Source organism: Pistacia vera, unplaced genomic scaffold (genome assembly GCF_008641045.1).
Source record: "Pistacia vera cultivar Batoury unplaced genomic scaffold, PisVer_v2 Contig36, whole genome shotgun sequence".
Lineage (NCBI taxonomy): Eukaryota > Viridiplantae > Streptophyta > Magnoliopsida > Sapindales > Anacardiaceae > Pistacia > Pistacia vera.
The window spans coordinates 636,105-708,193 of record NW_022196179.1 but is presented as its reverse complement, the minus strand read 5'-3'; the positions used below and the strand labels follow the sequence as shown (position 1 = coordinate 708,193).

Below are 72,089 nucleotides of genomic sequence, written 5' to 3'. Positions count from 1 at the left end.
GTGGATTATCAATTCTTTTTTGGGTGATAATTTAACTTTACTAAACCAAACACCATAGTTACCCTAGCCTCTGGCTTTTATCCGTTTTGTGTAAAGATTTAGCACTTTTAAGTTTGAACCAAGCAAGACCAAGCAAATTAAAAATCATGTTATTAAATATCTTAGGTTTTTCACAAAATCATGTTAAACATTTTAATTTTTTTTACTTCAAATTATGTTCACTGTTTACATATTTTAGTTCATCTTTCACATATTATTTCTCGGAAAGATAAATAACTTAAGATGAAAATTTTAACATTTTCAATATATTAATTAAATTAGCTACCTAATCCTAATCAGCTTCAACTTTTAATTACCAATTTCCTCCAGTGAATTATTACTTCTATTCTAAATTACTCTATCCATGCAACTTCTTTAGAAATAGATTTTTGTCTCTTTGTATATGATTGAACAATCATCTTCTTTTTCTGCCATAGAATTGTTTCGATTCTGCTGTAATATTGTAACAGCCAGCTATGTGAAAATGGAAAGATATGTCGATGCAAATGGGCATGAATGATTGACGAATTATTAACTTTTTACAATTCTCCAAGCCCTTCTTTGTCTCATTAAAATTATTAAAAAATAAGTGTCTAAATATTGCATGTGCCCCCCATTCTGTGTCTAAATTTTCCTGCCATCCAATCAGACAGAATTCTTGAGACTTTGTTGCTCCAACTGGATTTTGATTAGCACAACAATTGATTAATAATTTTCCTTTCAAAGGAAGAAAGATAATAATCAATCTTAATTAATACGAGTGGTTGTGTGGGTGCACCAGGATGAAGATTAATCATTCATATAAGGCTGCTGGGTCAGGACCATGATGGCAACCATAAGCTTCTAAATTCCCAGTATTATATTTTAATAATTGGTGTATTAAACAAAAAGCTTGATATATATATATATATGAACAGCAACCTAACTGGATAAAGCATTTAAGATTAGGCTAGAAAATTTGAATAACGAGCTCTATTACTACTACAAAGTCAAATTAAGTAAAAGAGAGTTGTTGAGTGGACTATTATAATGTTTAATTTGTGTGAGATAATAACAGATTAACTCTTTTTCATCACTATATAAAGAGGAAAGGTTGCCATATCTTACACAAATCCAACCATTCCATCACTACAAGCTATAGCTCGTATTGGCAAGCTAGAAACTTCAAAAATGAAAGGGCTTGTAGTGATGACGTTTTGTTTCTTTCTTTTGCTTGTTGCTTCTCCTTCAGCTTTAGCTTCCAGGAAAAGTTCCAAATACCCAAAACCATGCAAACAAATTGTGCTTTATTATCATGACATCCTTTTTGGTAGAACTCGCAACATTCTCTCTAATTCAACATCTTACAGAATTACAAATGCGACCAACCTAGGCAACTACCAGTTTGGCTCCCTCATTATTTTTGATGATCCCATTACCAAAGATGAAAACCTCCGCTCTCCTCCGGTCGCCGCAGCTCAAGGGCTGTATGTTTACGATATGAGAACTGACTACAGTACATTCTTTGCATTTTCTTTGATTTTCAACTCGACTGAACATAAAGGTACTATCAATATCATGGGGTCCGACCCTTTAGGGGCGCCTACTCGGGATCTCTCAGTGGTTGGAGGAACTGGAGACTTTTTCATGGCTAGAGGTATTGTAACTTTCACAACTGAAGCTATCGAAAGCATTGAGTATTTCCGCCTCAAGATGGATATTAAATTGTATGAATGTTATTAGTTAGAGTTTATGTACTCGGCTCTCTTTAATTTTGCGATCGGATAATCTTTGCTTTAGTAATTGTTGAGCAAGGGAGCTCGTGTAGTGTGCACAAATAAGCAACCTTGATTAAGGTTTGCAAATGTGTCTTTGTTTTAGTACCATTTGTAATAGAATTAATCCAGTTTTATATGTTTGAGTGTTCTGGGAATTTTCCATAATTGATCTTGCAAATATCTATAGACCCTTTAGCTGGTTTGTAATCTGAAAGTAAGATACGCATTCATAATGTATTATCGTTTTGGAAGTTAATGGTGGAAATTTAGTGATGTTAATTGGACACCGTGATATAAATTTCATTTTCCTGACAAGAAATTGTTTATCTTCCAAGAATCTGGACTATAATTTAATGGACTTTGTCACTCAATAAAATCCAATCAGCTCCCTCAATTTCGATTGTGACACAAACAATATTTCCAGGTCAACTCGGGACTCTTTCAAAGCTGGAGAGTCCATTTCTGACAGCGCACTATCACACTCTCTCTCTCGGAAGCATCATAATTCATAACTTTAACACAACATTATACCTAACAGCACCATTCTTGCTACTAGCAAATTTGAGTATCCATGATTAAAATGGAAATCGTGAAATTAAACTAATCATCTTGTCCTTGACTTGTTTTCTTAGTGGGTTAGTACTCAGTTTCCTTCACCTTTCCGAAATCAATGTTCATGTCATTTTCTTGCCTCTGGGATTAGTTAATTAACTATTTTTCTCGTTTAGTATAGTTCACTTGCCCTATCCTTTCACTGTCTCTATCAATCCATTCAGTTCTGAAATCTATATCAAGTCAGTCTTTAGAAAAGTATGCATATCAATAATTACTTTACAAAAAAAATTAAAGAAACAAACTTAGATTTTTTTTTTTTTTTGTGACTAGGGTGTCAGGTCATTTTGTGCATAACTCAAGTAATTCATGAGGCTTTGAAGTTAACAGCCAGGTAAACCTTCAATGATCATCCTTATTAACAACTGAGGTGAATCGAACTTAAGACTTTTTAGGTAATATTCCAAGAGTCTCTATTCAATCACTCGATCACCTAGAGGTAGTTAATAAACTTATTGTTGAAATCCTAAGTCGAAAAGACTTAGAATTTTATGAAATTAATTATATGTCACTCTTTGAAGAAACAAGCCGATTGGATCTTCCTGTATAACTTAGTGATCATTTAATAAAAATATTCTATTTTTTTCTTTTCCAAACTTTTAATTGCATCATTGAAACTTTGGAGCTTTCACATGTGAGGATATAATTGAATTACTGGCAATGATGCCGTCTTGCTTTTCACTTAATTATAGATAAGATCTTGTTAAGAGATTGGTGGTTTAAGATGGCAAGATGATTTAACAAGAAAGCAAAATTCTATTAGCATTAATATTACAGGTACTGGTCGGCTTCTAACTGAGAATGAACTCACCTACCATAAGCGCAACCTTTCACTTTACTCACTTTCATTTAAAGACCTCACCAACCACTATAAAGCAAAATCAACACCAAACCCCACCAATCTTCCACCAAATGAATCAATAAACGGTGAAGATGAGACAAGTATGGGGCCACATTCCATGTTCCCAGTACATAATCCAAAGCTCTACAAATTTATTTAAGTTCAAGCTAAGAATATGCCCATTAGTTTATTAACTTCAACAGCTTTTTTATGATTGCTTGTTTAGAGGGACTACTTGATGAGGGTATTGTCAGCACTATGATCCTAGAAGATAAAATATGAGTTGGGTTATGTGAATTATAAGTGGGTTTAATTAATTTTCTGAGCTTCATCGTGAAGAGCAAGTTAATTCAGATCAAGTCCAACAACTCCTGATTATTATAAGCTTTGAATGTTCATATTTTTATAAGATTATTCAATGGCCTAATCGAACTTGTTTATTCATTATTGACTTTTAACTAATTCATCATTCTTTATCCAATTAAAAAAAGCAATGGCCTTTTCACAAACCTAATAAAGTGCTCAGACTGATATACATAATATTCGAGCATATGATTTGTCGGCATAATGAGCCAGCTGCTCAACAAATTTATCCAATCCCTTTACTTAATTAGTATTATGTAAAGTAATGAATAGACTTATTTGAGAAAGAAACACCGCGGAGAACTAAATATTCCAAGCGAAAAAACAAATGAGATAACATTTTTCTTTTCCAGTTTGTTCTTCTTCAAAGTTTATGTAAGTTTAAACTGTTAAGTAGTAGCCGGTGATATGCTTGCCAGTTGGCTCATGAAGAAAAATCCGATTATGGAATCCCTGGAAGGCTAGAACAATTGCTTACAAATTAAGATGCCCTGCTTCTGATTATGCCCTTAGGCCTCCGTTTTGTTTTTATCCATAGAGTGAGTTGTTTCAAAGGCACAGATTGACCAAGAACGAATTAAACTCACCCAACAAAGCAGTTTTGAAGAACACAACAATGGTGTCAAGAAGATGCAGAATTGTTACGTTATTCTTAATTATGTTCCTTGCAGCATCCAATGCAAGGAAAATTAAACAGTATAAACCAATTAAGAGTTAGTCCTATACTTCCATGATGTTATTTACAATGGCAAAAATAAGGACAACGCAACATCTGCAATAATCTAACCATTTTGGCAGGCGATTTTCATTTCGGAAACATTGCAGTTTTTGATGACCCCATTACTCTTGACAACCATTTTTACTCCAGGCCTGTTGGTAAAGCACAAGGCATGTACATATACGACACCAAAAACACCTATACTGCCTTCTTCGGCTTTTCATCTCTTCTTTAACAGAACAGACCACCAAGGCTCCAAAAATTTCATTGGAACCGATCCCACTCTGCTCAAAACCAGAGACATTTCAGTGGTGGGTGGCACTGGAGACTTTTTCATGCACCGTGGCATCACCACTTTAATGACTGGTGCATACGAAGGTGATGTCTACTTTCGTTTGCGTGTTGATATCTAATTTTATGACTGTTTGTAATTAATGATTTGATTGTGAGAGTGAGATGGAAAAAACATGTGGTGAAATGTTAAGTGTAATTGTATTAATGAAGAGATTGAAAAAGAGTGTTATGAATTTGTCTATTTTTGTTTGTATCATTACATGTTTCTTTATTATTTACTTTGACCAATAATTTGCACGAGTTGGTGTGCAACCAATATATCTGCTTCTTGACAATGGAGAATAAATTAAGAATTTTGATTATTGAAGATGTTGGGTGAGGTGTAATGGATCTGTTCGGTGATATAGGCAGCTCTACTTTTTTTTTATTTTTTATTTTTTATTTTTTTTTAAGTGTGGCTGGCTGCTTGATATAATGTAAGATTCTTTTGGCAATAAGTCATCAGGTCATTTGTATGTAGAAAACACAGCTTAGAAAATGAGCCAAAAAAACAAAAAGAGGGCCCGATGGGTGTCTGCTTGAATCATCCTAGCAAGATAGATTTATCTGTAAAGCTATGTTCAATTTTGACGGCACTGAACTTTTATACTGTACAAGTCAATCATCCTGGACGGTGGGTGATTTTTAATATTACTATTGGTGTACGTTTGCTTTAGGTTCATAAAAGATAACAATGGAATATATCTTTTAATTCCGTAATTATCACGTTTGTGTTGTCAATAAATGAAAGATTTTGGTAATTTATCAATATCATAGTGAAAGTAATATAAGGGATAATTCAATTACCGTATGAAAAAGTGTTATTTTTTTATTATTGGGTTAATCCATTGTTTATACCAATTTCATCCTTTAATTAATAAATATTTTGAAAACAAATGTCCTTATATGTCTACTAAATAACAGTTAGTCTAAACATACGAAATGACTTCTATAACCTCATAAATTAATTTTTTAGACAGAAATACCATCACTATTTATATGAATAATACTCAAAATACCTCCAGTCACTCAAGACGACTGTCGGCCGTTGACTACCACAGTCGACCGCCCCTAACAATCACCAGAACGGTGCACAATCGATAGGATTTGGCCGATCATGCACCGATCTGGTTGTTTTTAACCAGATCAATGGTCGTTAATGGTCACAGATCTGACCGTTTTCGACCAGATCAACGACCATCTATAAGGATTACAATACAAAATTGGGATCCTGATTTTATATATTAGTTGAGACAAGAACTGTAATCTCATAAGTGTTAAGAGTTGTCGACCACTTTAGTATTGATGGGTTACACAGACGCATTCAGAGGTTTTGTTGACTTCATTGTAAAACGAGAGAGTTGAGTCAATATTGAAATAATATTGACTCTACTGAACGTAATTTACATTGGATAAACTAGGATAAATTACTTTTATTACTTTCTCTCTTTACTGTTTGTGCTTGTTTGTTTATTGTTTATTTTGTTCTCGTATTACTCTATGTTTCCTTCAATAAAAATATAGATCAAACAATCCTCATCTTTATCTATTTAATTTCTTTCAAAGGGCGGCTGGAATTTGTGGACATCCACCCAACACCCCTTGAGCAACCTCTTAAAGCGCGAGTGGTCAACAGTTGAAATGGGCAATTTCAGCCCATAAACCATGTTCTTCAGGCAATTGAACCCCAAGCTCATAGGTCTAACCAAATATTATCACAAGAAAAAGGAAACTTTTGCTGTGAAATAAATAAAATGTTTCAAGTATAAAACAAATAAATTAAGAGAAAAGTAAGAGAGTTTGCATTGTTGCCTCTCAAACTTTCGGGTGTAACCTACAATAAATTGCAATTATTTACCATAATGCAAGGAAATCGTGGCTTCAGATTTCCTTTTTGGATGTAGGGAAGAAATATGAAATTTGAAAAGGAAAAATATGTCATGTTTGACAATTTGGACAAGCTTAATATATACACTAAGAGGATCTCTTCCACCTAACTTACGATTTTCTTTGAAATTCTCTTTACTACTTCGGTTGATTAAATATTAATTCTATTATAGTGAACTTTCGTCCCTAGTTTGAACAGAAAAGTTTTCATAAAAAAAGAAGAAACTCCTTGTCATTTTCAATGAAGAAGAAGTTGCAGTAAACGCTCTTCATTTGCCTCATGAGTTAATTAACTAAACTACACCAAACAGAAAATAACATTATAATTTGTGTATTAATTAGGAATAAGTTTTGGCTGTTATACTGGATTTAGTAGGTGACATTCTTGGAAGTTAGCTCATTAAGAAAAGTCCGATTACGGAATCCCTTGATGGCTGGAAAAATTTCATACAAAGATGCCCTGCTTCTGATTATGCCCTTAGCCCTCATTTTTGTCTTTAAACTACTCACCCTAGTGTATAAAGAGCACGATTGACGAAGAACGAATTAAACCCAACCCACAAACTAGTTTTAAAGAACACAACAATGGTGTCAAGAAGATGCAGAATTGCTGTGTTCTTTTTAATTATGTTTCTTGCAGCATCCAATGCAAGGAAAATTAAACAGTATAAGCCATGCAAGGAGTTAGTCTTATACTTTCATGATGTTATATACAACGGCAACAACAAGGACAACGCAACATCTGCAATTGTGGCAGCGCCACACGAGGCTAATTTAACCATTTTAGCAGGCCATTTTCATTTCGGAAACATAGCAGTTTTCGATGATCCCATTACTCTTGACAACAATTTTTACTCCAAGCCTGTTGGTAGAGCACAAGGCATGTACATGTACGATAGCAAAAAAACCTTCACGGCTTGGCTAGGATTTTCATTCCTCCTTAATAGCACACATCACCAGGGCTCCATAAATTTCATTGGAGCCGATCCTATTATGGTCAAAACCAGAGACATTTCTGTGGTGAGTGGCACTGGAGATTTTTTCATGCACCGTGGCATCGCTACTATAATGACTGATGCATATGAAGGTGAAGTCTACTTTCGTTTGCGTGTTGACATCAAATTTTATGAATGTTGGTAGTTAATTAGGCATAAACATGATTTGACTTTCAGTCTAATTACGTGTAATTTGTGGAAAAAATATGTGGGTGAAATGTTGTATATTTATGAGATTGAATAAAAGTTATGGTTTGGTCTTCCTCCAGAGTCTATATTTTATTTGTATTATATGTTTCTTTATTTACTTCTGTTACCAATTAAAAACCTGTATTATGATGTACAACTAAAGATATCTGCTTCTTGACAATGTAGACTAAATTAAGAATTTTGTGTGTAATGGATTTGTTTGGTGATACAGGCAGCTCTACTTCTTAATTTTTCTTTTATATCTGAGATTCTTCTGGAAAATAATTTTAATTAAGGGCATCCGGTCATCTCTATGTATAAAACACAGCTAAGCATATTGAGTGAAAAAACAAAATGAGGGCCCGATGGACTCTTCCTGAATATCCTATCAAAAGATAGACTTGTCTGTAAAGCTATGTTCAATTTTGACTGGACTAAAATTTTATATGTTTTTTTTTAAGCAGATATTAGTATTATATATATAATTAATAATCATGTTCTGAAAATTTTAACGTGTAGAAGTTGTGAGCTTCATAAAATATAAAATCCATTCCAACACTGATTACTTATTTGTTTTTAGTCTACATGTTAAAAACTTTAATACGTCTGAATTTGAGAATTTATATATATATAGTATATACAAGTAAGGAGAAGAAAATGAATATAATGTAAAAGGAGATACAATGTCTAATTTTATTGTCGTTAATTATGTTTACAGAACAAGAAGCTGCAAACAACTAAACGCAAGCTTTGTTTATAGTGGGTATACTAGGTTTTCTTCAAAGTAACGAGACAAAAATTGTAAACCTCCTATTATTATTATTATTATTATTATTATTTTAATAAAGATAGAGACAAATACTTCTTATAACCTTCTTTTACTAAAGTTAATGTGGCAATTCGCATTTGATCAAACATGACCCATTGTTAAATAGGTGAGACCTATTTCGAACTGACCAATTACGAGTTGACATGTCGTGTTTATTAGAGAAAATTAATAAGAAGGGTTTGTGAATGTAGTATTACTGGTTTTTTTTTTTTATTTTTAAAAGAACGGCTAGAAATAGTGGATATTCACCCAAACAACATCCTTTGCAACTCAATTACGCAACAATAGAAATGGGCTTTTCAGCCCATAATCACTTCTCCANTTTTTTGTTTTGTTTATATATAGGGGAAAAAGTCACATAATTACCGTTTGACTGTTTTTGAATTTACTATCATATCCTTCTTCAGTTAAACTTAACAAATAGATATTAACATAAAGTGGGTAATTGTTGTTTTGAAACTTTTCGGCTAGAAAATTATATTTAGGGCAAACTTTGGGTGGGAAGATGTCATTCGCCCCACACTTTAGTCCTTAACCGTAAGGGTGTGCAAATCTGGATATCCGATCCGAATATGGCATTTTCTGATCCGATCCGAATTTTCGGATCATACTATACCCTGATCCGAATTATGTGGATATCCGGATTTACGGATATCTGATTATTCGTATCAGATAACCGGATATCCGAATGTGATCCGAATTTAACAATTTTCTTTTTAAAATCAAATAATTCTAGAAATAAAATTGAAATTATAATTCCCTTACAATTACATGATAAAAGTATCTAAAAAAATTAACATGAAGCATAAAACATTTAACTTATATTGTCCAAACACTGTCACAGCCTAAATGACTATGCTATCTTCAAATCTTCATTGCCAAATCCTACTCGCCTCACACATGGTTTCTTGTTACCAGATTGACCATTGTATCTAGACTGTGATTTTGAGCCACTAACACCAGCAGATTTGGACCAACATGCCATCAAATCGCGCAGCAGGAAGAACATGAAAATATGAAATTGTTGGGCGTAAGGCTCCACCTGATGTGTAAAATTATTAAAACAAATAGCTGAATTGAACAACTGCCTAAATTGCTAAGCTTATCTTCATATCAGATGGCTTTGTCTCCCTTAACTACTCGTCATCATCCTCCTGTACAAAACAAAACAAAACAAATAAACCATTTCAATAAACAACTTTTAAGATTAACAACAAAATCAATATACTGAAAATGAAAATATGCTCAATAACATGTGACAGTTTTGATTCGAGGATTGCAAATTAAATGTGAATATGGTGCTTATTAGTTCACTAATACATGCATTATTCTTGTTAGAAAGCTAAAATGTAGATGAGAAAGTATCTCTAAAAGAGATGTTATTATCACACCTTACTTAATTTACTTGCATAAAGTTAAACACTAAAGAGATGTTGTTAACTGTTCCTATCTCAACAGTCAGCACTTCACCTTTCGGTGAAGCAGCAAACAATGCATCCAAACAACCAAATTAAAACATTTTCAGTTTCTCATAATATTCTTTTCTACTTTCTATCACCAACCTGCTTCCTTCCCAATAAACAAAGCCAGGAAAATTCTCCAGTGGATTAGATTTAGGGGTCAAACTACAATACCCAGATACTTTTTTCGGTGATAAAGATTAAATTATAAAAACAAAGTTTTATTGTAGTCAAATTTGTAGATTCATATTTATTGTAGCCTCAGGGATATATGACATGAACAAAATTCAGTAACTCTAAATTCTAAAGAAATTAACTTAGCTCGATTTGGGGCTTCAATCTTCAAAGAGACTGAGATCTGACAGAGTTGAGCGAGAGACACTGGCCGCTGTGCGTGTTCGAGCGAAAGAGACCGAGAGAGTTGAGCGAGAGAGCGTGACCGATTGAGAGACGAGCTGAGATCTGGTCTTAGAGTTTGAGTGACTGTGGTGAGACTGTGAGTCTGTGCGACTGTGCATGACTGCATGTTCCAGCGAGGCAGCGAGAGCCGAGAGAGACTGAGACTCTGAGAGTGAGAGAGACAGAGAGTGTGAGGTCTGTGCTGTGCGTGACTGCGTGTTGCCGTGTTCCAGCGAGAGAGACTGAGAGTGAGAGAGAGTGAGAGACAGGCTTCCAACTTTCGAGTTCCAGCGAGAGCCGAGAGAGACTGAGATGAATGAGAGAGACGAGTTGAGTAATTGAGTTATTGTGACATTGTGTTAGACTTGGGTTATTGTTAGTTGTTACACTCAAAAGTCAAAACGACGTAGTTTTGTAAAATCCGGATCGGATTCGGATATCCGAATTTTTAACATTCCCATCCGATATCCGATCTGAATATTCGGATTTTTTAAAAAAACGATCCGTATCCGATCCGAATTTTCGGATATCCGATTTTTACGGATCGGAGCGGATCTATCCAGATCGGATATAAATATCGGATTTTTTGCACAGCCCTACTTAACCGGCCTAGACAAGTTTTGCAATGAGCGCGTTGGTCACAGCCTTATAGGCTATAGTGGATTATCAATTCTTTTTGGGTGATAATTAACTTTACTAAACCAAACACCATAGTTACCCTAGCCTCTGGCTTTTATCCGTTTTGTGTAAAGATTTAGCACTTTTAAGTTTGAACCAAGCAAGACCAAGCAAATTAAAAATCATGTTATTAAATATCTTAGGTTTTTCACAAATCATGTTAACATTTTAATTTTTTTACTTCAAATATGTTCACTGTTTACATATTTTATTCATCTTTCACATATTATTTCTCGGAAAGATAAATAACTTAAGATGAAAATTTTAACATTTTCAATATATTAATTAAATTAGCTACCTAATCCTATCAGCTTCAACTTTTAATTACCAATTTCCTCCAGTGAATTATACTTCTATTCTAAATTACTCATACATGCAACTTCTTTAGAAATAGATTTTGTCTCTTTGTATATGATGAACAATCTCTTCTTTTTCTGCCATAGAATTGTTTCGATTCTGCTGTAATATTGTAACAGCCGCTATGTGAAAATGGAAAGATATGTCGATGCAAATGGGCATGAATGATTGACGAATTATTAACTTTTACAATTCTCCAAGCCCTTCTTGTCTCATTAAATTATTAAAAATAAGTGTCTAATATTGCATGTGCCCCCCATTCTGTGTCTAAATTTTCCTGCCTCCAACAGACAGAATTCTGAGACTTTGTTGCTCCAACTGGATTTTGATTAGCACAACAATTGATTAATAATTTTCCTTTCAAAGGAGAAAGATAATAATCAATCTTAATTAATACGAGTGGTTGTGGTGGGTGCACCAGGATGAAGATTAATCATTCATATAAGGCTGCTGGGTCAGGACCATGATGAAACCATAAGCTTCTAAATTCCCAGTATTATATTTTAATATTGGTGTATTAAACAAAAAGCTTGATATATATATATATATAACAGCAACCTAACTGGATAAAGCATTTAAGATTAGGCTAGAAAATTTGAATAACGAGCTCTATTACTACTCAAAGTCAAATTAAGTAAAAGAGAGTTGTTGAGTGGACTATTATAATGTTTATTGTGTGAGATAATAACAGATTAACTCTTTTTCATCACTATTAAAGAGGAAAGGTTGCCATATCTTACACAAATCCAACCATTCCATCACTACAAGCTATAGCTCGTATTGGCAAGCTAGAAACTCAAAAATGAAAGGGCTTGAGTGATGACGTTTTGTTTCTTTCTTTTGCTTGTTGCTTCTCCTTCAGCTTTAGCTTCCAGGAAAGTTCCAAATACCCAAACCATGCAAACAAATTGTGCTTTATTCATGACATCCTTTTTGGTAGAACTCGCAACATTCTCTCTAATTCAACATCTTACAGAATTACAAATGCGACCAACCTAGGCAACTACCAGTTTGGCTCCCTCATTATTTTTGATGATCCCATTACCAAGATGAAAACCTCCGCTCTCCTCCGGTCGCCGCAGCTCAAGGGCTGTATGTTTACGATATGAGAACTGACTACAGTACATTCTTTGCATTTTCTTTGATTTTCAACTCGACTGAACATAAAGGTACTATCAATATCATGGGCTCCGACCCTTTAGGGGCGCCTACTCGGGATCTCTCAGTGGTTGGAGGAACTGGAGACTTTTTCATGGCTAGAGGTATTGTAACTTTCACAACTGAAGCATCGAAAGCATTGAGTATTTCCGCCTCAAGTGGATATTAAATTGTATGATGTTATTAGTTAGAGTTTATGTACTCGGCTCTCTTTAATTTTGCGATCGGATAATCTTGCTTCAGTAATTGTTGACAAGGAAGCTCGTGTAGTGTGCACAAATAAGCAACCTTGATTAAGGTTTGCAAATGTGTTTTTGTTTTAGTACCATTTGTAATAGAATAATCCAGTTTTATATGTTTGAGTGTTCTGGGAATTTTCCATGATTGACTTGCAAATATCTATAGACCCTTTAGCTGGTTTGTAATCTGAAAGTAAGATACGCATTCATAATGTATTATCGTTTTGGAAGTTAATGGTGGATTTAGTGATGTTAATTGGACACCTTTAATAATTTCATTTTCTGACAAGATTTGTTTCCATCTAAGAATCTGATTATAATTTAATGGACTTGTCACTCAATAAAATCCAATCAGCTCCCTCAATTTCGATTGTGACACAAACAATATTTCCAGGTCAACTCGGGACTCTTTCCAAGCTGGAGAGTCCATTTCTGACAGCGCACTATCACACTCTCTCTCTCGGAAGCATCATATTCATAACTTTAACACAACATTATACCTAACAGCACCATTCTTGCTACTAGCAAATTTGAGTATCCATGATTAAAATGGAAATCGTGAAATTAAACTGATCATCTTGTCCTTGACTTGTTTTCTTAGTGGGTTAGTACTCAGTTTCCTCTCACCTTTCCGAAATCAATGTTCATGTCATTTTCTTGCCTCTGGGTTAGTTAATTAACTATTTTTCTCGTTTATATAGTTCACTTGCCCATCCTTTCACTGTCTCTATCAACCATTGTTCTGAAATCTGTATCAAGTCGGTCTTTAGAAAAGTATGCTATCAATAATTACTTTACAAAAAAAATTAAAGAAACAAACTTAGATTTTTTTTTTTTTGGTGACTAGGGTGTCAGGTCATTTGTGCATAACTCAAGTAATTCATAGGCTTTGAAGTTAACAGCCAGGTAAACCTTCATGATCATCCTTATTAACAACTGAGGTGAATCGAACTAAGACTTTTAGGTAATATTCCAAGAGTCTCTATTCAATCACTGGGCCACCCAAAGATAGTTAACAACTCGTTGTTGAAATCCTGAGTCGAAGAGACTTAGAATTTTATGAAATTAATTATATGTCACTCTTTGAAGAACAAGCCGATTGGATCTTCCTGTATACTAGTGATCATTTAATAAAAATATTCTATTTTTTTCTTTTCCAAACTTTTAATTGCACATTGAAACTTTGGAGCTTTCACATGTGAGGATATATTGATTACTGGCAATGATGCCGTCTTGCTTTTCACTTAATTATAGATAAGATCTTGTTAAGAGATTGTGTTTAAGATGGCAAGATGATTTAACAAGAAAGCAAAATTCTATTAGCATTAATATACAGGTACTGGTCGGCTTCAAACTGAGAATGAACTCACCTACCATAACGCAACCTTTCACTTTACTCACTTTCATTTAAAGACCTCACCAACCACTATAAAGCAAAATCCACCCAAACCCCACCAATCTTCCACCAAATGAATCATAAACGGTGAAGATGAGACAGTTATGGGCCACATTCGATGTTCCCAGTGCATAATCCAAAACTCTACAAATTTATTTAAGTTCAAGCTAAGAATGCCCATTAGTTTATTAACTTCAACAGCTTTTTTATGATTGCTTGTTTAGAGGGACTACTGATGAGGGTATTGTCATCACTATGATCCTAGAAGATAAAATATGAGTGGGTATGTGATTATAAGTGGGTTTATCAATTTTCTGGGCTTCATCGTGAAGAGCAGTTAATTCAGATCAAGTCCAACAACTCCTGATTATTATAAGCTTTGAATGTTCATATTATAAGATTATTCAATGGCCTAATCGACTTGTTTTTCATTATTGACTTTTAACTAATTCATCATTCTTTATCCATTAAAAAAGCAATGGCCTTTTCACAAACCTAATAAAGTGCTCAGACTGATATACTAATATTCGAGCATATGTTTGTCGGCATAATGAGCCAGCTGCTCAACAAATTTATCCAATCCCTTTACTTAATTAGTATTATGTAAGTAATGAAGACTTATTTGAGAAAGAAACACCGCGGAGAACTAATATTCCAAGCGGAAAAACAAATGAGATAACATTTTTCTTTTCCAGTTTGTTCTTCTTCAAAGTTTGAGTTTAAACTGTTAAGTAGTAGCCGGTGATTGCTTGCCAGTTGGCCCATGAAGAAAAATCCGATTATGGAATCCCTGGAAGCTAGAACAATTGCTTACAAATTAAATGCCCTGCTTCTGATTATGCCCTTAGGCCTCCGTTTTTGTTTTATCCATAGAGTGAGTTTTTCAAAGCACAGATTGACCAAGAACGAATTAAACTCACCCCACAAAGCAGTTTTGAAACACAACAATGGGTCAAGAAGATGCAGAATTGTTACGTTTTTCTTGATTATGTTCCTTAGCATCCAATGCAAGGAAAATTAACAGTATAAACCAATTAAGAGTTAGTCCTATACTTCCATGATGTTATTTACAATGGCAAAAATAAGGACAACGCAACATCTGCAATAATCTAACCATTTTGGCAGGCGATTTTCATTTCGGAAACATTGCAGTTTTTGATGACCCCATTACTCTTGACAACCTTTTCACTCTAGGCCTGTTGGTAAAGCACAAGGCATGTACATATACGACACCAAAACACCTATACTACCTTCTTCGGCTTTTCATCTCTTCTTAACAGAACAGACCACCAAGGCTCCACAAATTTCATTGGAACCGATCCCACTCTGCTCAAAACCAGAGACATTTCAGTGTGGGTGGCACTGGAGACTTTTCATGCACCGTGGCATCACCACTTTAATGACTGGTGCATACGAAGGTGATGTCTACTTTCGTTTGCGTGTTGATATCTAATTTTATGACTGTTTGTAATTAATGATTTGATGTGAGAGTGAGATGGAAAAAACATGTGTGAAATGTTGTGTATTGTATTAATGAAGAGATTGAAAAAGAGTGTTTGAATTTGTCTATTTTTGTTTGTATCATTACATGTTTCTTTATTATTTACTTTGACCAATAATTTGCACGAGTTGTGTGCAACCAATATACTGCTTCTTGACAATGGAGAATAAATTAAGAATTTTGATTATTGAAGATGTTGGGTGAGAAGGTGTAATGGATCTGTTCGGTGATATAGGCAGCTCCACTTTTAATTTTTTTTTTTTTTTTTTTTTTTTTTTTTTTTTTTTTTTTTTTTTTTTTTTGTCTGGCTGCTTGATATAATGTAAGATTCTTTGGCAATAAGTCATCAGATCATTTGTATGTAGAAAACACAGCTTAGAAAATGAGCCAAAAAACAAAAAGGGGCCCGTGGGTGTCTGCTTGAATCATCCTAGCAAGATAGATTTCTGTAAAGCTATGTTCAATTTTGACGGCACTGAACTTTTATACTGTACAGTCAATCATCCTGGACGGTGGGTATTTTTAATATTACTATGGTGTACGTTTGCTTTAGGTTCATAAAGATAACAATGGAATATATCTTTTAATTCCGTATTATCACGTTTGTGTTGTCAATAAATGAAGATTTTGGTAATTTATCAATATCATAGTGAAAGTAATATAAGGGATAATTCAATTACCGTAGAAAAAGTGTATTTTTTTATTATTGGGTTAATCCATTGTTTATACCAATTTCATCCTTATTAATAATATTTGAAAACAAATGTCCTATTGTCTACAATACAGTTAGTCTAAACATACGAAATGACTTCTATAACCATAAATTATTTTTTAACAGATACCATCACTATTTAATGAATACTCTCAAATACCTCCAGTCACTCAAGACGACTGTCGGCCGTTGACTACCACAGTCGACCCGCCCTAACACTCCAGAACGGTGCCACATCGATAGATTGGCCGATCATGCACCGATTGGTTGTTTTTAACCAGATCAATGGTCGTTAATGGTCACAGATCTGACCGTTTTCGACCAGATCAACGACCATCTATAAGGATTACATACAAAATTGGGATCCTGATTTTATATATTAGTTGAGACAAGAACTGTAATCTCATAAGTGTTAAGAGTTGTCGACACTTTAGTATTGATGTTACACAGACGCATTCAGAGGTTTTGTTGACTTCATTGTAAAACGAGAGAGTTGAGTCAATATTGAATAATATTGACTCTACTGAACGTAATTTACATTGGATAACTAGGATAATTACTTTTATTACTTCTTCTCTTTACTGTTTGTGCTTGTTTGTTTATTGTTTTTTTTGTCTCGTATTACTCTATGTTTCCTTCAATAAAAATATAGATCAAACAATCCTCATCTTTATCTATTTAATTTCTTTCAAGGGCGGCGGAATTTGTGGACATCCACCCAACACCCCTTGAGCAACCTCTTAAAGCGCGAGTGGTCAACAGTTGAAATGGGCAATTTCAGCCCATACCATGTTCTTCAGGCAATTGAACCCCAAGCTCATAGGTCAACCAATATGATCACAAGAAAAGGAAACTTTTGCTGGAAATAAATAAAATGTTCAAGATAAAACAAATTTAAGAGAAAAGTAAGAGAGTTTGCATTGTTGCCTCTCAAACTTTCGGGTGTAACATACAATAATTGCAATTATTTACCATAAGCGAGGAATCGTGGCTTCAGATTTCCTTTTGGATGTAGGGAAGAAATGAAATTTGAAAAGGAAAAATATGTCATGTTTGACAATTTGGACAAGCTTATATACACACTAAGGGATCTCTTCCACCTAACTTACGATTTTCTTTGAAATTCTCTTTACTACTTCGGTTGATTAATTTAATTCTATTATAGTGAACTTTCGTCCCTAGTTTGAACAGAAAGTTTTCATAACAAAAGAAAGAACCCTTGCATTTCAATGAAGAAGAAGTTGCGTAAACGCTCTTCATTTGCCTAGTTAATTAACTAAACTACACCAAACAGAAAATAACATTATAATTTGTGTATTAATTAGAATAAGTTTTGGCTGTTATACTGGATTTAGTGGTGACATTCTTGGAAGTTAGCTAACTAAGAAAAGTCCGATTACGGAATCCCTTGATGGCTGGAACAATTTCATACAAAGATGCCCTGCTTCTATTATGCCCTTAGCCCTCATTTTTGTCTTTAAACTACTCACCCTAGTGTATAAAGAGCACGATTGACGAAGAACGATTAAACCCAACCCCAACTAGTTTTAAAGAACACAACAATGGTGTCAAGAAGAGCAGAATTCTGTTTTTTTTTAATTATGTTTCTTGCAGCATCCAATGCAAGGAATTAAACAGTATAAGCCATGCAAGGAGTTAGTCTTATACTTTCATGTGTTATATACATGGCAACAACAAGGACAACGCAACATCTGCAATTGTGGCAGCGCCACACGAGGCTAATTTAACCATTTTAGCAGGCCATTTCATTTCGGAAACATAGCAGTTTTCGATGATCCCATTACTCTTGACAACAATTTTCACTCCAAGCCTGTTGGTAGAGCACAAGGCATGTACATGTACGATAGCAAAAAAACCTTCACGGCTTGGCTAGGATTTTCATTCCTCCTTAACAGCACACATCACCAGGGCTCCATAAATTTCTTGGAGCCGATCCCATATGGTCAAAACCAGAGACATTTCTGTGGTGAGTGGCACTGGAGATTTTTTCATCACCGTGGCATCGCTACTAAATGACTGATGCATATGAAGGTGAAGTCTACTTTCGTTGCGTGTTGACATCAAATTTTATGAATTTGGTAGTTATTAGGCAAACATGATTTGACTTTCAGTCTATTACGTGTAATTTGTGGAAAAAATATGTGGTGAAATGTTGTATATTTATGAGATTGAATAAAAGTTATGGTTTGGTCTTCCTCCAGAGTCTTATTTTATTTGTATTATATGTTTCTTTTTACTTCTGTTACCAATTAAAAACCTGTATTATGATGTACAACTAAAGATATCTGCTTCTTGACATGTGACTAAATTAAGAATTTGATGTGTAATGGATTTGTTTGGTGTACAGGCAGCTCTACTTCTTAATTTTTCTTTTATATCTGGTTCTTCTGGAAAATAATTTTAATTAAGGGCATCCGGTCATCTCTATGTATAAAACACAGCTAAGCATATTGAGTGAAAAAACAAAATGAGGGCCCGATGGACTCTTCCTGAATATCCTATCAAAAGATGGACTTGTCTGTAAAGCTATGCTCAATTTTGACTGGATTGTCATTATTAATAATTAATAATCATGTCTGAAAATTTTAACGTGTAGAAGTTGTGAGCTTCATAAAATATAAAATCCATTCCAACACTGATTACTTATTTGTTTTTAGTCTACATGTTAAAAACTTTAATACGTCTGAATTTGAGATTTATATATTATAGTATATACAAGTAGAGAAAAAATGAATATAATGTAAAAGGAGATACAATGTCTAATTTTATTGTCGTTAATATGTTTACAGAACAAGAACTGCAAACAACTAAACGCAAGCTTTGTTTATAGTGGGTATACTAGGTTTTCTTCAGTAACGAAAAATTGTAAACCTCCTATTATTATTTTATTATTATTATTATTTTAAAAAGATAGAGACAATACTTCTTATCCCTTCTTTACTAACTTTTATGTGCAATTCGCATTTGATCAAACATGACCCTTTTTAAAGTGAGACACTATTTCGAACTGACCAATTACGAGTTGACATTCGTGTTTTATAGAAAATTAATAAGAAGGTTTGTGAATGTAGTATTACTGGTTTTTTTTTTTTATTTTTAAAAGAACGGCTAGAAATAGTGGATATCCACCACACAACATCCTTTGCAACTCAATTACGCAACAATAGAAATGGGCTTTTCAGCCCATAATCACTTCTCCATGTAAATTGAAGCCCAAGTTTGATGGGAAATTTGAATCATAATCTCATAGGTCCAACCAAATATTTTTTTAAGAAAAAAAAAAATTTAATATATTGTTTATATTGAGTTGAGCTAATTAATTTTGTTTCTATTAATGTATATTGCCGAGATTGGTATACCATGATTATTTCACTGTGGCCAGATAACTCATGGATATCAATCTTGGAATTATAATTATATTAAATTTTTTTATGATTGATTCAAACATATTTATATAAACAAGCAAGTAATGTGGTAGAAGAAAAGTTAAGCTGAAATTATTTGCGGATGATTAATGTAATTAATTTGTAAATTCGATATCATAATTTCCTAGTAATTTGGTATAGTGGCAATTAAAATTTGAAAAAGGGAAAATATTTAAAGTTTGACAATCTGGGCAGGATTAATGTATATACTAAATGGAACTAGGGAATCTTCCACCTAACTCACGATTTTATTTGAAATTGTGTTGAGTGGTTAGGTTGAGTAAACGGTTCATTTCTTAGACAAAAGACGTTAAGCTTTCATCTTCAATACGGCCCTCACTTTCTTAAAGTCTTGCATCGCCACTGATTTCTTTTCAGAAATATTACAACGACTTAAGAGTTGGTAGAAAGAAAAAAGGAAAGTTAATTTCAGTTATTGAGCATGCTGCATGGCAATCATGGCTTCCGTAATATTTTAGGTGGATATGGGGAAAAATCATGATATCCAGCTCGAGAATTTTTAGAATCTGATTGGACCTTTGTAAAAATAAGGTATGGATTGCCCATTAATACTGCTGAAAACAAAATATATTATTAGTTATATGTTGATGTTGTCATTTGCGCCAACGAGAAGTGCGTAAGATCCTTGATGGAATTCTACATAGGATTTTGTATAAAATTCATAACTTCGATGCTGGATTGATGAACAAATAGTAGATCAAACAACAACACGGGAAAATGATTTTTAAAATGTTTCGGATGCTCAATGTAAATCTTACTTCTACTGTTCTTGTATTGTTTTCTATGTTTTTGCTATGCAAGTACAGTTTACTAAGTATGAATAAGATCAGATTTCTTATTTGAGTAAAAAGCATGTTTCTATACTATTATAATGACAAACTTATAAATAAAGTTAACCTAAAAATAATGACACACGGTGTAAAGCCATGTTTCAGGGATTTACCGCACAGCAAGTTAATGCTCAAGTTAGTTAATCATGATTCACCTTTCTAATGTTGTTTCATTGTTAATTATAAAAAGTAGGACATAATATTATGCGGAAAAAATGGATCGGCAATAATGGGGTGTAGCTAGACTAGAAATAGAAAGAAAATTTAATGAGAAAAACGTGTACTCAAAGTAAATTCCCCTAAAAGATTTCCATTATGATTATATCCTTACATCAAAATTTTATTTAATAAATGATATTATATCAGGAAAATTCCTCTGATAGCAACACTGTGCAAGCATTATTATCCATATCCAAAAGGGTTTTGAATCTGCAAATGATCATTGACAAAATGAAACTAAAAGCTTCAGGTTTGGATGATACTTTCTAATTATTTAATCCATGAAACCTACCAAAAAACAAAGAGTTAATTAAGGACTCTTAACTAACTCTGAGAACATTTAGTTGTGTTACGTAATCTTCATTACAGGAAATCCTTAGCCTAGTCGTAGAGTAGAGATGAAGCAAACAGCTGAAAAAAAGTTGGTTCAATACATAATATATAGTTCTTAATTCAATGTAGGGCTACCCCTTCGCCAATAATATGCCTTAAAAGCCAAGCTTTATAAAGTTATTGATCTTATGTTAAAGTTTTAGCAACCACAATTCGAGGAATCCTATATAAGTGTATTAATTTTGTGATAAAATTCCCCATTGCCTCACACCAATTGTTACACTATTTCATTCTTTTTCTCTTTCTAGCAATGGAAGCTAAAAGGCTCATAACATCTCTCTTTCTCATCATCATACTCTCATTATCCTCCGTTGAACCCACCAAAAAAATTAGGGCTCGTAACCCTTGTAAAAGGCTAGTGTTTTATTTCCATGACATACTTTACAATGGTAAGAACGCAGAGAATGCAACTTCAGCCATTGTAGGTGCACCAGCTTGGGGCAACACGACTATCTTAGCGGGACAAAGCCATTTCGGCAACGTGGTCGTGTTCGATGACCCAATTACCTTAGACAACAATCTGCATTCGACCCCAGTTGGACGTGCACAAGGGTTTTATTTATATGACAAGAAGGATATTTTTACATCTTGGCTTGGTTTCTCATTTGTGTTCAATTCTACTGGGCATAAGGGTAGCATAAACTTTGCCGGGGCTGATCCATTGATGAATAAGACTAGGGATATTTCGGTGATTGGAGGAACTGGTGACTTCTTCATGGCTAGAGGAATTGCCACTCTGATGACTGATGCATTCGAGGGAGAAGTATATTTTAGGCTTTGCGTTGATATTAAACTGTATGAATGCTGGTGATCTGTTTGCCTGCCCCCTTTTTAATTCTAAGTTTTTCTTGTTTCATGTTGAGAAGTTACATCAATGAAACTTCATATAATTGAGCTCGTCCATTTTGCTTATACTAATTCTTCACTTTGGCTTCAATTCGGAAATTAATCAAATTCGATTTATAAATATATAATTGCATTACAATCTACAAGTTGTTCTTTATTCTGTGAATTGTGTCTCTTATCAGTTTCGGTAGAAGTACTAGTTCCAAGTGGGGATAAAGAAGAGAAAACCAAACTTTAAATATTGGGCTACCTAGCTCCTTAACTTTGCTCAATCAATATAATTATTTAGCTTACACCCACACTCGATCCCTATCAGGGCTGAATCTACAGAAATGGCTTTGAATAAAATTTTTAGACATTAATACTCGTAGTCAATAAAGATCCTAAGCATTTTCTTAATTTATATGAAGATTTTATATATAGTGAGATATAATTAATGAAATTTAATGGACCAATTGGAACTGATAGCAGATCAGTAGAATTCTACATGTACCACATCTGGTTTACACTAAGAAAGTTGTTGACTTGTTTCCAATGGTGTAACTTTTATCGTTGATAATAATTATAAAGAGATATTCTATAATAATAATAATAATTAAGATAGAATTTTTATGAAGACTAAAAAAGTTATAGTAAAACATGCCATAATAATATTATTACAATTTTATCATTTATGTAATTTACTTGTAAAAGAATCATGTTGTAACAAACCAATAAACACAATTCAACCAACAGATCACAAAATCACAAGAAATCAAACCAACACACAACATATGTTTTATCGTAGTTTACTTATCCAGATTGGATAAGCTACGTCTACGTTGAGCTCCGGAAATGGGAGAGCTCATGACACTACTATTAGAACAAGATTCAAACAGTAACCAGTACAAATCAAGATCACACCCTCACTGATCTACACGAAAATCACTCAGTAACTAACCCTAAGGAAACTCACAAGGAATCCTCAAATCACAAGAGCAAAAGACTCTCTTGATTGACTAAACACTTAACCAATCTACCCAAGTTCCAATGATTTCCCAGAATTTGTGTAAACCCTAACAGAGAACAATATGAACCTTTCGAAGAGAAAAACCCAAATTGCGCAACCCTGATTTCAACTATTCATCCACTTATATACCGTTGACTCCTTTGAAAATTCTCAGCCGTTGGATCTGAACTTGTTCAATGCCCAGGATTCAACTTATGTTGTCTCAAAACGCAACGTTTCATTTAAGCCTTAAAGTGATGTCGTTTTAGTCTTCACTTCAACAATCTCCACCTTGAAGACTTGAAACACCCAGTAGTGCAGTGTGCTCTAAGCCATATCCCTCATAGCTCCAAATTATGTTGGTTTACTCCATTGACAACAACTTTAAGCAGTGCTTGAATTTTGTTGGTGTGATGATCTTTGTTTCCGTATCGGCTGGATTTTCTTCAGTGGGTACTTTTTTCAACTCAACTACTCCTTGGGCAACCAAGTCTCTCACAAAATGAAATCTCACGTCTACATGCTTGGTCCTTTCATGATAGACTGGGTTTTTACTCAGATGTATTGCACTCTGGCTGTCTAAGTAGATTGTAACCTTCCCACCAATTAGGTTTGCTTCTGACATCATTCCTTGTAGCCACACAGCCTCCTTAAACACATCAGCAATGGCTATGTATTCGGCCTCTCTTGATGAAAGTGCTACTATGGGCTGCAATTGTGATTTCCAGCATATGCAGCTTCCACCAAGTGTGAAACAATAAGCAGTTGTGGATTTTCTGGTGTCTTTATCACCTGCAAAATCTGAATCTACAAACCCAACAAGATCAAGCATAGTAGTGTTCTTGCAGTACTTTAAACAAACATTTAATGAGCTGTTAATGTATCTAAAAACCCATTTCAGGGCAATCCAATGCTCATTACCAGGGTTGGCCATAAATATGCTAAGTAGAGATATAGCAAAAGACAGATCAGGTATAGTGCTTATCATCGCATACATTATAGAGCCAATTACATTTGAGTAAGGGATATCATTCATCTTTATTATCTCAGCTTCAGTTTTGGGAAATTGGTCTTTACTAAGCATAAAATGATTTGCTAAGGGCATGGAGATTGGTTTTGAGTCAGTCATACCAAACTTATTTACCAATTTCTGCAAGTAAGCATTCTGTTCAAGTTTTAGACAATTATTTCTCCTATCTCTAGATATCACCATTCCTAGAATTTTCTTAGCATTTCCTAGGTCTTTCATGTCAAATTCTAAGCTCAGTTTCTTCTTCAGATCTTGTATTCTAGACTTGGATCTACTAATTAATAACACATCATCAACATACAACAGGAGGTAAATTGGCAATTTTTATCCAAGTCAAAGTAGAAGCAGCTGTCATATCTGCTTCTCCTAAACCCCAGGCCCACTATAAAGGTATCAAATCTTTTGTACCATTGCCTAGGGGCTTGTTTGAGGCCATATAGAGACTTATGTAACAAGCATACATGCTTTGGCACCATATAGTCAATGAATCCTATAGGCTGACACATATAAATTTGCTCATCTAAATTTCCATGAAGAAATACAGTGGTTAGATCTAGCTGTTCTAATTCTAAGTTTTGGTGAGCAGCAATGGAAAGCATAAGTCTGATGGTTTTGTATTTCACCACTGGGAAAAGACTTCATTGAAGTCTATTCCCTCTCTTTGGGTATAATCTTTGGCAACCAGCCTGGCTTTATATCTAGGGGGGATCATAAATAGAAATGCCATCTTTTAGTTTATAAAGCCACTTACATTGAATCAGTTTCTAGTCTTTGGGTTTGGGTACCAAAGACCAGGTTTTGTTTACCTCTAGTGAGTGCATCTCCTCCCTCATTGCTGCTTCCCACTTGTCTTTGTCTTTAGACTTCATAGCCTCATCATATGTTTCAGGTTCTGTTATTTGGACTTCTGTACCTGCAAGCAAGGCAGTAAAAATTATTTCAGCATAAGAATAACGTGTAGGTGGCCTTACCTCTCTCTTGGTTCTGTCCCTTGCAAGTTGGTACTGTTGTAGATCAACTAGTTGATGTTCTAGGATTTCTGGTTGTCCAGGTTCAAGGTGTTCTATTTTAGCTTCAGTTTGAGGGTTTGAATCAGATTGAGTAGGGTTAACCTACTGTGTCTGAGGCTCCACCTTAATTTGTGTACTACCTATAGGGCTGGGAGATGTTTCAGTGTGTTTGATGATTCCTTGATCAGTGGTAAATCTTTTACAAGGGAATTCACTCTCATTGAACACTACATGATGGGAATGCAAAATGTCATATTTACCCCCCTTAATATTTAGTCTTTTATACGTATTTGTTGCCTAAATGTACTCATTATTATTCTATTTTGATTTAGGATGCAAATGGAGGCGTTAATTGCAAAACGGAACTAATTAAGTGAATTCAGACAGTTTCGACGTTGTTTCGTAATCTGGGCATAACTCTCTCATCCGAGCTCCAATTGAGATGACTCAAAATCTGTGGAACGCTAAGAAATATATCTACAACTTTCATGTTTTGAGTTTGGAGAGATACTCACTGCATCAAGGTTGTAATTGAGCTTGAAGTTGACACATCTGCATTGGACGTCCTGGAGCATTCTGCCTTGTCATGAAAATCAATTCGGCAGTTTATTATTGGAAGATTTGAGGACATGTGGCACGCAAGTTACAGCTCAGAATCACCACTTTCCTATTTTATTTTAGGATTTTATCTTATTTTAAATTAATTAGAATCAAATTAGGATTAATGTTATTTTAGGATATTAGAATATTTCTTTTAGGAGATTTAGTGGGATTCAAATACTGGAACTGGATTTTTGTAAAAAGGGATGAGATTAGGGTTTTGAGGGGAACCACGCCTCTCTATTCTCTTCTCTGGAATTTTTCTTTCTTTTTGAGTTTTGATTATGGCCATGAGCAGCTAAAAGTTTTGTAACTTGGTCATCGGAAACGGAGACCTTGGAATCAACCAACTGTGAGATCTAATCTATTTTATTTTAGTGTTCAATTTTCGTGTTTGAGTATTTAATGTTATACTGTGCATATCTTCATGATTGATGCATTTAATTACTAGGAGGCCTACTAGTGTATTATTTGTTGCAATCTGCTGCTAAGTTTGATATCAAATCCGTAATTGTTTGATCCCTCTAACTTGTGAAGCAATTAGGGTTAATAATTTGCTGCGTCAGGAATTAGTAATCTTAAGAAGAACATTCAACTAAATTAAATACAACCGCTTGTGTTTGTGTTGTTTAGCTTCATTGATTTCTCTAATTCTTAAGACTGCCATTAGATTAAATCTTTAGCGCTTGTCTAGGGTTGTTTAATGGTAAGATTAATTAAGAACGCTTGTTTCCTAATTAATTACAATTAAGGAGAGATAGGAAAATAATTCCAACGTGACTATTCAGGGTATGAATTGATTTAATTTTGCATCAATGATCAGTTGTAAGATTCCGATGGTGGATGTTGACGGAGACCAAGATTCGTTATATTAATTGATTTTGAATTGAATTGTTTTTGTTTTTGTTTTTGGCTAAGATTGTTTTCTGTTTTACTTAAAACCCCCCCAACCTTATTCACATCATAGAAAATTTGGCTAGACACTCTTCGTGGGATCGACTCTTGCTTACCCTATTTACAGTTCAGTAGTTAGGTTAGGAAAGTTTTTAATCTTGGTTGCCTACGACAGCATACCAGATTTTGGCGTCGTTTCCGGGGAGTGATTCTAGTAGATTTTTTCGTGTTTTTGTGATTTTTTTTATTGCGTTTTTGTTATTTTTTTATTTTGCAGAAAAAAAAGAGAAATTGTGAACAGTAGTACTGTTTCAGATGAACAGTAGTACTATTCATAAGGAAAATTTTGGTTGAGTTAGGAGTGCTGCGAGTACCCGTTTCGAAGAAAACGACATTCTGAGCAAAACTAGAATTTCTAGCCCCACCCTCTTGAGGCCAAATTCGAATGTTTTGATAGGGTTTTTGGTGTTTTCGTGTTTCTAGCCATTTTATTTTATTTTATTTTTAAATTTCTAGTTAGTTTTCATTTTTTGTCATTTATTCTAATTCTTTTATGAGGTTTTTTTTTGTATGACCAGGTCCTCTCATCTTGGTGATTTAACATTCGATCCAGAAATTGAGAGCACTTTGCGTAGGTTAAGGAAGAAAGCTCGGAGAAATTCTGAGGAAAGCAATTTGGCTTTTGATTCCCAATTTACTAGCAACGCTGATTTAGAAGAGGAGGACGTCATGGCTAGAAATCAGACTTTGAAAGAGCTTGCTGCTCCTGATTTGAATCAAGCACCTTTATGCATAACGTTTCCTATTTTAGATGCTACTAATGCTTTTGAATTAAAATTTGGACTAATACATCTCTTGCCCACTTTTCAAGGTCTTACAGGTGAAGATCCTCACAAGCATCTAAAGGAGCTTCATGTGGTTTGCAAGAGTATGAAACCTACGGGGGTGACCAAGGAGCAAATTAAATTAAGAGCTTTCCTGTTTTCTTTGAAGGATTCGGCTAAGGATTGGCTTTATTATCTACCCTCCGGAACTATAACCACATGGAACGAGATGAAGAGATTATTTTTGGAGAAATATTTTCTAGCTTCGAGGGCAGCCAACATCCGGAAAGAAATTTGTGGTGTAAGGCAGCATAACGGAGAGTCCCTACATGAATACTGGGAACGCTTTAAGAAATTGTGTGCAAGCTGCCCCCATCATCAAATTAGTGAGCAGCTACTCATCCAGTACTTCTATAAGGGCCTTACATACACTGATAGGAGCATGATTGATGCTGCAAGTGGAGGAGCTTTGGTGGATAAGACCCCTGAGGCCGCGAGGAACTTGATTGCAAATATGGCGGCCAATTCTCAACAGTTTGGCAGTAGGCTTGACCTTCCATTTAGGCATGATAATGAGGTAAATATTTCTTCCCTAGAACAACAAATCTCGAGTCTAATTTCTCTTGTTCGTCAAATGGCTATAGGTAATATGCAAACAGTGAAGACTTGTGGGATTTGTTCGATAGTAGGGCATCCAACTGATATGTGCCCAACTCTTCAAGAGGAGCTTGTTGAGCAAGTGAATGCAGCAGGTGGTTTTCCTGGACAACCGCAAAGGAAGTATGATCCTTATTCGAGCACATATAACCTTGGATGGAGGGATCACCCTAATCTTGGCTATGGGAATCCACAAGTGAATCAGCACCACCCTCAAAACCGCCCAAATTACCAGCAATACCAGTAGCCATATTCCCCTAGACAACAACCGGGCCAAACTTCTAATTCTGGTATGTCTTTAGAAGATATTGTTAAGTCTCTTGCCACTAATACTTTGCAGTTTCAACAGGAGACAAGGGCCAGTGTTCAAAGTTTGGAGAATCAGATAATGTAGATGGCAACCGCAATCAGTAAGCTGGAGGCGCAAAGTTCAGGGAAATTACATTCTCAAATGGTGGTCAATCCAAGAGAAAATGTAAGTGCGATCATTTTGACAAGTGGTAAAGAGGTTGAGATTCCAATAAAGGCAGCCCCTGCATCGTCAAAGGAAGAAAAGGAGAAAGATGCAGTTTTAGACAACAACATTCCCAATGACAATGGTGTTCCTAAGCGTAAGTTTCTGCCTCTGTCTGATTATAAACCGGTACCACCTTTTCCTTAAGCTTTAGCATAATCTAGAAGAGATGAGCAAAACAGAGATATATATGAGACTTTTTGTAGATGCGAGGTAAATATTCCACTCTTAGATGCTATTAAACAAGTACCTTGCTATGCTAAATTCTTGAAAGAATTGTGCACACTTAAGAGGAAACAGAAACTAAAGGGGTGTGACAAGGAGAGAGTAGGAGAGAATGTTTCTGCAGTGATTTAGAGAAAACTTCCAGCGAAGTGCAAGGATCTAGGTATGTTTACTATCCCATGTATGATAGGTAACACTAGGTTTAAGAAGCCCATGATAGACTTAAGAGCTTTTATAAATGTCATGCCATACTCTATATATGCTTTTTTGAAACTTGGACTTTTGAATAAAACTGGTGTTGTAATTCAATTAGCTGATGGATCTAATGCTTATCCTAAGGGTGTAGTTGAGGATGTTTTGGTAAAAGTTAATAACTTAGTTTTCCCTGCTGATTTCTATGTGCTTGATATGGAAAATGGAGATCAATCCGCTTCTATTTTGTTAGGAAGACCTTTCTTAAAGACATCCAAGACTAAGATAGATGTTCACAGTGGCATACTTACCATGGAATTTGATGGTGAACTTGTCAAGTTTAATATTTATGATGCCATGAAATATCCTGATGATGATGATGATGATGATGATCATGTTTATTCTATTGATGTGGTTGATTCTTTAGCACAGGAAGTTTTTGAAATTGATGGAAAAGATGGAATGGGAGTTGCCATTAGTAAGCATCTTGAGGAAGAGAATGAGGAGTTAGCTTTGAGTACTGATTTGCAGGAAACTGTTACAGCATTGAATGATTCTCCAAAGTTACAGCAGCAGTCGAGTAACATTCCTTATATTGCATTACCAATTTCTAACGAGAGGCCTTTACCTTCTGTTTTGCAGGCCCCCGTTCCAGATTTGAAGCCTCTCCCTAGTTACCTCAAGAACGTGTTCCTTGGAGATGGAAGAATGTTACTTAGTGCATCGCAAGAGGAAAAACCTTGAGTCGAGCCAACGATAATAAACAAAGGCGCTGCTTGGGAGGCAACCCAAGGGGAGTTTTTTTTTTTTTCTTGCATTTAAATTTTGGTTATTTTTGCCTTTTCTTTGCTTTTCATCTTACATTAGGGACAATGTAAGCTTTAAGTGTGGGGGAGGGGATTTAGGTTTTGTTTAGGTTGTGTTTTAAGTTACGTTAAAAAAAAAAAAAAAAAAAATCTTCCTAGTTTAAGGGTATACCGGCTGGAAACCAGAACCCGCCTTAAAAACTGTCTAGCAGTACTTGGCAACCTCTGGTATAACAACGCCACGTACACCTTAAACGAAATTCCCCCGCATTTTTTTTAGGAAGGTTTATGCTTTAAGTCATGTCTTTGAACATCTAGTGATGCATGAAATAGTAACTTGACTTTGTTGTTGAGCATATTCCTTGACTTAGGATGTTAGCAATATTTCATAAAATAGAGTTAATCATATTTGAATCTTTGTAGTTTGAAACAATATGTCTTGAGAAGTTGTGTGAACTTAGTGACGAAGCATGATTGAGGAATGTAAACAATCCTTAAAAAAAAAAAAAAAAAATTGTTTCTCTTAAGCTAGTCCTAAATTTGGGTTTAGCAATTAGGAAAAGAAAAGAAAGGTATGTGGTGAGTCGAGATGGAGCGTAAAACGCACTCACTCATAAACACAACCATGAAATGAGATGGAGCATAAAATGCACTCATTCTTTTTCAAAACAGAAAGAAAAAAAAAAGAAAAAAGAAAAAAAAAAATTGTATCCTTAGTTTCTACCCAGTTTGTAGTAAAGAGAAATAGTTGAAGAAAGTTGAGAGGGGAGTTGTACATATTGGTTTGTGATTAGTTCCCTTGTTTGCATTGACTGATAAGATAATTGTGGAAGATGATGAAGAGAGATGAATGTCATTAACTCTGTTTTATTTTATTTTGCTCTTCCTAAGTTAGTATGATAATTGCATGGATTACATATTGTTGCTTATGTATAATGTTGATGTTCTTGATATACTTGAGATATGGTGTTCTTGTAATGACTTGAGTGTAGCGTTTGTTTGAATTAGTTTGCCCAGGACGTGCAAAAGCTAATGTTGGGGGAATTTGATGGGAATGCAAAATGTCATATTTACCCCCCTACTGGTTTAGTCTTTTATACGTATTTGTTGCCTAAATGTACTCATTATTATTCTATTTTGATTTAGGATGCAAATGGAGGCGTTAATTGCAAAACGGAACTAATTAAGTGAATTCGGACAGTTTCGACGTTGTTTCGTAATCTAGGCATAACTCTCTCATCCGAGCTCCAATTGAAATGATTCAAAATGCTGTTGCACTAAGAAATATATCTACAACTTTCATGTTTTGAGTTTTGAGAGATACTCACTGCATCAAGGTTGTAATCGAGCTTGAAGTTGACACATCTGCACTGGACGTCCTGGAGCATTCTGCCTTGTCATGCAAATCAATTGGCAGTTTATTATTGGAAGATTTGAGGACATGTGGCACGCAAGTTACAGCTCAGAATCACCACTTTCCTATTTTATTTTAGGATTATATCTTATTTTCAATTAATTAGAATCAAATTAGGATTAATGTTATTTTAGGATATTAGAATATTTCTTTTAGGAGATTTAGTGGGATTCAAATACTGGAACTGGATTTTTGTAAAAGGGATGGGATTAGGGTTTTTGATGGGGACCACACCTCTCTCTTCTCTTCTCTGGAATTTTTCTTTCTTTTTGAGTTTTGATTATGGCCATGAGCGGCTAAAACTTTTGTAACTTGGTCGTCAGAAACGGAGACCTCAGAATCAACCAACTGTGAGATCTGATCTATTTTATTTTAGTGTTCAATTTTCGTGTTTGAGTATTGAATGTTATTCTATGCATATCTTCATGATTGATGCATTTAATTACTAGGAGGCCTACGAGTGTATTATTTGTTGTAATCTACTGCTAAGTTTGATATCAAATCCGTAATTGTTTGATCCCTCTAACTTGTGAAGCAATTAGGGTTAATAATTTGCTGGGTTAGGAATTAGTAATCTTAAGAAGAACATTCAACTAAATTAAATACAACCGCTTGTGTTTGTGTTGTTTAGCTTCATCGATTTCTCTAATTCTTAAGGCTGCTATTAGGTTAAATCTTTAGGGCTTGTCTAGGGTTGTTTAATGGTAAGATTAATTAAGAACGCTTGTTTCCTAATTAATTACAATTAAGGAGAGATAGGAAAATAATTCCAACGGTGAATATTCAGGGTATGAATTGATTTAATTTTGCATCAATGATCAGTTGTAAGATTTCGATGGTGGATGTTGACGGAGACCAAGATTCATTATATTAACTGATTTCGAATTGAATTGTTTTTGTTTTTGTTTTTGGCTAAGATTGTTTTCTGTTTTACTCAAAACCCCCCCAGCCTTATTCACATCATAGAAAATTCGGCTAGACACTCTTCGTGGGATCGACTCTTGCTTACCCTATTTACAGTTCAGTAGTTAGGTTAGGAAGGTTTTTAATCTTGGTTACCTACGATAGCATACCACTACATCTCAGCTTACTATGATCTTTACCCCTGGAGTCTCCCTATCCCATAATCTGTACCCTTTTGTGCCTTCTTGGTAACCCAGGAATATGCATTTGGTGGACCTAGGCTCAAGTTTCCCTCCCACAGTATGTGCATAAGCAGCACACCCAAATATTCTTAGGTGACTTAAAGTCTGGTCTTCTTCTAGACCAGATCTCTTTGGGGCATTTCCTATTAATGGCAGTGGAAGGGCTTCTATTTACAAGGTAGGATGTCGTAGATATAGCTTCCCCCCAAAATGTGTTTGGTAACCCTAAGGTAAATAAAAGGCACCTAACCTTTTCTAGTAAGGTTCTATTCATCCTTTATGCCACCCTATTCTATTGAGGGGTCCTAGCTAGACTTCTATGCCTTAGAATGTCATGTTCTCTACAAAAGCTATCAAACTCAGTGTTGTAGAATTCAAGCCCATTGTCAGTTCTTAAGGCCTTTACTTGCTTTCCTATTTGGTTTTCTACTAGTACTTTCCACTCCCTAAACTTTGTCAAAGCTTGAACTTTGGTCTTTAGGAGGAATGTCCAAACTTTTCTGCTGTAATCATCAACTATGGATAAGAAGTAACTGTTTCCACCATAGGATTTAATTCTTTCAGGTCCCTAGAGGTTAGAGTGTAAGTATTCTAGGCAATTTGTGGCTAGGTGAGTTCCCTTTGAGAAACTCAGTCTGCATTGTTTTCCTAACATACAGTTTTCACAGAATTCTAGCTTGCAGATAGTGTCCCTGCTAAACCCCCCTAACTACTAAGGATGTTCATACCCTTCTACCTCATATGCCCCAACGTAAGGTGCCATTTTTCAGTTACAGTCTGTTAGTAGAAGGCAAAATAGTATTGAAGCCTTCAAGATGAAAATATCCACATAGTATATAGAGACCATTTCTCTTTTCCCCTCTAAGAACCAGGTTCTGATTTTTATACACATACAAGCATCCATTGCTAGCCTTATAGGAACATCCAGCCTCATCTAGGGTCCTGAAAGAGATGAGATTCCTATTTAAATCAGAAATATACCTAACCTTGGTTAATTTTACAAGTTTTACATAAGTTAGTTTAAGGGTTACACTTCCTATTCCTTTAACCCTACAAGCCTGATTGTTACCCATATAGACTATCTCAGTTTCATTTGATTCTAAGTTCTGAAACCAGTTGTTCTTTGGACTCATATGAAAGGAACAGCCTGAGTCCAAGACACATTCCTTAGTAGTGTCAGATGTTCACACTGTCAAGACCTCAGGCTCATCCAGTTCGTTCTTGCTAGAGGCTAAGTTACTTTCAGTGTTTCCCTGTTTTTGTTTCTTTAGCCAATCAGAATAGTTCCTCTTGATATGACCAAGTTTGTTACAGAAGAAACACTTCTTAGTGTCTGATTTTGTTTTATTATTACACTTCCATTTTTTCTTGTTCTTAGACCCCTGCTGATACTGGTTAGTCTTTCCTGCTTAACTAGATTCTGGCCTACTTCTTACAAACAGATTGCTACCTGATCTTTTCTGGACCTTTAGCTCTAGTTCCCTAGCTTTGAGTCCTACAACCATCAAGTCTAAACTAGGCACAGTCCCTGAATACTGAAGAGCATTCCTTACTACTATGTATTCTTCAGTTAATGAATTTAATAAGATCATTACTAAGCTGTGTTCGCTAGTTCCTGATCAATCCCTTTAAGGATTAGAGTCATTTTTAAAAACTCATCTAGGTTGTCCTCAATCGACTTAGCATATCAATTTTGTATGAAAATAGGGCACCCTTTAAAAAAGCTAGATTGGGTGCAGACTATAAAGAGTAAAAGGTTTCGAGTTTACCCCATAAGGCTAGAGGAGTTTCTAGCCCATCTACCTTTCGTAGGACATTGTCTGATAGATTCATCACTATGAGATTGTATGCTTCCTCATTGATCTCATCCTTCTTCTTTAGTTTCTCTTCTGGCCATTTGGATGCGTCCTTTTCCGGGGCAATCCCCACCTTGTTGTGAGAAAGTAACGCCTTCATCTTCTTCTTCCAACTCTTGAAATCAATCTTTCCATCGTACTGAGTGATTTCCAATCGTGTGGTTGTCATATTTGTGTTTAAAAATTGACTTTGTTTCAAGAAACCCTAATTGAAACCCTAGACAGAATTAATGAATGGATTCTTGAACGATTTGCTAAGACACGAACCTAAATCTTCAAAGAACTTCCTTAATTGACGATTTGATGACTTGAATCTTAACCCTAGGACTCTAGATCACCAAGGAAAGACCCAATTTGAAAAGGCCCTAAATCTTGACAAACCTTAGTTCTTCCAAAAAATGTTAGATCACCGGTGAATCAACAAATCAATCAATTCTAACGTCTATTAGCTCTAATACCATTGTTGTAACAAACCAATAAACACAATTCAACCAACAGATCACACAATCAAAAGAAATCAAACCAACACACAACACAAGTTTTACCGTGGTTCACTTATCCTAATTGGATAAGCTACATCCACGTTGAGCTCTAGAAATGGGAAAGCTCACAGCACTATTATTAGAACAAGATTCAAACAATAACCAGTACAAACCAAGATCACACCCCCACTGATCTACATGAAAATCACTCAATAACTAACCCTAAGGAAACTCACCAGGAATCCTCAAAGCACAAGAGCAAAAGACTCTCCTGATTGACTAAACACTTAACCAATCTACCTAAGTTACAATGATTTCCCAAAATTTGTGTAAACCCTAACAGAGAACAATATGAACCTTTCGAAGAGAAAAACCTAAATTGCACAACCCTGATTTCAACTATTCATCCACTTATATACCGTTGACTCCTTTGACAATTCTCAACGATTGGATCTGAACTTGTTCAATGGCCAGAATTCAACTCATGTTGTCTCAAAATGTAGCATTTCATTTAAGCCTCAAAGTGATGTCGTTTTAGTCTTCACTTTAACAAATACTTCAACAAATCACATTATGGTAGCTATAAATGGTTAGAATAAAAAAGAATTTAATTAAATAAACACATAACACATTAAACAAATTTATCAATACAAGGACACAGTAAACCAATTCTACCAAAGTTATTTCCCATGATAAAGTGAAGTTTCCTTTATTTTTAAGGTCGAGGATTCTGCTTATGTAAAATATATAGGTTGGAATGGACTCTAGCTTATTATGCCATTACGACATTACCTGTGGCTTTGAGGCACCAAACAAAAATTGCTAGCCAGCCGATTGATATATACAATATCTATGCAAAACATTTTTATTTCAAGGAAGGCATGGATCGATATTGGATATAATGATTTTGACCACCACCACAAATTTCGGTGACCACCGGCCCACAGCTCTTGCTAGACTATGTACTCAAGCTAGCTTTCTTTTCAAAAGCTTGTACACATGTTATTTCTTACCCTAGCTATCATTAATTTATTCATTCATTAATTTGCCTGTTAAGAGATATCGATATCGATCGAGTTCATTTTCATTTTTATTTTTCCATTAATTTCGGAATCCCTTACGATTTTGAATGATTGAAAAGGTTTTAACATGGACTAAATATAGCCATAATTAATTATCAACCTGAAGTGATAGGAGGATCAAATAAAAACTATAATTCTGAATGCATTATTGATAAGAGCTTGAAAATACATATTTTTTTAGTGATTTAATTGGATTATTTGTGGAAAAATGTGTTTTTAATGTGAAATTTGAGTTAATTATTTCATAAATACCTTTTATGGGATCATGAGTGTATTTCGAGTATTTTCAGGTTAAAAATGATATTTGAATGAAGAAGAATTATTTTGACAGAATTCATGACGAGTAGGAACAAACGGTGCAAGAATCAGAGTTGAAACGAGAAAGTTGTGACACGTTGAAGATATGACGTAAAACCTGGAAATCCGTCAAGATGAGCATGCTTCGATATTTCGATCATAACTTGAGCTGTAGAAATTGTTTTTCGATAATTCTTGTGGTGTTGGAAAGCTTATTTAGAGAGCTACAAAGTTAGTGTTGATGAATTTGCCAAATTCTAAAGATTCTAGACTCGTGGGACAGAAAGAATGATCACCGCAGCGACCGTTTCTAATCACCGCAGCGATGGATCATGGGCCTGTTTGGGTTATTGTATTTTCCTAGTCTGAATCTGAATGGTTGAAGGCATTTAATTCTTTCTTGCAATTCTCGTATGCCAATTAGAGAAGTTTTTCTATTTTTCTTTCTTGAACTCATGTTTGTTAATACAATGGTTTTTTTTATTGCTTTAATTGTGAACTAAATTTCTTTTCTAGGGCTAAAGATGTAGCCCAATTTATGAATGTGTGTTGATGTTATTGTTGTTGATTTTAAATTGAGCATCAATTCTAAGTTTTATTATTATGTGTAATTCCCTCAATTCTTAAGGGCCTGAGAATTGAATGATTTTATGGGTTAGGTTGAGATCGAGAGATGAAACCTGATTAGTCTAAGGTAATAAAACCATAGATTGAGCAAACACTAGAGATAGGTTGTGAGGCTCTGGTAAATTCCATAAAACTTAATGATCTCTTAGCTTCTAAATCCAACTTAGAGATATTTTGAGTTGTTACTTAAGGGTTAATTCGCTAATTGTTCGAGAGAAAGTGAAATATTTAGGAGTTTGGCCTTTAGAATAAGCTTAATTAGGTTAGCAATAATTGTCAATGCATAGGATTAAATTGTTGTGAAATCTGTGCCCTAGGTTTAGTCACATTGATCTTTTTACCAAAGTATTAATAAAATTATGCTTTTGGTTTGTTTTTAGTTTGTTTTATTTTTCATTAAATTCATTCTTAAAATTTTGTTTCATCAAATAGTAATAAAATAGACTAGTTTGGTACTATGTAGGTAGTTCTCTTGGGATTCAACACTCATTTATTCGATCTTTATTACTTGCATGATTTCGTACACTTGCGAATAGCTTGTCATGTTTTTGGCGCGTTGCCGGGGAACTATTTTTTGTTACCAATATCAATACGAAATATTTAGTTGCTAATTTGATTTGTTTTATTTTTGCTTAGAAATTAATTTTTATTTTATTTTGTTGTGTTTGTTTCTTTTATTTAGATCTAGGAGAGCTTACGTTAAAAAGGTGGTGGTGATCTTAAACCCTTTGATTATGAAATCGAAAGAACGACTAAACAGTTGAGGAAAGAAAAGAGGCAAGCTAGCTTAAAAAAAATTAATGGCTAATAGGGGAATTATAAATCCCAATGTGGAAAATCAGGAGAATGAGAATGAGGATATCATAGGAGGCAATGCAACTGGTGGAGTAGTAGTGGTTCAAAGAGCATTGAAGGACGACTCTAGTCTTACTATTGATGGGTGCTATTCTAGCATCAGGAGACCACCAGTTCAAGCGAATAATTTTGAGATCAAGCCAGCAATTATTCAAATGATTCAGTAGTCGGTCCAATTCGCTGGGTTACCTAATGATGATTGCAACTTGCATATCACCAATTTTCTGGAGTTATGCGACACATTCAAGCATAATGGAGTATCCGATGATGCAGTTAGGCTAAGGCTTTTCCCGTTCTCTCTTCGGGATAAAGCTAAGGCTCGGTTGATTTTTCTGCCATCTGGGAGCATCAAGACATGGAACGAGTTAGCTCAAACATTCCTCACTAAATATTTTCCACCTGCTAAGTCTGCCAAGCTGAGGAGTGAGATTACCAATTCTAACAACAAGACTTGGAGTCATTGTATGAAGCATGGGAAAAGTATAAGGATCTCTTATGGAGGTGTCCTCACCATGGTTTACCAATCTGGTCACAAGTGCAAACATTCTACCAAGGGTCGCTGCCAACTATTCAAGCCATGATAGATGCTGCAAGTGGAGGAACCTTGAACAATAAAACACTAGAGGAAGTATACAATCTGATTGAAGTGATGGCGAACAATAACTATAAGAGGACTTCAGAGAGAACTTCAATAAGGAAATCAGCAGGAGTGCATGAAGTTGACGATTACACCGCATTGGCTGCTCAACTTTCAAACATCTAGAAGCAATTAGGTAATTTATTAAAAATAAATGCAATTGAATCATATTCTCTAACATGTGAACTCTATGCAAGAAATCATTCATCCAAGGATTGTCAAGAAAGGAATCCGTTTGCTCAGCCTGAACAAGCTAATTATGTCAATAATTTCCAAAGGGGGCAAGGGAATCCATGTTCCAACACATACAATCTGACATGGAGGAAGCACCCAAACTTCTCATGGAGCAACAACAACGAGCATAAACAACCTCCTGTTTTTCAAGCTCAAGAGCCAAAATCTAACTTGGAGAATGTGCTTACCAAGTTCACTGAAGAGACAAGCAAGAGGTTTGAAAAGACTTAAATCCTTGCCCAAAATCAATCAGTCTTGATTAGAAACCTTGAGACTTAAATTGGGCAAATCCATAACATATTAGTGGGAAGAGTTCAAAGAGTTTTGCCGAGTGATACAGAGAAGAATCCCAAGGAACAAGCCCATGCAATCACCTTGAGGAGTGGAAGAACCTTGGAAAATTCAGAGGACGATAAACGACAGCAAGAACAAGAGAAAGCTCTGAACGAAGAGCAGAAGAATGATCGTCGTGAGGAGAAAAGTTGTCGTTGCGGCGAGGGTGCAAATTTGGAGAAGATCATCGGCATGAAGGATGATCGTCGTGGCGATGATCCAGGTGGCTGTAGCGATCGTGAATCAGCTCCCAAATCATCAGAAGCTCTAACCTATCGACACGGCGAGGAAAGTGGTGGCCGCAGCGAGTGTGAATCTAAACAGAAACTTTGTTTGAGCCATGCAAACCTTCCGTACCCACAACGTTTGAAGAATCAGAAGCTTGACAAGCAATTTGGTAAGTTTATTGATATGTTTCGAAGTTTTCATATTAATATTCATTTTGTTGATATGTTAGAACAGATGCCGAAATATGCAAAGTTTTTGAAGGAGATCCTCAAGCATAAGAGAAAATTCGAGGAACACAAGAAGGTCATGTTAACAGAGGAATACAACGCACTGATTCAAAAGAAACTACCACCTAAACTACGAGATCCAAGGAGTTTTATTATCCCTTGTATTATTGGTAGTTGTTATTTTGATAAAGTCTTATGTGATTTAGAGGCAAGTATAAATTTGATGTCATATTCTATTTACAGGAAACTTGGATTGGGAGAAGTGAGGCCAACCACCGTTTCTCTCCAATTGGCAAATCGATCAATAACATATCCTAAGGGGGGTGGTAGAAGACGTCTTGATTAAGGTAGATAAACTGATTTTCCCAGTAGACTTTATAGTAATAGACATGGAGGAAGATCGGGAAATGCCTTTAATCCTAGGACAACTTTTTCTAGCAATGGGTAGAGCATTGATAGATGTTCATCAAGGGAAATTAATCTTAAGGGTAGAAGATAAGCAAGTAGAGTTTAATGTTTTTGATGCTAAAAAGCGTCCATCCGACTTTGACACATGCTTTGAGATTAGTGTCCTTGATAACATAGTGAATAAAAAATTAGAAGAAAAATAGCATAGTTCACCCCTAGAGAATTGTTTAGTCAACTCTAGGACTATGGAGGTTGACTTTGAGATGGTAGATGAACAACGATTAAAGCCCCATTTGAATGGAGAAATTAAGGATATGAGGGCTTGGATTCTCCTAGATGATCTGAATTGAAGAAAATGAAAAGTCAAGCTTACGACTTTAACCAAACGCTTTTGGGAGGCACCCAAGCTTTTTTTTTTTTTTTTTCCTTTTATTGATTAGTGTGTTATTTTTGCAGGTGTTAATTTTCAAGTATGTTTAATATTTTTCCGTTTAGTGTAAATAATTTTGATGTTGTGTTTGTTTCTCTAAATTCATAAATTTAACATGTGATGTGTGTTTCCGATGAGGTACACTGCAAGTTTCTTTGTTTTGACAAAATTAAAAGGCAACAATGGAATGAAACATACTTGCTTGAGAATTTGATTAAGGAAATGAGTTTTGGTGAAGCTTGCCATATTGACAAGCTTCGCAAAACTGAACTTTATTGATATTGTCCTTTACATTCAACGTTTGTACAAGGGAGTTAAAGACAAAGACATGAGGATGGCCTAATCTCCTATGCCATAAATCTCCTTCACTAACAGATGCTAGAGCTTGGCCTTTATTTCCTTCTGTGGCGGGTACATCACCGAAGTCTTGATGTCTAGTGTAATTATATAAGCATGAAAGTCCAGAAAAAGAGGTTTTAGCTTGTGATTGTTGTAAATGAGAAGACTGTAACAAGGTAGATCTTTGTTGTTGTCAAGCCCCATTTCCACTTGAGACGTCGAGTTGGTACAAACCATTGTGTAAGGATCCTTTAAGAAGCACAACCTAAGAAGTCTTGTCCTCTATAACACAATCATCAGCAGAGAACTCAACTAGCACGTTATTATCTCTTGTAATTTTAGAAATGCTCAGCAGGTTCTTAGTCACATGTGGAACACATTGTATGTTTTTAAGCTGAATAGATTTGTTCATACAAGAGGAAGGTAAGATTGTCAAACCTGTATGGGAGATGCCAAGGCACTGCCCATTCCCAACTTGTAGAGATTCAGTTCCAGTGTATTGTTTTTTGATTAAGAGATTTTGAAGATTAGGTGTTATATAATGAGTGGCACCTAAGTCAATAAACCAATTCGGATCCAAAACTGTTAGAGGAGTTGCTATCTAATTTGGCCAAGCTATTGCAGTCTGCTTTTTCAACTCACTTTCTCCTGAGTGTCCACAGTGCTGCTGTGACAGATTTGGTCTAGAAAAAGGAGAGCTTACTGGAGTGTTATTCTGAAAGAGTTGCTACTGATATGCCATAGGTGAAGAAGTCTAGTAAAATTGACTTGGAAAGTAATTCGAGTAACCAGGCTGAGTGTTTGCAAAGAACACTTGTGCAGGAGTTGTGGATTGAGTATGTTGTTGTGAGGTATTATACTCTGTTCCAAATTGTGGTCGGTGGTTCTGATTTCCTTGAAAGGAAGTGTCAAAGCGATGATAGCATTGTAAAGCCATGTGTCCATTCTTCCCACACAATTGACAAAATAGTCTAAGTTTGTAAAAGTTTCGACCTCTTCCTCTACCTCTGCCAAAATTTGGATTATAAGGTTGAAAACTTTGAGTAGTTAGGTAGGAGTGTTTAGGTTCATGTTGACTTTGGGAGTGAGGGTGTATAGGTTGATTTGTTTGTTGTCCTGAGTTGTTCAACATTGACGTGGTCAGTTAAGAGTTGGAAGGCTATTTGTTTGCCAAGAAGGCAACAGCTTCATGAAAGCCTATATAGGCAGAGTGTTGTTTCTCCAGTCTCATTTCGTGTTTATGTAATAGGAATTGTGCTTCCTGTAATGATACTTCACTACTCCTAGCAATTAAAGTGGCTAACATTGTATCATATTCAGTTCCAAGTCCATCAAGAATGTATAAAAGCAACTCTTCATCAGTTACAACCACACCATTGGTGCTCAAAGAATCTGCAATTTCTTTCATTCTAAGCACATAATCATTTATACTAGAGCTATCTTTCCTAGTCGTTTGTAATTGATTCCTTAAGTGTAAGATTCTAGCCTTAGAATCTGTAAGAAAATTCATCTCTAAGGTGTACCATATATCAAATGCTGTTTCACAATTAGCAACATGTCTGTACATAGTTTCTGAAATGGAAGATATCAACCAGCTAAATAACAATTGATCAATCATTTTCCATACTAACTGTTATTGATTAACAACCTGTTTTGATTCATCAGTTTCAGAGATAGTAAAGGTAGGAGGACAAGGTTTATCACCTGTAACAAAGCGTTCTAGCTTGTAAGCTTTCAGCACAGGAAGAACTTGTGACTTCCAGTAAGCATAGTTTCGTTCTCCTAACTTCACAGTGATGGTAGGTAGAGTGTTGTTTAGTGTTGAGACGGAAGCCGAATTCATTACCTTTCCTTCTGTGTTAAGGATGGAGGTGAGAGGTGTTTTAGGATCTGCCATTGACATATGTCAATAGCTTTGATACCATGAGAAAAAAAAAAAAAAAAAAAAAACAGAGCAGAAAAAAATCTGGAAATTGTTGTGTTTATTTTATCGTTTTGAATGAATGCTACAATGGCACTATTATGACTTATATACTTGAAGGTAGAGTACAAATTCTTGTCAACTTATATCTGCACCATTCATTCTAATACAAACAAACACAAAGGCTATTCATTCTTCACCATTCGATCATAACAGGAAGATTATGCTCTCTCTACTGCATGCAAGTTGGTTAACAAGTTGCTTTAACAAAATGCAAGTTGCTCGGCAAGTTGTTTTAACATAGTGCAAGTTGATTCTACAAGTTGCATTTCCAGAGTCATGAAGATCATATTTGAGCAGAGAAGAAAGGTAGTGTGCTTCTTATAAACCGTTGCTTGAGTTGAAGCTTGAAACCTTTTTCTGTCATGAGTATATATTCAAGAATTTCATCAGGCGGCTATAGCCAGTATGACAGATATAGAATACTAATTTATAATCATATCCATCACAAATCTAAAGCTTTTTCTTTACATATTAAAGAAATATTTATGATGATCATATGTTGAGATAAAATGGAATTAAATTCACGGACTAGTTAGCACTAATAATAAATTGATACGGCCTTATATGTAATTTAAAATTAGTAGAATTCTGTATGTACCACCATTTAGTTTATGCAAATTAAGTTGTTCATAATGTTATGGTTATGTTTTTGCCTTTGGTGACAAGAACAGTAAATCCGTGCTATGTTATTACTAAAACTATGTCATATATGTAATTTTTATAAAAAGAATCACATTATATATGATACATTATAATAAGATAAAATATAATTAAATAAATATAAAGCATAGCATTACATATATTTATCGAACAAACTTATTAATGAAAGAGTAAACAAATTCTACCAAAGTTTTTTTACATGATTAAATGAACAACATTATTAAGTAATTGGTATAGGTTTGAAAACTTTCAAGTAAATTAAATAGCCTCTAATTTATTGCTGGCTTATGTAAAATAGGCTGGAATGCAATCTCGTTATGCCATTATATATCTGTTTCATTTGTTTTTTTTCCTTGGAATGGAAGAGATGAGAAAAGGATTAATTTTTTTGAGTTTTTGTGCTTATATCTTTCTTCGTTCTATGCTAAATTATGTGTTATTTTATTTACATATATTTTTTTTGTTCTACCTAATATTTAAAAAAGGGATACATCGTATTCACTATTCAGTATTCCTTTCACACTCATAATTTGAATTCTTCATCTCTTATCTTAGTTAATTATTCTATCTAGTTTGGCAACAATAATATTTCCATAACTTTGGTTGAAATCGAGCTGGCAAATGGCCATTATTAATTATTCAAAGGACACTCTATTTTCCGAGTCAGTGTACATGCATGCATGGTTGTATTTTATGTTGCAATTAATCTTTCGAAGAAAAATCAGCTATAGTTATGAAATCGTGGGTGATCATGTTAGATGTATTATATCATTATTCATATTTTAGATACAAATTTCTTATATAAATAATCAAATCCATGTGTTAGGTATGATTAGATAATAATGAGTCAAAGGAAAGAGTGCAGATATAAACTCCTTATAAATATATAGTGATTTCTAGAGAATAACAACGGAAAAAAAAAGCTAATAATAATAAAATTCTTTTTTACAGGCTAGAATGCAATCTCATTATGCCATTATATATCTGCGGTTTTGAGGCATCAAATAAAAAATTACTGGTCCGCCGATCGATACAATTTTAGTATCCCTTACGATTTTGAATTGAATTTAAATATAGCCAAATTATTTAATTATTAAATAATCAAATTTCGAAAAAAAAAAATTGCAAGCTATTTATACTAAATTACTAATTCATGCCACCATTCGAGAAGGAAAATGGACTCTCTTCCAATTGGCGTACTAGCATTAGATAATTCTGCAACTTAAATTAGTCAACTCCATTTGCAAGGAATTGACTTTAAAATCTTCCAAATACAGCTTGCATAGAATATATCCAGTCTAACATGTAGATCAGAAAGAAGTGGACCCAGTCAAGGAGATAATGAAGGAGTCGTGGAGAGCCAATAACTTCACAACAGTATAAATATATCGACACCAGAGCAGCTATCCTCAAACCATACATTTCTTGCATTTCTTTCACATATATAGTTAGCTGAAAACAAGAAATGGGATCTACCAAACTCATTTCACTTCTCTTCTGTCTCCTGTTGATCGTCTCGACCTCTTCAGCCACTCAAAAAAAGAAATCACGCAAGCCTTGTAAAACGCTTGTGGTCTACTTTCATGACATACTTTACAATGGACAGAACGCGGAGAACGCAACTTCAGCAATTGTAGCTGCACCGGCTTGGGGCAACAAAACTATCTTAGCTGAACAAAACCATTTTGGCGACATAATTGTGTTCGATGACCCTATAACCTTAGACAACAATCTGCATTCAACCCCAGTTGGACGTGCACAAGGGCTTTATTTATACGACGGGAAACAAACCTTTAGTACTTGGTTTGGTTTCTCTTTTTTGTTCAATTCTACGGAGCACAAGGGTATTGTAACCTTTGCTGGGGCTGATCCATTCTTGGAAAAGACTAGGGATATTCCAGTGATTGGAGGAACTGGTGACTTCTTCATGGCTAGAGGTATTGCCACTTTCATGACTGATGCCTTTGAGGGGGAAGTATATTTTAGGGTTCGCGTTAATATCAGTTTGTATGAATGCTGGTGATTTCTTTGCCCTTTTTAATTCAAACAAACCATGATCAAGCATAAGAATAAAAAATAATGTATTATTATTTATTATTAATGTATTTCATAAAAAATAATGTATTGGCTCCAATTCACAGATTAATGAAATTTGAGTTGATAAATATATAATTCCATTATAATTTACAAGTTGTTCTTTATTTTATGAATTGTGTCTCTATCAGTTTTATGTGGGCATAAAGAAAACAAAACAAAACAAAACCTTAAATATTGGGATAGGTATTGTCATAACTTTGGTATTTACTACATGTATATAATTATTCGCGGTCTCCACCAAGAATCTTATCAGAGATGACTCTATAGAAGTGGCTTTAAATATATGCAAGAACTAGATGGCATGCCCACGCGGATTTATTTATTATATTGTTTTTATTTTATTATCGAATTTTTATATTTTAAGAAATTGTAAACGATTATTATTTCACAAAAAAATATGTCAAATATTTATTATAATAGAACATTTTGTTATTGTTCTTTTTTTTTTTTTAATTGGGTTTTTATGTTTAAAGATTGTTGAGAATCGTTATATGATTGTCATTTAGGATGTCGTTAATTGGTCCCTATGTTTGCTGCTTGTAACGCCCACTTTGAGGTACATCGTTTACTCAAGTTTATTTGCCTTTTAATGTTTATGTCAGCCTAAGTTAAAGGGATATGTGTTATTGTTGTTTTTATGCCCTTAGTTTTGCTTATTTCAAGGAGAAAGATTGAAAAATCGACATTTACAAACTTCGTCGCGGCAAAGGAATCTTGTTGCCGCGGTAATGAACTTTTTCCCAAATTAGTGTCAGAACTTCGTCGAGGCGAAGAACTCTCTGGATTTTTTCGCTGAGGTGAAGAACCGTGAGAAAATTCTAGCGAAATCTTCCTTAGAGGCAAAATGACCATTCCACCCCTAATTAGTTGAAAATGTGGGGAGTAACAAATAAGAAAATTTGATGGAGAATGTAATAAAGGTAAGGGCATTAGTGTAAATGACTAAGGGACAAAGATGAAATTTCCAATAAAGTGTAAGGGCAAAATGGGAAAGTATGCCTATAATATGAGATATTAAGGGTTCAAGCACAAAGACTCTATCATTCTCTACTCCCTCTCATGCCAACTTCACTCTCCATTTCTCTCATCTCTTCATCCATTTGCTAAAGGAAATTGAGGGCTTTTGGTTGGATTCTTATAAGGATTTGATCCTAAGCATCAAGAGGTAAGGATTCTTGTTCTAGACATATGATTAAGTTGTGTTAATGTTGAATTCTTATTAAGTTTATGCTAAGGTTTAGAGGAAGACAAGTCCAACAAGGATAGAGAACTTTTGTGCAATTCTTCAAGCATAAGGTAAGTAAATCCACCCTAACCCTTGTTTGAGCAAGTAAAGCAAGATTATTTTATCTAATTTTATATGAAGTCCATATGCTTGAGATTTGTGTATGAAACTTGTTATAGAGTTTGATGATGATCGATGAATGTTTTCTTCATGAACGGTTGGTTGAGTTGATAGAAGTTGGGTTGAATTTAGAGGGAGTTTAAGAGCATTTATGAAGTGTATTTTCTTGGCTAGATTGAGATGATTCAAGGGAGTTTACTCTCATTATGGATGGGGTCAGAAAGAGGAGAAGTATAGTTAAGTAGACTTGAAGTATGTATGCATTGTTTGATGAAATGCCTAAGAGAAGCCTATGCATAAGTAGAGAAACTTATTTTTGTGCGACATAGCATAATTGCACTAAGGAAGAAACATAAGCATGAGCCATCCATATGCATATACTTACATATCATGAGAACCTAAAGAAAGAATAGAAAAAGTAAGAAAGCACAAAGAATTAAGAAAGAAAAAGTGTTAAAGAAGAGAAAAGAATAGGTTGTTGCGATGGGAACTCGGGAGTACTAAAGAAGAAATTCCCATATACACGCCACCTTAATTGTGGCATAAGAAGAAGAATTTGTATGACCCGTAAGAGTGTATGTGGATGAGGGTTGTACCAAGAAGAATTCCTACATGCACACCACCTAATTGATGGCCTAGAAGAAAGAAAGAATTTGTACAGTTCGCAAGAGTGCATGTAGATGAGGACTGTACTCACTCACACGCCAACGTTCCGATCCATGCATCAACCAAGTCCGATCGGCAAAGAAAGAAAGAATAGAATAAGAGAGAATGAGAAAGCTTGAACAGCAAAGAAAAGAAAAAGAAAAGAAAAGAAAACAAGAAAGAAAAGAGGAGCTTGAGAAAGCAAGAAAGAAAGAAGAAAGAAAAAAAAAAATATGAAAGAAGAAAGAAAATGCATTTTCTATGCATTATTGCATATGCATTTCATTCATGCATATTACCATGACTTCTCTCATGGTTAGAAAGAATTAGAAAGAAAGAACAGAGAGAAAGAAAGAACAGGGAGAATTAGAAAGAAAGAAAGAGCAGTGAAAATTAGAAACAGAGAAAGGACTAAGAATGAAGAAGAAGAGAATTAAGTAAGGAAAGAACCAAAGAAGAAGTTGCGGGGATAGAAGAGATAAAGGATTTACTTACTGAGTATTTTTGTGCTCACCCCGTTGTTTCCCATGTTTTGCAAGAAATAGGTGAGCAGCGGTTGGAGGGACGTCGACAAGTGGAGAGAAATGACATTACTGTCCACCGTTGTAAAAGCTTATATATATGTTATTTTGCTATGTACAGAATAATATATGTTTAGTAAAGAAAATTTTTGGGCCCTTCTATTTTTCATTTGCTATAAATATACTTTTATCATAGTATATTTTTCTAAGTATACTAGTAGAAAGAAGTCATTACACTGCTAATTGGTGTTGATAAAATAGGGATGATTCACATGCATTCAATTAATGTATGCAGTACAGATCTTTCACATTCCTCTTTTAATTTGATAAAATGCAAGTGATGGAAGATTGAAATGGCCAGGTTGCAATTCAATAAGAATTGAATTAATTGAATTTAATACATAGAAGTTGAAAGTCCCACAACTTGTGAAAGTGGTTTTGACACAAATAAATTAATTAATTGATGTTGGAAAAAATACAGAATAACAAATATTCTAAACTAATCCCAAGATCATGTTCATAGTCACCCATTGCAATCACATTTTTTACATAAACGAATTACAATGTATTTACACAGCATAAATACCTCTTCTCCTTAACTCTGAAGCAAAAGTTGAATCTGGAGAGAAAACTATCGTAGAGTTTTTTTCTTTAACTATTTTCAGAGAGAGAGAACGTTTGTGTATTTCTTAATTCTAAAAGAAAAAAACTTTTCTTTATATATGGGCGACGGCCGTTAGCGAAAAACTGCCTTTGGTAGTTTCCACTTCACACATCATTTGGATTAATCCATCATGGGTGCTCACCCTTATCCAATATCTCCCATTCACACATGATGGGACTATCTCTCTCTGTGCTTCTTTAAGGTTCATACTTTAGTAAATATGTCGTGTGACCATGCATACTTCGAGAGCACATTAGTCATATATCTGTTAGGAATATATAAATTCTCGAATTGTGAAACTTAGGTTGTATGTTGTATGCAATACCCTAGATTACTTATCACATTTTTTCTAACAATCTCATTTATAATAAATATCCGTTGTATTCATTATTATGTTCTGTCTTTACATAAAAGTAAAACATAATTGGTCGACCAATGAATATACATGATTATAGTGTGATAATTCAAAATCGTAATCTTCCTCTTTTCTCAATTCTTGCAACTTTCATTTAACTTGCTTTTCTAGAAATGTCCCAGCAGATTGAATTTATCTTAATATTTTGGTAACACTCTAAGATAACAATCATTAAATGAGGTTTTCAAGAAACAGAATAGAGTAATAAGGGTATTCTATGAGATTTTATTCTTAAAATCTCAAGGTCTCACACAATGTTAAATTTGAGATTTTGACTTTCATTACCCCTTTGGTCAATGTTTTGCACATGTGGTATGAATCACATGCTACAGCATTTCCTCATTTCCCATGGAGTACATGTCTCTTTTCTTGTAAATGCTATACAGATTTTAGTTCATACCTTATGTCTAACTTGAGTTCACTTTACATACTTTTAATTCATCAGAACTCTCATCTATCAATTAGACAGATAAAGTGATCATTTATCACTTATGGTCACATTTCATTATGACATTATTTTAATTCTATTTTTAGGTGACGTTAAACATTTTAAGCTTGGCTCTCTATTATCACCTAGATAATAAGCTTAAAATCATCTCATCTCCATTCCTACGAAGTAATGGAGGCGATTGCGTGTGTGAGAAGGCCAATCTTTTAACTGTTCGACATGCTTTTCAAAATAGACATATATAATATTTACATAACTAATATATATATATATATATACTCTTTCATGTATGTTCCATAATAATCAAAATTAAGCATTGACAATATTGTTATTTAATATTGATAAGACAAATGTGAACAATTTTGGGAAATCTCAAAGTATGAGTACATTCAACACCTACATCAGCCTAGAGATCTAACATGTCTATTGAAAGTATCTCTTGGTATAGGCTTTGTAAATGAATCCGCAACCATGTCATGCGTAGATATATACTTCATGTTCACCTCCTTTTGTGCCACCAAGTCTCGCACAAAATTATATTTGATATCTATGTGTTGCATTTTACCATGATATTTGGGATCCTTAGTGTATGCTATTACTGCTTGACTATCACAGATTATTCTTACTGGTTCAATAGCAACATTAATTATTCCCAGATGATTCATGAACCGTCTCAACCAAACGACTTCTTGCACTGCAGCTGAAAATGCTATAAACTCAGCCTCCATTGTAGATAAGGCTATACGTGATTGTTTCTTACTGCTCCATGATATGGCCCCACCATTTAGTAAGAAAACATATCCGGAAGTAGATTTCCTTTCATCTAAATCTTCTCCCCAATCAGCATCGATGTAGCCTCTCAAGTGTAAATCATTTCCTTGATAACATAATGAGTAATCAGCTATTCCTTTTAGACATCTTAAGATTCTCTTCACTGCTTTCCAATGTGCTTGTCCTGGGTCAGACTGATATCTGCTTACCAACCTAACAGAATAACAGATGTCGGCCCTATTGCACATCATGGCGTACATGAGACTTCCAACAGCACTTGTATAAGGAACATTCTTCATTTGTTCCTTTTCTTGTGGAGTCTTCGGACACATTTTATGACTCAAAGTCTCGCCTTTCGCGAGAGGGTTGTCTATGATTTTACAATCTTGCATATGAAATTGTTCAAGAATTTTCTTAATGTATGGTTCTTGTGAAAGAGACACTAATTTTCTTAAGCGATCTCTTGAAATCTTGACTCCAAGAATATATGTAGCTTCACCCATATCTTTCATCTCAAAATGAGACGATAACCATCCTTTGATTTCATTGACAAATCCCTTATCATTTCCAGCTATAAGTATATCATCAACATATAATGATAATATAACAAATTTGTTATTGGATCTTTTTGTATATACACAGTGATCTTCATTTATCATTTTGAAATCATACGATATTATCGCATAATGAAATTGAATATACCATTGTCTTGAGGATTGCTTGAGGCCATAAAATGACTTTAAAAATCTACACACTTTGTGTTCTTGACCTTCTCTAATAAAACATATTGGTTTTTTCCATATAGATTTCTTCTTGTAATTCTCCATTGAGAAAAGCAGTCTTTACATCCATTTGATGCAATTCAAGATCCATGCTAGCAACTATAGCTAGAATAAGTCGGATTGAGGTAAACCGTACAACAAGTGAAAAAGTTTCTTCATAATCTATTCCTTCTTGTTGTGTATACCCCTTCACGACTAAGCGAGCTTTGTATCTTTCAATACTGCCATCAGCTTTACGCTTGATTTTGAGAACCCACTTGTTCCCAATGGCTTTGCGTCCTTTCGGTAAATCAACCAATTCCCATACTTGGTTTGATTTCATAGACTCCAATTCTTTTTCCATTGCTTCATTTTTCCTTAGAAGGGCAATTGAGAGCCTCATTTACATTCCTTGGCTCTTCTTCATCTTGTGGAGTAACTAGAAAAATTTCCCCCTCAATCTCAAATCGTCGACGTGGAACTTGTTTCCTGTTTGATCGATGTATTGGAGATTGATTGGTGTTACTCCCACTTGGACCAGCTATCATAGTTGGATCGTTAGTAGGGAATAATGGAGGATTTGAAACTGATTCATCAACTTCCATATCACTCCCAATAGGATCACTCCCAATAGGATGTAGTATAACCAACTAATCTTCGGCAACAGAATTGCCTTGGTCTTGTGTTTCATATAGAAACAAGTCTTGACTTATCTCGCCCTTCTTAGGAAAATCGGTTTCTAAAAATGTGACATCTCGTGATTCAAACTCAGTGATGCTACCACTTTCTTGTTCTCCTATGAAGACGTATCCCTTTGAATGTTTTGAGTATCTTATGAAGATATATTTCTTCCCCCTTGGACCTAATTTTCCATATTTATGGGAAGGATCATGAACATAGGCAACACATCCCCATGGCTTTAGGAGACTCAAATCGGGTTTTCGATTTGTCCATAACTCATATGGTGTAGTAGTAATAGATTTGGAGGGTACTCGATTGAGGATATATGTGGCAATCAATAAGACATCACCCCAAAAGGTGATAGGCAAGTTTGCTTGTGCCACCTCACCATCTCAAGTAGGGTTTTGTTTCTTCGTTCTGCAACACCATTTTGTTGCGGAGTTCTTGGAATAGTTAATTGACGTTCTATTCTGTAATAGCCTCTTTCCACTCAAATACTCATACAATACATATAAAATAGTATAAAGAAATTGGGCCCAAAATTTTTTTTTTTATTAAACATATATATTCTTTACAAACATATACATATGTTTATACAAAATTATTAAAAACATGGTGCACAGTGTAACCGCTTCCCCTCGCGTGCCAATGTCCATCCGACCGTGTCCTCACCTAGATCCTGCAAAACATAGGAAAAACAACGGGGTGAGCACTAAAATAATGCTCAGTAAGTAAATCCTGTACTCGTCTAACCCCGAACTCTCTCTTTAATTCTTTCCTTACAACTTCTCATTCAAATTCTCTTTGGTACTTCTCTCTCCATTTCTCTTTCTTAGAACTCTTTTCTATCTATTCACTTTAGTAAGTCACGGCCCCATCTTACCCGAGGGGGGGGGGGGGGGACGGCCGGGACTCGCTCCCGCTCTATGTGACCTCTACTCGTTCTAGCCCATCGGACTCGGTTATGCATGGATTCGGAACCCTTGGCCATGTGAGTGTATAATCTCTCTCTCTCTCGGGTACTTGGGTATAGCCCTCATCCGCATTGACTCTCACGGGCGATACCACTTCTCTTTCTCATACTCATGCCGCTCTCTCAATGCGGCGTACATGCGGGAATACTCTATCCATTACTCACGGGTTCCCCATCACACAACCTACTCTATGCTCTTTTCTCTCTTTTATTCTCTAGTGCTCAATCTCTCTTTCTCTTTACTAAAGCTCACACTCAAAGTTCTCTACTCTTTTTCTACTCTTTCTCTAATGCATAATTAATGCATATGGATGACTCATGCTCATTAATGCACTAATGAAATGCAATTATGCTATGTAGTAATTATTAAGGCTTTCTACTCTTACTCACACTTCTTTTGAGCATTTCATCATATAACTCATGTGAATATAAAACTCTACTATAATTACTACTATACTTCATTCTCTAGCCATCCAAAATGGGAGAAAACTCCCTCATATAACCATAATCTCTGTCAAGAAAAGCACTTCCAAATAGGTTTACACAACATCTTTCAAACTTCATCTCAAGTTCCATGTCTCAATACACATTAAAACACTTCTCATACATGAAGTGTATCCAACAACCACAAAATAGCTACTCATCTAAACTCAATTTCTTATCAAGCATGCTATATACTTATACATGCATACATCTCTACTCAAAAGCTTATTCAAATCTCAACTTGGTTGGATTTACTTACCTTGTGAAAAAATGACTTCTCTAGCACTTTTCCTTTCCTTTGTTGTCTTATTTTCTCTCTACAACTCAAAACAACAACAAGAACAATAACAACCAAATAAGACTTCAATATAACTATAAGCAAACTTACATCTAAAGCAAGAATCCTTACCTTAGGATGCTTTAGATGAAATCTCTACTCAAAATTACCCAAAAGCTCTCTTAAACCCCTTAGAAATCTTGGGAAAATAGAAAGGAAAATTGAGAGAATTTAGAGAATGGGTATGGCGGTGGAAATGATTGAAATGGAGGGTTTATTTCACTTAACCCTTTTTAGCTCATATTATAACCTTTCTTTCCCATTTTGCCCTTGTCCTTTCTTAGAAATTCCATCTATATCCTTTGATTCATTTCACTCACACCCCTACACTAACCTATTCTCTATGAAATTTCCTTACATTTTACTCCCAACTTTTCCTACTAATTAGGGGTAGAATGGTCATTGTGCCCCAAAGGAAGAATTCTCTAGAAAACTCAAGAAACTTTTTATTAGGCTCTTCGCCGTGGCGAAGAACATTCCGTCGCCCCGGCGAAACATGGTAGAACCTACCCGTGGGTGCAGCACATCATCGCCACGGCGAAGCTGCTTCTTTGCCCTGGCGAAGATTGGATTTCCAAAATTCACCAAATTTCAACCAAAACCAAGGCAAACACTTAACCCATACAACATACCAACTCAATTGAAGCTGAAACAATGAACCTTTATATAATACAGCAAATCTTAAGTACGTACCTCAAGTGGGGTGTTACATATTCCCATTTCATCACAAAAATTTTTGAACTGATCAGATAAATATTCACGACCTTAATCGGTTCATAGAACTTTTATCATTTTATCTAATTGATTCTCAACTAAGTTTTTAAACTTTTGAAAGCATTCTAAAGCTTCTGATTTATGGGAAATAAGAAAAAAAACATAACCATATCGAGTGAAATCATCTATAAATGTGATGAAATAAACAGCCACATGTCTAGCCCTCACATTCATTGGACCACATATGCCAGAATGAATTAGTTGCAATGGAACTTCAGCTCTTATCGCTTTTCCAAATGGTTTTCTTACTGCTTTTCCAACTAGGCAATGTTCACAAGTAGTCAAGTCCACTTTTGTTAAGGATCCTAAAAAGCCTTCTCTTGCTAGTATATTCATTCGTTGTTGGCCAATATGGCCAAGCCGTGCATGCCATATATTACATCATCATTATTGGAAGATGTAATGAAGGAAAAACAAACATTACTATAATTGTGAGCAATGTCAAGTACTATAAAACCATCAAAAATATAACCACAACCATAGTATGTTGTGTCCAAAAATAAATGGATACCAATATTGGAAAAGTTTAAATTAAAACCAAGTTTAATAAGTTCTAACACGGAAATCAAATTTCAACGAATATTGGGTGCATATAACATGTCATGTAGGTATAGGATTCAACCTCCACCCATGATCAATTTGCATGTGCCGATCCCTTTAACTTCCACTTTTGAATTGTTACCTACATATATCCATTTTGTTTACCGTGGTATTCGTCGAAACTACACGAAAGCACTCATGTCTTTCGCTATGTGGTCTGTTCCTGCTGAATCTATAGTCCACAAAGGATGAGATTTAGTTAGAAAAACAGAACTGGAAACATTTATATAACTTACTTGTGCAAACAAGTAATTTGCCTTCATCGGCTCGCTACAATTGCCAGCAAAATGTCCCTTGTTGCTACAGTTATAGCATTTCACCTTTGCCATGTTTCTCTTCCTGGTAGGATGTTTTCCTTTTTCGTGTTTAAAAAACTTTCTCTTCTTCCCTTGAGCCTTATCAGTATTGCCTTTTCTTTGGGATCGACCTTGGAATTTACGTTTAAATCCCTTCCCACCATGTGAACTGGAACCAGTCATATACACATCAGTATTTGCCTTACTCGCATTAAGGCGATCTTCTTCTAGTTCCAAATGTCGTGTGGCATCTTCTAAATTTCTGATGCCCTTATTATGGGTAAGGTGTATCTTCATGTGTTCCCAATTTTGAGGCAATGATCTTATGACAGCTTGAACCTGTTGTTCATTAATTAAGACATGACTTGCATCTATCAACTCACTAATCATGTTTGACAAGTGCCGTAAGTGTACTCTCACAGTATGTTCATGCTTTTTCTTATATTGTCAAACTTGATACCAGAGTTTGGTAATGGACGTATCGCCAAACTTTGTAGCAAGGGCGGACCACATGTTCTTTGCTAATTCATAATCCCGGTACTTTTTCATGAGATCATTGTCCATGCTGCTCAACAAAGTGATGCGAGCAGTGGAATTCTTCTTCTTCCACATGTCATAAGTTGTACGGTCTCTTCTATGTTGAGCCGTGACTCGTTCTTCAGGCTCTTCCATGGTCGTGGTAAGAGCTTCAAGAACCTCTTGTTCTTCCAAGACATATTGGATTTTCATGCTCCATATCTCATAATTTTCGCAGTTAAATTTTTCTCCTTTATTAAGTTCGGCGACAATGTTCTTAGATGCAGATGCCATTTCTAAAAAAATTACACATTGGATAATGCATGTTATTCAATGTTCGGAACATACATATATTTAATTAATTATATCAATAATAATTGTATATTAGATTTGGAATCAAAAGTTAACAATGTCAACAATCATCATCCAAAATTCTAATCTCCAATTATCATAGATATAATTAATTGCAATTCTAAAATAATATTAAGATACAATCATATAAGTATGATTCAACATAAATTCACATAAAAATTTAAATTTTAATAAAATAAATAAATAAAAACTAATTCCATTATGTAAATAGAATTCAACATGTAGTGAAATTAAAACAAACAATTTCCAAAAAAAAACTAAGTGTACTACCACATTCCATAAACTGGGAAGGATCTGGTAATCCTTATCCTAAGGTCTTTATCTAACTTGTAAGTAACCCTAGGCAAGGGAACTCCCAGTTTCTTGTGATGTACTTTACGAGTGGAGACTCCTATAGATGCACCAACCGTTTTTTTGGCACCCCAATCTATGTACTCCTTGATGTAGTTGTTGACTAAACGTCTATAATCTTTATTGTCATCTTTAAGGTTTTGAACTTTCAGCTTGTTCCAAACCAGATCAAGGAGACCAACGAGACTAGGGTAACCAATAGTCTCTCTAAGGACTTTGTATTTCAACTCATCTTCCTTTAATCCCCCTATCCAGACAATTTCCTGAATCTTTTCATTCACATGAATGAAATGATTTACGAGTTGCACCAACTCATCCTCTGTGTCTCTTAAAAAAAAAGTATGAGTTTGTAGAGTTCTAATCATGTTCATAACCCTTTCCTTTTGAGGGGGTGTTCTAGCAGCCATTGCATGTCTATAACGTAACATTTTTTTTGTAACAAATACAAAAAAAAAATATATATTTATTTATCAAATAAAGGTTGACTATATTTGATAAATAATATATATACGTGCTTATGGCTTAATAACAAAATTAGACTCATAATAACATACCAAGTATGCATTTTATTCTTTACAGCAAAGAAAAGAAAGAAAAAAAATATTTTAGAACACTTCACGTGCCTCCACGCATCAACAGAAGCAGCCACACGCTTCCACGTGCTGGTCAGGGTTCTCCATGCACTTGCCACACGCCTCACACTAAATTCGGGTTGATTTGACCCGTTTCACCTTTAATCGGGTCAATTTTGACCCGATTTGACCCTGTTGAATTTGTTTGACCTTATGGGTCAGGCGTTGATCGGGTTTGACTAACCCGTTTGGTTATATGGGATGGGTTTAACCATTACCGGGTTTGATGTTCTGGGTCAAATCCGCGGGTCAACTTGACCAATTTTATTTTGGTTTTTTGGGTTGGGCCAGAGATGAATATATAGGGTTTGTAAGTATAGCTAACACGAATCAAAACGTAGCCCAGTGGTTAGGGAGTTGGCCTTTATTCTGGAGACTTGGGTGCAAGTCTCACCTCCCACATTGGTTTTCATTTTTTTATTAAAAAGAGTAAAACAAATGACAAGTCATTTATAAGGCTGAATTTAAAACGACTTGTCGGTCCTTGTCATCTTCTACCTCTGTCCGGGTCTACAACTTGGTACCCGACTCGGAAAACAACCCATACAAAACCTGAAACTTTATTTAAAAAGGCATAACTAAGTCATTTTAACTCCGTTTTTTATGATTCAAAAGCCATTTTCTTCATAATTTCTTAAGCAATCTAATAATCTAATTATCATTACCAAAAAGACAACTTTTTATGCAAAAAAATTGAAATTTTAGAACTGCATTTAAGTAATAAGCAACATGCTTTAACATAATAGTACGAATTTAAAACAATATAAACCATAGCTCTGATACCATTGTTGGAAAAAATACAGAATAACAAATATTCTAAACTAATCCCAAGATCATGTTCATAGTCACCCATTGCACTCACATTTTTTACATAAACGAATTACAATGTATTTACACAACATAAATACCTTTTCTCCTTAACTCTGAAGCAAAAGTTGAATCTAGAGAGAAAACTATCGTAGAGTTTTTTTCTTTAACTATTTTCAAAGAGAGAGAGCGTGTGTGTATTTCTTAATTCTAAAAGAAAAAACTTTTCTTTATATATAGGCGGTGGTGTAGCGAAAAACTGCCTTTGGCAGTTTCCACTTCACACGTCGTTTGGGTTAATCCATCATGGGTGCTCACCCTTATCCAATAATTGAAGAACGAAATAATATTGGAACATTTTAGTGATAGGAATATATTCCCTTTTCAAAGCAAAATAAGAGTTGCAACACTGTTCTTACAACAATTTGATACATAATAATATAATTGAAATAACAATTTTGCCCTTCTTAAAATTAGTAGTTCCTGCATGGAATATAACCATTGCTTTGAGGTCCAAAAATTAATCTTTAACCATTTTAAAAGGCTGCCCAGCACCATGAAATGAGCAAAAATAAAATAAAATAAAACTTGTCATCCTTCATCATCCAACACAAACTCTATTCGCCACAAAACACAAACTATTACTGGCTACAGAGACCACAACAAAAACATGTATAACCTATCTAAGAATGTAAGTTTGCAACTTTTTGATAATAAAATATGCTGCATTGATAAACACTTTGCAATATAACATTGTTTATAAGACACAGAAAAACAAAATAATGGACAATTTTTTTTTAATGGTTCGTACTGTGTCTACGCCAAAAAAGAAGTGTTCATTAAATTATTCCGAATGTTACCCCCATCAATGCTCACTGTGACCATCATTGCCAAAGGTTGGCTGCATAATAAAGGAATCAAAACTGAATCAATTTACGTTCAGAAATAAATCAGTAATAATATGAAATTTCATAAACAACCAATGGTTTAGAGTAAGCACCTGTGAGCGGGGCAATGGCTAGCTACACTTGGAATGACCACTTTCGGTTGCTCAACAGGTGGTGTATAGGTTGTTGTTGTAGGGGGAACAACTCTTAGTCAAACACAAATAGAAACATGGGAACTGTAGTTCCAAGCTCCATGAATATATCAAAAACTGATAATGAAACAAGCATCATTGATTCTCCAAAGAGCTTGATGCTGGAGTTTAGTTTGTTCTTAAGTCAAGAAGTTAGTCAAATTAGCCAAATATGAATATGAATATCCAAGAATTTCCAAGAATTTGTCAAACATCCGCATATGTTTTAATCCAAACTTAAGTTCTACACAAAAGTTCACTAAAAACTTAAAAATTTATATTTGAAAAACTCTTTCTGCAAGAAGTTTGAGTTTATACTCAAAGAAAATAATGGGTTACTAAATTTAGTCTGGTTGCATACAAGTACCAAGAAAAAAAAATTGATGTAGCAATAGAAGTTACTCACTCCTCAATTGATCTTGCGTTTCATCTAGTTTCTAGCACAACTCTTGTGTTATACAAAGGGCTGCGATCTTGATAAGAGCTTAAAATTTTATATTTTGTTAGTGATTTAATTGGAGTATTTATGGAAAAATGTGTTTAAAGTGTGGAATTTGAATTAATTCTTTCAAAAATACCTTTTATGGGATCACGGGTGTATTTTGAGTGTTTTCAGGCTCAAGCAGATATTTGAAGGGAAAAGAATGATGTTGATGGAATTCATGACGCGTAGGAACAAACTGTACAAGAATTGGAATTGAAACGAGAAGGTTGTGACGCGTCGAAGATATAACATAAAATCTGGAAATCCTTTAAGATGAGCATGTTTCGATATTTCTGTCATAACTTGAGCTCTAGAAATCAGAATTTGACGATTCTGGTGCGTTGGAAATATTATTCAGAGAGCTACAAAGTTTATGTTGATGACTTTATTAAATTTTAAAGATCACGGACTCCTTGGACAGAAAGAATGATCGTCGTAGCAACTGTTCTTACCACCGCGGCAATGGTCATAGGCTTGTTAAGTTAATGCATTATCCTAATCAAATCTGAATGGGCTAAGGCATTTACTCTTTTCCTAAGTAAGATCAAAACCATAGGACTATAAATAAGGGTCTTTAAGTAGGTTTAAGGGAGTTTTTGGAGAGAGAGAAGAGGACGGCTACAAGTTTGGAGATCGGGATTCTTGAAGCTCTTGTTCACCAATTAGAGAAGTGTTTGTATTTTTCTTTCTTTAACTCATGTTGTTGAATAGAATGATGGTTTTTATTATTGCAACTATGAACTAAATCTCTTTTCAAGGGCTAAAGATGTAGCCCAATTTATGAATATGTTTTGACATTATCTTTATTACTTTTTTTATTGAGCATTAATTCTAAGTTTTATTATTGTGTGTAATGCTTTCAATTCTTAAGGATCCAAGGGTTGAATGATATCATAGGTTGGGTTGAGATTGAGAGATGAAACGTGATTTGTCTAAAGTGATAAAACCATAGATTGAGCGAATGCTAGAGATAGGTTACCGCGATCTATGAGGCTCTGGTAAATTCCATAGAACTTAATGATCTCTTAGCTTCTAAATCCAACTTAGAGATATTTTGGGTTGTTATTTAAGGGTTAATTCATTAATTGATCGAAAGAAAATTAGGGGAATATAAGGGAGTTTGGCCTTTAGAATAAGCTTAATTAGGTTAGTAATGATCGTCAATAAATAGGATTAAATTGGTGTGAAATATGTGCCCTAGGATTTAGCCATATTGATCTTTATACCAAAGTTCTTCTAAAAATTCTGATTTCGTTTAGATTTAAATTTGTTTTCTTTTTCATTAAAGTCATTCATAAAATTTTGTTTCATCAAATAGCAATAAAATAGACTAGTTTGGCACTTAGTAGATAGTTCTCTTGGGATTCCACACTCGTTTACTCGAGCTTTATTACTTGCACGATTTCGTACACTTGCGAATAGTCTATCAAGTTTTTGGCGCCGTTGTCGGGGAACTATTTTATTTTACCAATATCAATACGAAATATTTAGTTGCTAATTTAATTTGTTTTATTTTTGTTTGTTAATTAATTTTTATTTTTGTTTGTTTTGTTTGTTGTTTTCAGCTAGAATCTAGAGAGTTTATGTTCAAGAGGTGGTGGTGATCTTAATCCACTAGATTTTGAGATCGAAAGAACGGCTAAACAATTGAGGAAAGAAAAGAAGCAAGCTGACTTTGAAAAATCAATGGCTAACACAGGAATTGCGAATCCCAATATGGGAAATCAAGAGAATGAGAATGAGGATACCTTAGGAGGAAATGTAATGGGTGGAGCAACAATGGTTTAAAGAGTATTGAAGGACTACTCTAGTCCTACTATTAATGGGTGCTATTCTAGCATTAGGAAACCACCAGTTCAAGCAAATAATTTTGAGATCAAGCCAGCAATTATTCAAATGATTCAGCAGTCAGTCCAATTCACGGGGTTACCTAATGATGATCCCAACCTGCATATCGCAAATTTTCTGGAGTTATGTGACACATTTAGGCATAATGGAGTATCCGATGATGCAATTAGGCTAAGGCTTTTCCTATTCTCTCTTCGGGATAAAGCTAAGACTTGGTTGATTTCTCTATCATCTAGGAGCATCACGACATGGAACGAGTTAGCTCAAGCGTTCCTCACTAAATATTTTCCACCTGCCAAGTCTATCAAGCTGAGGAGTGAGATTAACAACTTTTACCAATAAGATTCAAAGTCATTGTATGAAGCATGGGAAAGGTATAAGGATCTCTTACGGAGGTGCCCTCACCATGGTTTACCAATCTGGTTGTAAGTGCAAACGTTCTACCAAGGGTTGCTACCAACTATTCAAGCTATGATTGATGCTGCAAGTAGGGGAGCCTTGAACAATAAAATACTAGAGGAAGCATACAATCTGACTGAGGTGATGGCGAACAATTACTATATGAGGACTTCAGAGAGAACTTCAACAAGGAAATCAGCAAGAGTGCACGAAGTTGACAGTTACACTGCATTGATTGCTCAACTTTCAAACATCCAGAAGCAATTAGGTAATGTGTTAAAAATAAATGCAATTGAATCTTCTTCTCTAACATGTGACCTCTGCGCAGGAAATCATTCATCAAGGGATTGTCAAGAAGGGAAGCCGTTTGCTCAGCCTGAACAAGCCAATTACATCAATAATTTTCAAAGGGGGCAAGGGAATCCATATTCCAACACATACAATCCAGCATAGAGGAAACACCCGAACTTTTCATGGAGTAACAACAATGAACAAAAACAAGCTCCTGTTTTTCAACCTCAAGAGCCAAAATCTGATTTATAGAATGTGTTGACCAAGTTCATTGAAGAGACAAGCAAGAGGTTTGAGAAGACCGACATCCTGGTTCAAAATCAATCAGCCTCTATTAGGAACCTTGAGACTCAAATTAGGCAAATTCACAACATATTAGCGGGAAGAGTTCAAGGAGTTTTGTCAAGCGATACAGAGAAGAATCCCAAGGAACAAGCGCATGCAATCACCTTGAGGAGTGGACGAATTTTGGAAAATTCAGAGGGTGAAAAATAGAGGCAAGAACAAGACTTAAAGGATGAGCAGAAGAATGATCGCCATGGCGATGACATTCCTCATCGCAGCGATCGTGAGAATGTGGATAAGCTCGTCAGAAATAAAGACGATCGTCGCGGCGATGATACTGGTGGCCGCGGCGAGCATGATCCTGCTCACAATTCGTCAGAAATTTCAACTAATCGCCGCGGCGATGAATCTGGTGGCTACGGCGAGCATGCATCTGAGCAAAAACTCCCTTCAAGCCAGGCAACCCTTCCATACCCACAACGGTTGAAGAATTAGAAGCTTGATAAGCAATTCAGTACGTTTATTAACATGTTTTGAAGTTTACATATTAATATCCCTTTTGTTGATATGCTAGAACAGATGCCGAAGTATGCGAAATTTTTGAAGGAGATCCTCACGCACAAGAGAAAATTCAAGGAACATGAGAAAGTTATGCTAACGGAGGAATGAAGTGCACTGAGTCAAAAGAAACTACCACCTAAACTATGAAATCCAGGGAGTTTTACTATCCCTTGTATTATTGGTAGTTATTATTTTGATAAAGTGTTATGTGATTTAAGGGCAAGTATAAACTTAATGCCGTTTTCCATTTACAGGAAGTTTGGATTAGGAGAGGTGAAGCCAACCATCGTGTCTCTCCAATTAGCTGATCGATCAATAACATATCCTAAGGGGGTGGTAGAAGACGTCTTGATTAAGGTAGACAAACTGATTTTTCCAGTAGATTTCATAGTGTTAGACATGGAGGAAGATAGGGAAATACCTTTAATTTTAGGACGACCTTTTCTAGCCACGGGTAGAACACTGATTGATGTCCACCAAGGGAAATTAATCTTAAGGGTAGAAGATGAGCAAGTAGAATTTGATGTTTTTGAATCTGTGAGGTGTCCATCTGAATTAGACTCATGTTTTAAGATTGATGTTCTCGACACCATAGTGAGGCAGAATTTTGAAGAGAGCTACCCCATTTTTCTTTTAGAGAATTGTTTGATGAATTCTAGAGATCAGGAGGATGAAGTTGATAGTGAAGAGATAAGGGAGTGTTTAAGATACTTAAATGCTCTACCACCCTTGGTTCGTCCGGAAACTAATTCGATCAGAGAAATTGGAGCCGTGGTGTCTCAGTCAACTTCACCAATCACAAAGGCCCCTACACTTGAGCTCAAGCAACTACCATCTCATTTAAGGTATGCATTTTTAGAAGAGGGTAAATTTTTTCTAGTCATTATTAATGTTTCTTTGAGTGTTGTAAAGGAAGAAAAATTGCTGTGCATATTGAGAAAATACAAGAAGGCCATTGGATGGACAATTGCGGATATAAAAGGTATCAGTCCTTCAATTTGCACGCACAAGATCCCAATGGAGGAAAGTTATAAGCCTACCGTCCAACCACAAAGAAGATTGAATCCATCAATGCAAGAAGTGGTTAAGAATGAGGTGTTGAAGCTCTTAGATGCAGGAATTATATATCCAATTTCGGATAGTGCATGGGTAAGTCCAATCCAAGTAGTGCCAAAGAAGGGAGGAATGACAGTGGTCCGTAATGATAACAACAAGCTAATTCCAACACGAACAGTCACAGGATGGAGAGTATGTATTGACTATTACAAACTGAATTCCATGACTCGTAAGGACCATTTTCCATAGCCATTCATTGATCAAATGTTGGAAAGGTTAGCTGGCCATGAATTTTATTGTTTCCTAGATGGATATTTAGGCTACAATCAAATTGCTATAGCGCCAGAACATCAAGAGAAAACGATTTTCACGTGCCCATATGGAACATTCGCCTATCGAAGAATGCCTTTTGACTTGTGCAACACTCCTGCAACTTTTCAACGTTGCATGATCTCAATATTCTCTGATATGGCTGAGAAGTCCATTGAAGTTTTCATGGACGATTTTTCTGTTTTTGGAGATTCTTTTGATGATTGTTTAACTAACTTATCTAATGTTTTGCAGAGATGTGTTGACACTAACTTGGTGCTAAATTGGGAAAAATGCCATTTCATGGTACGAGATGGGCTTGTGTTAGGTTATCGGATATCCGCAAATGGAATTGAGGTGGATCGAGCAAAGATTGAAGTTATTGAGAAACTACCACCTCCAAACTCAATGAAGGCTATTAGAAGTTTCCTTGGGCATGCGGGTTTTTATAGGATATTCATACAAGACTTCTCTAAAATCTCTAAACCTCTCTATGATTTATTAGCTAAGGATGTTCTTTTTAATTTTAGTCAAGAGTGTTTGGATGCATTTAAGTGTTTAAAAGCAAAATTAATTTCTGCTCCTATTATTGTTGCCCACGATTAGGAACTACCTTTTGAACTCATGTGTGATGCAAGTGACTACACTTTAAGGCTGTTTTAGGACGGCGAAAAGGTAAGGTGTTGCATGTGATTTATTATGCCAGCAAGACTTGAACGGGACCACAGTTAAATTATGCTACTATTGAAAAAGAATTTTTAGCAGTAGTATTCTCTATTGATAAATTTTGTTCTTATTTGCTAGGTACCAAGGTTATTGTGTACACTGACCATGCTGCATTAAAGTGCCTCCTAGCAAAACGGGATTCCAAGCCAAGATTATTGCGATGGGTATTGCTTTTACAGGAATTTGACTTGGAGATTAAGGACAAGAAAGGAACGAAAAATCAAGTGGCTGACCATTTATCCTGATTAGAGTCTAATGACGAAGTTCGAGAGCAAGAAAAGCCAATCAATGAATACTTCCCAGATAAGCAATTGTTTGCTATTCAAGAAGGGTCGTGGTTTGCAGATATTGCTAACTATTTGGTGCAGAAAGTATTGCCTCCTAGAATAAACTCCCAAAGACGAAAGCAATTTTTTACAAATTTAAAGTACTACTTTTGGGAGGATCCATTTTTGTACAACATTGTGTTGATCAAATGATAAGAAGATGTGTGCTAGAAGAAGAGATGACGAATATTCTTCGTCATTATCATTGTTGGTGGTCATTTTGGTTCGACAAAGACCGCTGCTAAAGTTCTTCAATCAGGATTTTTTTGGCCAACTCTTTTTAAAGATGCTTTTCATTTTGTTATGAGTTGTGATGAGTGTCAATGGTTTGGGAATATATCTAAGAGAAATGCCATGCCTTTAAATAATATCTTAGAAGTAGAATTGTTTGATGTGTGGGGGATAGATTATATGGGACCTTTTCCGTCCTTGTTTTCTAACCATTTTATTTTGGTTGCTGTAGATTATGTTTCGAAGTGGGTGAAAGCTGCAGCGTTGCCAACAAACGATACTCGCATAGTTATCAAGTTCGTGAAGAAGAATATCTTTTCAAGGTTTGGCACTCCAAAAGCCATTATTTGTGATGGTGGTTCTTACTTCTGAAATCGCCAATTCACAACATTGTTAAGCAAGTATGGGGTTACACATCAAGTTGCCACCCCATATCACCCTCAAACCAGTGGCCAAGTAGAAGTATCCAATAGGAAGCTGAAACGAATCTTGGAAAAGACAGTAAGCACCTCTCGAAAGGATTGGGAAACCAAGCTTGATGATACATTATGGGCGTATAGGACGACATTCAAAACACCAATAGGAATGTCGCCCTATAGGATGGTTTATAGAAAAGCTTGTCACTTGCCGTAGAGTTAGAACACAGGTCATATTGGGCAGTGAAGTTTCTGAACTTTGATCTCCAAGCCGCAGGAGTAAAACGAGTACTACAACTTAATGAGATGGAAGAGTTTCGCAATAATGCATATGAGAATGTCCCAATCTACAAAGAAAAGACTAAGCAGTGGCACGACAAACATATTGTGAACAAGGAATTCAAGGAGAGCGACAAAGTGCTGTTGTTTAACTCAAGACTACGACTTTTCCCAGGAAAATTGCGCTCAAGATGGTCTAGCCTGTTCATAATTCATCGTGTGTTTCCACATGGGGTGATAGAGCTTCACCACCCGATGAAGGGAACAATCAAAGTCAATGGCCAAAGGTTGAAACCTTATATTGAGAATGGGAATGAAGACGAGGGGGTTTCAATTCTTCTTCAAAATCGTAATTGACGACAAAAAGGAGTCGAGCTTAAGACTTTAACAAGCGCTTTTTGGGAGGCAACCCAAGATTTTGATTTCGTTTGGTTTTTATTTACTTATTTTTATTTGTATTTTTTTTTTTTGTTTAGTAATTTTTGTGTGTTATGTTTTTGCGTTATTTTTAGTTTGTTAATTTAGATATTTTGATTGTCTTTTTTAGGTTATTGGCACAACACACTCAGGGAACAATCTGGTTCCGTTGAGTTACGGCACCATCACGCTCGCCGCGGTGATACAAATAATCGTTGCAGCGAGCATTAGTTTCGTGCACAAACATAAGACAAATCACGCTTGCCGCAGCAACAAACATTATCGATGCAACGAGCACTGCTCTCGCGCACAGCCATGATGAACTGAACGATTGCCGTAGCGACAGAGTTCATTGCCGCAGCGATCGAACAACTCAAAATGCGATATCGTGTTTATATCAGCCTGCTCCTCTTTTCCTTAACACAATCTACATTACATGCTTTTCTCTTCCACAGTTTCTCTTCACCAAATTCTTTTTCATTTCTTCACAATTCATTCAAACCATTTTTAATTTATACTCCATTGCTCACTAACACACTCAATTTCACATCACATTTCACAGATCAAAGGGAGCAAGTGGAATTTTTGTTAAAATCAAAGTTAGGGTTCCAAAAAGAGAATTTGGGGGTTTTCAAAAATTGAGCTAATCCATACCAATTCAAGGCACATTTGGACAAAATAAGGCTCAAGTAACTGTGTCTCACCCATTTTGCATTGTAATTTTGATTGTTGAAGATTGGAATCCATTTATTTGAATTCTGTGAGAGTGTGGGATGATTTTTTGTTGGTTGTTGAAGATTGGGAGAGATTGATTTGAATTTCGTGGGAGCCTGTGGTGATTTTCATGGTTGTTGCTTGATTGAAGAAGAAAAGTTATAGTTTTGTGAAAGTGTAGTGATTTTCGTTGGGTATTGACAGTGGTTTAATTGTTTGTTTGGGTTAAGTGAGAAACAGTGATAATGGCACCCAAAAGAAAGCCAGGAAGTGATAGGAGAGAAAAAGGAAAAGGGCAGGCCTCCAGTGATATCTAGTTTGTTAATCAGGCTGCCCAGGAAAGATATGAAAATTTTGCAAAGAACCTAGGAGGATTTATTGAAGAAAGAGGGCTAGTGTTTATAGAAGATTTTGGGGGAATAACTAATGTAATTCAAGCTCTAGGTTGGAAGATATTTTGCAAAGAACCCCCTGCTCCTGTTGTTGCCTCTGTGGTAAAATAGTTATATGCCAATGTTCCTAATAGCATTGACAGGCGGACAATGGTAAGAGGTAAAGAGGTAGTATTTACTGCAGCTACTATAAATCAGTTTTATGGGCTGCCGCAAGTTGAGATAGATGAGGATGCCTCTGCCGTCTACAAACAAGAAGTGGGTTATGACGCAACGATTAATTTTCTGATAGAGGGGAAAGCTACATGGTTTATTGCAGTTGGGGAACACATCCATTTTGAAAGTAAGTTTGTGGACTCAATTTCGGGCATGTCGTTGTATTTTGTATGCTCTAGATTGATGCCCTCAAAGCACATGAGCACTGTAGCAAATCTAGGGCGATTTTGATATATGCGATCCATCACAAGATGAGGATGAATGTGGGTGAGATTATTTTTCAAGAGATTACTCATTCGGCAAAGCATAACAAGACTGGTTTTTACTTCCCTCACATGATTACTTAATTGTGTAAGCAAGCTCAACTGCCTTTGAATGCTGGAGAAGTTTTAATCCCGCAAAGAGTATGTCTTACAATGCAATTTATGCAAAATCTCACCAGTAGGGGCAGAGTAGAAGTACCCAAGACCAAAGCGTCTTCATCGACAAAGCTATCCCAAAGAGATCAATTGTCGAAGTTGAATGAAGACATTGAAAAGTTGAAAAAGCAACAGAATCGTCAAGAAGCCTAGATGACGTGGATGAATCGGCAAATGAGGGTGCAATATGAGATGCAAAGATTGCAACTTGCTCAGGCTAGGATAGTATCACCAGGGTGTGAATGGACTAATTTTGTGTAACCAGCAGATAAGAAGCAATGCGATGCTCCTGATGATGATGATTTTGAGGAGAATATGGAGGAGTAGATTGAAATTTCAGTTGTGTTTTTATTTAATGTTGTCAGTGTAGTTTGTTTTGTTGTTTTGTTTTGATGTACTTGCATTTTGTTACTGTTTGTTCATTAAGTCTTTGTGAGCTATTATTCCATCTTTATTGATAATGCTCTTTATATCCATTATTTTTTTCTGCATAACAATGATAGCCGACAAGGTCTGTTTAGTGTTTTTTCTTTTTTTTAGAACAAATTTGAGGAATGCAGTAACGTTTTCTTTCTCTTGTTTCTACTCTTAACATTGAGGACAATGTTGACTTTATGGTTGGGGGTAGGAATTTAAGGAATTTAATTTGAGTAGAATTTTTTTGGATTTAGAGAGCAGTTTTGTTTGTTCTTTTGTTTTATGTTGTGAGTTTTATTTTTTTCTCTTGGATGAAGTCATATGTCTATGATAGGAATGTGATTGCAATAACATAGAACTAATGGAGGACATTAATTTTTACCTTTAATTACAGATGTTTGTGAATGTTAATGGCATTTAGGTTGAGCCCCTAGTGATTTGTGGATTGAAAGTGGTTTAGTTACCTACTTAGAGACGTGTTATGTGTGAATTCACCATGAACATTGTTGCGATCTCAACAAACTCTAGAACTCATTTGACAACCACTCAAGGCGAAATCCTAGAGTTCACATCACTTAGGAAATGATTTAGGCTGTTTTTGGACCGATTGAGCCTTTCAAGCCAACTCTTTTTATTGTCATCGCTAGTTAACCCTTTTCAGCCTTTAAACACAATTTAGCCCTGTTTTTCTTTCTTTGAACTTAATGTTTACCCTACCCTGAATATGAGCCTAAAACACAATCTCACTCATTTTTCCTTAAGAGACTTAATTGTTGTTCAAGTTTAGCACGAATGTTGGTGAGGACATGTAGTTTTGCCACAACCCAGGTTTATGCGAAGAAATTGGTTGGGGCTTGTGGAGTGCTTGTAAGATCAGTGGGGCTGTGTATATGCTTTCTACTTTCTTATTATTATTATCTTAAATAAAAAAAAAAAAAAGTGGGCATTGAAAAGCATTGTGAAGAGCTGGAATTATAAATGGGTTTATATTACTGTCAAAAAGAAAGAGCTCGATAAAGGTTGGGAAGCTACTGAGTGAAAAAGGGAAGTGTTGTGTATGTGAGTAATAAGAATGAATAAATTAAGTTTCTTAATTTTATTTTTGTTAATTTCCCTTTTCGTTCCTTCATGAACTCATACCCTAGCCTAACATTACAACCTTTACAAAGACCTATTGATCCAAGGTAATGTGAAATTCTACATTAGTGGAGAGTCGTTTGAAAAGTGAGCCAATGGAGTTTGATTCCATGATTCACATATAAGTCATAACTCGAATACTAAGATCAAAAATTTTGTTCATGAATGTTATGCATAAAACTATCCGAGTTTGTAGACTAATGGTTTGTGGTTGTATGGATGTTCTAGGTCAATAACGAAAATGAAATTGATGTTTACATTGTCTGTGAGTTTAGATAATTTTTAATTATTCTATTTGTTTTGTGTATATGTGATTTTTGAGACACTTCTATGAATTGACAAGAATTTTTGTTAGTTTTTGTTCTTTTTATGTTTATGTTTATCTTTATTTTTGGAGAGTAGGATAAGTTTAGTTTGGATGTTTGTGGGTATCATCGCTGGAAACCCTCACGAGACTACAACTCATCCAACTAGGGCCGCCTAGGGGTTTAAAGGCTTGTTGCATATGCTAAATGCAACCGTGTCAATCTACGAAAGTGATTTAGGATAGTTCAGATATAGGTTTTTAATTAGTTGTTTTATTTTCAAGCTTAGAGACTTATTTTATCACTTAGTTTGCTAGGAACTAGCAAAAAGCTGGTTGGGGGTTGTGATAAGAGCTTAAAAGTTTATATTTTGTTAGTGATTTAATTGGATTATTTATGGAAAAATGTGTTTAAAATGTGGAATTTGAATTAATTCTTTCATAAATACCTTTTATGATCACGGGTGTATTTTGAGTGTTTTTAGGCTCAAAAAGATATTTGAAGGGAAAAGAATGATGTAGATGGAATTCATGACGCGTAAGAACAAATGGTACAAGAATCGGAATTGAAACGAGAAAGTTGTGACGCGTCGAATATAAAACGTAAAATCGTGAAATCCTTCAAGATGAGCATGCTTCGATATTTCTGTCATAACTTGAGCTGTAGGAATCGGAATTCAACAATTCTAGTGGCGTTGGAAAGCTTATTCAGAGAGCTACAAAGTTTATGTTGATGACTTTACCAAATTCTGAAGATCACGGACTCGTTGGACAGAAAGAACGATCATGGCAGTGATTGTTCTTACCACCGCGGCGATGGGTCACAAGCTTGTTAAGTTAATGCGTTATCCTAATCCAAATCTGAATGGGCTAAGGCATTTACTCTTTTCCTAGGTAAGATCAAAACCCTAGGACTATAAATAAGGGTTTTAAGTAGTTTTAAGGGAGTTTTTGGAGAGAGAGAGAAAGGGATGGCTACTAGTTTGGAGATCAGGATTCTTGAAGCTCTCGTTCACCAATTAGAGAAGTGTTTATATTTTTCTTTCTTGAACTCATGTTGTTGAATAGAATGATAATTTTTATTATTGCAACTATGAACTAAATCTCTTTTCTAGGGCTAAAGATGTAGCCCGATTTATGAATATGTGTTGACATTATCTTTATTAATTTTTTTATTGAGCATTGCTTCTAAGTTTTATTATTTTATGTAATGCTTTCAATTCTTAAGGATCCGAGTGTTGAATGATATCAGGGGTTGGGTTGAGATCGAGAGATGAAACCTGATTTGTCTAAGGTGATAAAACCATAGATTGAGCGAACGCTAGAGATAAGTTACCGCGATCTATGAGGCTCTGGTAAATTTCATAGAACTTAATGATCTCTTAGCTTCTAAATCCAACTTAGAGATATTTTGGGTTGTTGTTTAAGGGTTAATTCACTAAGTGTTTGAGAGAAAATTAGGGGAATATAAGGGAGTTTGGCCTTTAGAATAAGCTTAATTAAGTTAGTATTGATCGTCAATACATAGGATTAAATTGGTGTGAAATCTGTGCCCTAAGGTTTAACCATATTGATCTTTATACCAAAGTTCTTCTAAAAATTCTGATTTCGTTTAGATTTTAATTTGTTTTCTTTTTCATTAAAGTCATTCATAAAATTATGTTTCATCAAATATCAATAAAATAGACTAGTTTGGTACTTGGTAGATAGTTCTCTTGGGATTAGACACTCGTTTACTTGAGCTTTATTACTTGCATGATTTCGTACACTTGCGAATAGCCTGTCAAATCTCACAATACAAACATCATAAGTTCACTCCTTAGTCTAATATATCATAAGAAAATAATGAGAATGAAACAAAAGAGAAATGAAACTTGTTAGAATCATTCACAATGGCTTCAAAAACAACCTCATCAACCTACAGGAAATCCCAATTCAATTAAATCACAAAAACAATGAAACACCGCCATTAAATTTCCAATAAACATTTGAATTCTTCACACAAACATACCTGCCTAGCAAGGCCAAGGCTAACATGATCAAGAATCTTGAAATCAGACATCTTGAACCTCATAACATGCCCTGACTCTTCTTCCTCC

General features: G+C 35.1%; 5 protein-coding genes, 2 non-coding genes and 3 pseudogenes across 7 annotated transcripts; 8 read left to right on the top strand and 2 right to left on the bottom strand.

Annotated features, from left to right (window-relative positions):
* Positions 1-1,135: 1,135 nt before the first annotated feature.
* On the top strand, positions 1,136-1,944 carry LOC116139937 (dirigent protein 5-like). The gene has a single exon (XM_031425581.1). The coding sequence runs from the start codon at positions 1,210-1,212 to the stop codon at positions 1,759-1,761; it is 552 nt and encodes a 183-aa protein (XP_031281441.1). The 5' UTR covers positions 1,136-1,209; the 3' UTR covers positions 1,762-1,944.
* Positions 1,945-4,228: 2,284 nt separating this feature from the next.
* On the top strand, positions 4,229-4,761 carry LOC116139846 (annotated as a pseudogene).
* Positions 4,762-7,113: 2,352 nt separating this feature from the next.
* LOC116139973 (disease resistance response protein 206-like) lies at positions 7,114-7,774 on the top strand. Its single transcript, XM_031425621.1, has one exon. It carries the CDS (start codon positions 7,136-7,138, stop codon positions 7,688-7,690), a length of 555 nt encoding a protein of 184 aa, XP_031281481.1. The 5' UTR covers positions 7,114-7,135; the 3' UTR covers positions 7,691-7,774.
* A 4,502-nt stretch (positions 7,775-12,276) lies between these two features.
* LOC116139844 lies at positions 12,277-15,721 on the top strand (annotated as a pseudogene).
* A 1,509-nt stretch (positions 15,722-17,230) lies between these two features.
* Positions 17,231-18,573, top strand: LOC116139843 (annotated as a pseudogene).
* A 3,027-nt stretch (positions 18,574-21,600) lies between these two features.
* On the top strand, positions 21,601-22,262 carry LOC116139970 (disease resistance response protein 206-like). The gene has a single exon (XM_031425619.1). It carries the CDS (start codon positions 21,623-21,625, stop codon positions 22,181-22,183), a length of 561 nt encoding a protein of 186 aa, XP_031281479.1. The 5' UTR covers positions 21,601-21,622; the 3' UTR covers positions 22,184-22,262.
* A 15,867-nt stretch (positions 22,263-38,129) lies between these two features.
* On the bottom strand, positions 38,130-38,235 carry LOC116139981. The gene has a single exon (XR_004129538.1). It is a non-coding gene; the product is annotated as a small nucleolar RNA R71 (small nucleolar RNA).
* A 6,362-nt stretch (positions 38,236-44,597) lies between these two features.
* On the top strand, positions 44,598-45,332 carry LOC116139957 (disease resistance response protein 206-like). The gene has a single exon (XM_031425602.1). The coding sequence runs from the start codon at positions 44,662-44,664 to the stop codon at positions 45,217-45,219; it is 558 nt and encodes a 185-aa protein (XP_031281462.1). The 5' UTR covers positions 44,598-44,661; the 3' UTR covers positions 45,220-45,332.
* A 16,069-nt stretch (positions 45,333-61,401) lies between these two features.
* LOC116139982 lies at positions 61,402-61,508 on the bottom strand. The gene has a single exon (XR_004129539.1). It is a non-coding gene; the product is annotated as a small nucleolar RNA R71 (small nucleolar RNA).
* Positions 61,509-66,001: 4,493 nt separating this feature from the next.
* LOC116139842 lies at positions 66,002-66,622 on the top strand. The gene is made up of 2 exons (XM_031425489.1): positions 66,002-66,323; positions 66,522-66,622. The coding sequence occupies exons 1-2, from the start codon at positions 66,002-66,004 to the stop codon at positions 66,620-66,622; spliced, it is 423 nt and encodes a 140-aa protein (XP_031281349.1).
* Positions 66,623-72,089: the final 5,467 nt, after the last annotated feature.

Coding starts and splice junctions, on each gene's coding strand:
- LOC116139842 (XM_031425489.1), top strand. CDS start 66,002: ATGGAAGAGTTTCGCAATAATGCATATGAGAATGTCCCAATCTACAAA. Junction 66,324..66,521: donor TTCAATTCTTCTTCAAAATC/GTAATTGACGAC, acceptor TGTCTTTTTTAG/GTTATTGGCACAACACACTC.
- LOC116139957 (XM_031425602.1), top strand. CDS start 44,662: ATGGGATCTACCAAACTCATTTCACTTCTCTTCTGTCTCCTGTTGATC.
- LOC116139937 (XM_031425581.1), top strand. CDS start 1,210: ATGAAAGGGCTTGTAGTGATGACGTTTTGTTTCTTTCTTTTGCTTGTT.
- LOC116139970 (XM_031425619.1), top strand. CDS start 21,623: ATGGAAGCTAAAAGGCTCATAACATCTCTCTTTCTCATCATCATACTC.
- LOC116139973 (XM_031425621.1), top strand. CDS start 7,136: ATGGTGTCAAGAAGATGCAGAATTGCTGTGTTCTTTTTAATTATGTTT.